Genomic DNA, 72089 nt, shown 5'->3' on the forward strand with positions numbered 1-72089 from the left:
ACTAAAGACCTTAGCCTCAAACATTTTTTTCTGGGCAGAGAGACACGTTCTCTCTATCTCAGCAGTTCACCTGAAGGGGTCAGCCAATACCCAGGCAGATTTCCTGAGCAGAAGGGATGTGCATCCAGGAGAATGGTGTCTGGACCAGGAGGTCTTTCTCTCCCTGATTTCCAGATGGGGGATCCCAGAGGTGGACCTTTTTGCCAACAGTCAGAATGCCAAGCTGCGAACTTATTTCTCCTTAAATATGACAGACAGAGCACTGGGCATGGATGCGTTCTCTCACCCGTGGAGGTTCAACCTTGTTTATGCATTTCCTCCGATCCCATTGATATCGAAAACTCTACAGAAGATCCGATCGGAACGAGTCATGGCGATTCTAATCGCGCCAACATGGCCAGGGAGGAGTTGGTACAGCGCCCTGTTAGACATGGCTCAGGAAGGTCCAGTGTGTCTACCTCAGAAGGAAAATCTTCTTCATCAGGGTCCATTGCTGCATCCAAACCTTCACAGGTTGAATCTTTCAGCATGGCTTCTGAGGCCGAGATACTAAAGGCAAGAGGTCTCTCAGATGGAGTAATTCATACTCTCCAGAACAGTAGAAAACCCATAACAAATGCCATTTATGCCAAAATCTGGAAGAAGTTTTCATCGTGGTATCTTCCAGATATTCCTGACCCATTTCATCCAAATATTGCCAAAATTCTGGACTTCTTGCAAAAGGGTCTAGAGTTGGGTCTTAAGCCTAACACCTTAAAGGTACAAATTTCAGCACTTAGCTCCTATTTCGATCAGGATCTAGCCAAACATCGGTGGATCAGGCGCTTTGTTACTTCAGCAACTAGAATCCGTCCCAGAGTTCTCAACAATACTCCTCCTTGGGACCTTAATCTGGTCCTTAATAGTCTAACAAGAGATCCTTTTGAACCTTTATCTCAGACTTCATTAAAGGTTCTTACCCTAAAAACGGTCTTTTTAGTGGCTATTACCTCTGCCAGACGGATAGGAGAACTACATGCCCTATCAATACAAGAGCCTTACTTAAGGGTAACGTCTGATAGTATAATCCTGCATCTAGATCCTACCTAAAGTAACATCAGACTTTCATAGAGGTCAGGACATAGTGTTGCCTTCATTCTACCCAGATCCTTCTAATGTGAAGGAAGAGTCCTTCCACACTCTGGATGTCCGCAGAGTGGTTTTACATTATCTTTCACAAACAGAGAGTTGGAGGATTGACCAAAATCTCTTCATTCAACTCTCCGGGAAGAACAAAGGCAGAAAGGCTACGAAAAATACTATCGCCAACTGGATTAAACAAGCCATATCTCTGGCATACTCATCCCAGAATCTACCACCTCCTCCATCACTGAAGGCCCATTCTACACGGTCGGTGTCAACATCATGGGCAGAGAGGGGTGACGCTTCTACGGAGCAGATTTGCAGAGCTGCCACCTGGTCATCAGTGCATACGTTCACCAGGCACTACAGGCTTGATTTCAATCGGGATTTAACTTTCGGCAGAACAGTTCTGCAAGCGGTTGTCCCCCCCTAGAAATTATTTGTTGGTACTACTCCAGTACCGCTGTCGTGGAAGGTGACTGGAGAAAATAGAATTATTCTTACCGTTAATTCGGTTTCTAGGAACCTTCCACGACAGCACTAATTTCCCTCCCTATCTGATGATTTTATTGGATGATTCCTGCACTTAAGTGGTAACTATACATACTACTGTGTCCAGAAAAAACACTGGAGGTGGCAGGAAGGGGAGGGTATTTAACCTCTTTGTGTTTCCTGTCCCCCATTAGGGCGGGGAGACATCTTCCAGTACCGCTGTCGTGGAAGGTTCCTAGAAACCGAATTAACGGTAAGAATAATTCTATTGTAATTTTTTTGGCTTGCAAAAGAGGCTAAATTCTAGGTAGTTTCATGTACCCTGACAATTCCCTGCAATAGAGCATTAAGCTGACATAATACAGTCAGGCTATATGCACACGGCATATCTTAGATCCTGGCGCAGCCCCTGAGTTTTCTTATGTACGTTTCTCCTGAGAAAAATGGGTCGTTGGTCTGAAGCAGCTTCGCCAGCGGGTTTGCCATCATTCTTACGGCTTTCTTGCACCTTTTACTGTACACTCTTGGATGCTGCCCCAAAGGATGGGCATGCCACTTCTTTTAACCACTTCAGAGTTTCCAAATTTTAAAACAGATAAATGAACTGCCATAAGACAGAACCTTTGCACAGTATTGTCATTTTGACATTGCTGTGCATTATGTTCATTTTATGGGGGGGGGGGGAGGGGGTTGGTGGGCGGGTTATCCACCTGAAAGACACCATGTGAATATAACCTTTTAGGTCCATACATTTTGCTCTATTTAAAAAAAAAAAAATACCAATAAACCCCTTTAAATTATGAAATAACACACATATTAATTATCTACAGGGTTTTGTAAAGAAGCATTCTGTGTCAGTAGCAAAAACAGCAGTGCATATTGTCTTTGATGAAAGTGGATCCCAGGTAATTATTACTTTGATGAAATGTGGAGAGTTTCAATTGTATTGTGCTTTGTGGAAGCTTCCATAGTTCTTCCTGCTTTGAAAGAAAAACATTCTTAGTAGTTTTACTTTGTCACTTTGCAAATTGGCAAAGTTTTGATATTTAAAGCCTTTCTGTTGTATCCAAGCCTTCCTTGCAAAAATAAGAGTGTCTAGCTTTGCTCACATGTGCACCTTTAGGCTATGTGCACACGTTCAGGAATTCATGCAGAAAATTCCTGACAATTCCGGACATTTTCTGCATGAAATCCGCAAGAAAACCGCGTGCGTTTTTGCCGCGATTTTGCCGCGGTTTTGACGCGTTTTTGCCGCGGTTTTTTCCGGACACTTCCCAATGCATTTTGGAGTGGGAAATCCGCAAAAAAACCGCAAAAAGATAGAGCATGTCCGGATTTTGTGCCTGATGCGTTTTTTTTGCGGAAAAAAACGCATCATGTGCACAAAACATGCGGAATTCATTCTAAATGATGGGATGCTTATTGTATGTGGTTTTTTTGCGGTTTTATAGCGTTTTTATCGGGAAAATCCGCGAAAAAACCGCAAAAAAAACGGAACGTGTGAACACAGCCTTAGGGAACTTTGTTTACGAACAGGCTGTGTTTATTTTATTTCACAACATCTTTCATTTTAAAGACACCCACACATATTTTTAATGACCTGTCCTTTTGGTATGTATACAAATTCAAAACTGCGATGACACCTCAAATGACAAATTTTAAAAAATGAGATTTTGTTCTCGCCATTAAATTTATTTTTATTTTTTAATAAATTATCAATTAATATTGTTTTAGTAAAAACAGCAGTAAACCAGGAAAGTACCAACAAGAACTCAACCCAGGGAAGCTCAAAACTGTCCCAAGAAAAAGATATACCGGTATATAAGGGTTGATAAAGTGTCTTCCAAAGTATTCAATAAGGAAGGAATTTTACAGTAAATACAAAAATCCAATTGGATTGAAGCACAGTATCTCCTTTAACCAGAGGCCATGAGTGGTATGGAAGGACTGGCATCAGTCATCATCACCACCAGCCAATAAAGGGGGAGTAAGGATTAGTGCCACAACAACCACTAAAGGTCTGAAAAGATCAGACAAAGGAAGCGAATAAGAGGATCCAAGGAGAGCATCTACTTGGTTCAACTGGACAGAATAGTTTGCTGCAGAGGATGTCTGTAAAATTGAGTTTAAGAAAAAGCCTTGAATACCTAGACCTTTCATGCAGAAGTGAATTGAGCATGGAAAGTTGGTCCAAAGAGAAAAACTCAGTCTATCCCAGGGAAGTCTGTTAAGTAGGGTGAACTGAAGCACGACCTCTGATATTTGGGGACTTATTCAAAGTGTTCTAGGTAATACAGAGTTATGTGGAGGCTGGATAGGTTGTCCTTCTTTACAGGGCTTTTGTAGAGGATAACCGTGACTTCTTGGAGTGGAGAATGGCCATGAGATTCACAGGCACCTTGGTAAATACTCTGAAAGCTATGGCTAACTCAAAGGAGATGGCAACAAACTGGAAATTAATAGAACATACAGCAAAGCAAACAAAGCACTGATGAAACCTGGCAATGGGGATGTGGAGATACACATTGTGAATGTACATAGGTAAAATTTACCTTATTCTATAGGTGTAACCAATTATATATATTACCTGCAAAATTTTCAGACACAAACAAAATAGTCCAGCTTTTTAACCCCTTAGTGCCAACCAATACGTCTTTTTACTGACCTGCGTTATCAGAATCTAACATCCCCAGATGGATGACAATTCTGTAGCTGCCCACGATAGCTGGCAACTTGCTGCATCAACCACGAATAGTGTTGGTACCGACTATAATTGTTTAACCCCTTAAATGCTGCTCTCAATAATGACTACCTATCTAGTTGGTTATGGGAGTGGGGCTCCCTCTTTAACCCAATCACACCCTGAGATCTTGGTTGTGTGGTCCTGATGTTTGCCATGGCAATTCATGGCCAAATAGTGGCTTTAGAGTCTTCCGGCTATAAGGGTCTGTTCAGAAGTTATCAACATTTTTATTGTAAAAATAAGTTTCTTCATTCCTGTTATGCCACTTTGCATTAATTTCTGAAAAGCACCTCAAGAGTTCATAAAATATCTGAAAGTAATTTTTAATACGTTGAGGGGTTCTGTTTTTAAAATGGTATCACTCTTGCGGGGTTTCCAATATATAGGACCCCCAAAGTCACTTCAAAACTAAACAGGTCCCTAAAAAAAAATCTGTTTTGTAAATTTCCTTGAAAAAAGGAAAACATTTTGCTACATTTGTAAACGTTCTAAAATGCGCATTAAATAAAATAACATTTTACAAATGGTGCTGATGTAAAGCAGACATGAGGGAAATGTTATCTATTAATTTTTTTCTATAGTATGAATCTGGATTAAAGAGATAATCAAAGCTTAAAAATTGCACCTTTTTTAATTTTTGTAACATTTCTTATATTTTTATAAATAAACTCAGAAAATATGTACATAAATTTACCATTATCATAAAGTACAATGTGTCACGAAAAAACATTCTCAAAATCGATGGGATATGTTGAAGCATTCCAGAGTTATTCCCACAACGTGGCACTCGTCAGATTTAAAAATTTTGTCTATCAAAAGAGAATAGTAGACAGCACCGCCAGTTTGTCTGAGTTATGGTACTGACCACACCTGGTTTCAATAGAAGCCTGCCTTCGGATCTCAGGTGCTTATGCCGAAAATCACAGAAATGCAATCCATATTCGAAGAAAAAAGTGGTAACACTCTCACCGATCCTTTAAAATGGGTTGATCCTTTATGCAAACATTGTTAAAACCTTCACTGTTCAGGGGTGTGCAAGGAAAAAAGTGTGCAGGTTCCGACTACGGTCGTTTCGCGCCCGGCATGGCGCTTCTACGGGGCAGTGGCCGAGCATGAAACGGCCGTCGTCGGAACCTGCACACTTTTTTCCTTGCACACTCCCGAGCCGTGAAGGTTTTAACAATGTTTGAATAAAGGATCAACCCATTTTAAAGGATCGGTGAGTGCTACCACTTTTTACTTCGAATATAGATTTAAAAATTTTGCCCGGTCATTAATGATAGTGAATTGGTTGGAATAGAACCCCTGAAACTACTTCAGCTGTGAAGAATGGACTGAGGATGCTGAAGAGGATCTATCAAAGGAAAGCCAGGCTCTCCTTCAAGATTGACAGTGGGGAGCTAGAGGAGAATAAGAGGGCTATATGACTAATCCCACCTTAGCAGCAATCTGAGGCAGCTTACGCAACAACGACTCGATCATGATTTCTTTCCTAAAGTCTGGCTAATGTACCTGGCTGGGTACATGAGCTGGGAGGGCTCATTTTCTGAAGAAGTTTCCTGATTATTCCTGGTGTTAAAGTATTTAGAACATATTGAGCTTGGCTGACCTCATGCAAGATGGTTATCACAAAAGAAACACAAAATAAGAGACCACTTGCATCATGTGTTGCAGAGGGAGTCTTAAGTTTAGGCCCTCAACTTAGGATGGCCTAAACTGGCACAAAGAGTAAGAAGAAATATCCCAGAAGGGAAGCTGTCAGACTCCATATATAACCAGAGGAAAAATCATGAATGAGGGCTTAGTGATGGAAATGCAGCAGTGATTCAGAGCTTTATCACCTAATGGTGTGCAGCAGCAGAGATGAGGACCCCAAGTGTATCTCCTAGTGAAGTGAGACATTTTTGACAGGCCGATGAACTATTCCTCTTCAAAAACTTTCAATGGAAAGTGACAGGGCAATAGCAGTAGCTTTCTGAAATGAGCTTGAGTGAAGGACACATGGTCAGCATACAGCAGAGGTCTGGAGAAGGTGAGGGGGTGTGACCTTTCGCGTGATAGGGATTTAAATAGGGGGAGCTGACAGCCAATAAGGCATCTTTGGCGTGTAGGCCATTGCAAGATGCCCAAAGGTGGGGAAAGTGATTGGATGGGGTGTTCCTCTTGGCTATTTCCACACAAGTCTTGCCCCTTACGCTATTCTTTGCATTTGTTAGTTCACTTAGTGCCTTTTTATCGCCTTAACTTGCTCTCTTTATAAGATATCTATATCATACTTGCAGTCTATCAGGCTGCACTTTTGCCACAATACACTTGGTATTTTGGTATTTTCCTTTTACACTGCATAGAAATATGTGCAATTTGGCACCCTCTCAGTTTTGCTCTCCTATTTATACTGCATCCTTTATTTGTTAGGCTGCACTTCTGCAGCTAGCCACTTGACATCTTTTTATTGCAGTTTTTCTTTCTTGACAGTATTTTCTTGTTTAAAGATATCAAGCCCATAAATGGCAATTATTTATGTTTGACATTTGGGCTTATCTAATGGCGTAGTCTTTTGTTTGACAGCCTCCTTTTACCTGTTTTTTATTATTTTTTTTCTACTAATAAAGATTTATGTTTTACTTGGACGCTATCTGCCTATTGCCCTATAGATTTTTCTAATCTTTGGAGTGTAGGCAGCAGGAAGGTGCCCAAAGATGGAGAAAGTGATTGAATGGCCTAAAGACACTAAGGAAGACTGACTGGGCTTACCACCAAACTAAATGAATGGCCCTAAAAGAGTTCTACCAGCTCTAGAAGAAATTGTATTTTTGTACTTACCATGAAATCTCTTCTTCTCTGAATACATTGCGGGTCAGAGAACCATCGGAATAATTTCAGCAACCTAGAGGCTGACAGAAGAAAAGAAGTTATGGCTCCACTGAGTTGGCTATACTCTGTTCTCAGACAACAGATGTATGTTAATTACGAAAAGCAGGAGAGCAAAATAATAATCTGTAACAACCAGGAAACAATGTGACAAAAGAACGTACCCAAAGGGAATATGAACTGATCCTAGGAAGGTTTCACTTAGGAACAGGGTTGGATTTGTTTCCCACAATGCACTCTATAAACAAAAGTAAGTACAAAAATCTAATTTTCCCAATAAATTATGTGGATACAGATCCGTGGTACTCTCTACCATGAGGGTGGGCAATACAAAAAACTGACCATGCAAACTGCATGGCACACCGATGCCTACAACACCTTACACCTCAATCTAGCATTAGCAGAGGCTGTGAAGAAAAACTTAAAGAACCATGTGAGGGTATAAACCGATGCCCAGGTAGTAGCTTTGCTAACTAGATACCTAACCTCCTGTAATGACTGGGCGATAACACGAAAGTAAGCAGCTCTACCTTCAACTTGTTGGCTTCCATTCGCAAACAAAATCCAGATAAAAAACCCTGTAAGGTCCAACAGGAAGCATAATACAGAATGCTAGAGGACTTTCATAAACTAGGAATATCCTAATAGCTCTGACCAAACCAGACATGGCATTTGTTTGGAAAAATAAACAAGAGGAAAAGTAAAATATACTCAAGTATGTAAAGGAAAAGAACTACCCTAGATGAAAAAATAACTGCCAAGCAAGTACAGCCACACTCCTGATTACGAATAGGGAAGTGGATCTGCAGGAGAATACAAAAAAACATAGAAATCCTGCAGGTTACCAGAGGTTTTGGGTACCAGAAGTTTTCTTTGTATTAGATTGCATACAGAGATACCTGTCAGTCACTGATAGGACCGCCCACTAGAAACATGAAAATCTCAGAAAGAGCAGAGGTTTAAATGACTATAGTCCAAGTTATTCTGAACAAAACTCTATATCAATATACGTAGTTCCCCCTACTCTACATCATGATGCCTGCACATTGGACTGCATTTTCATGGTGACAGTTTGTCTTGAAGTCAAGAATGGGTAACTGAGCTGACCTTGGAAACCGCAAACAGGTTGGAGTAGTAACCATGAAACCATTCCTAGCCTGGAATGAGAATGAAACCTTTGAGTTGGACTACTGTATATACTCGAGTATAAGCCGACCCCCCCCTAATTTTGCCACAAAAAAACTGGGAAAACTTAATGACTCGAGTATAAACTTAGGGTGGAAAATGCAGCAGCTACTGGTAAATTTGAAGAATAAAAATAGGTACCAATAAAAGAAAATTAAATTGAGATATCAGTAGGTTAAGTGTTTTTGAATATCCATATTGAATCAGGAGCCCCATATAATTCTCAATACAGTTCATGATGGGCCCCATAAGAAGTTCATATTAAAATATGCCCCATATAATGCTGCACAAAGGTTAAAAATGGCCCCATAAGATGCTCCATAGACACATTTGCCCCATACAGTATTGCATAAAGGTTAATAAGGGCCCCATAAGATGCTCCATAGAGACATTTGCCCAATGTAATGCTGCACAAATGTTGATTATGGCCCCATAAGATGCTCCATAGAGATATTTGCCCCATATAATGCTGCACAAACATTGATTATGACCCCATAAGATATTTGCCCCATATACTATTGCTGTGATTAAAAAAAAAAAAAAAAACATACTCCCCTCTCGTCGTTCAGGCGCCCCTTCCCCCCCCCCCCCCCGGCACTTGCAATACTCACCGGTCCTTGTTCCGGCGCCGCTGTGTCTTCCGCGTCCTCTGCACTAAAGTTCAGGCAAAGGGCACGGACTAACCACGTCATCGCGTCCTCTGACCTGAGCGTCACTGCAGGGGACGCGGAAGACAGGAGTGCCCGGAACGAGGGCAGGTAAATATCACGCAGTGCTCCCCCTCCCCATTTTACTCACCTGCTCCCGACGCGGTCCCTGCATCTCCGGTCTCCGGACGCTGACAGATTCTTCCTCTATTGAGCGCTCACCAGTACCGCTCATTACGGTAATGAATATGCGGCTCCACCCCTATGGGAGTGGAGTCAGGTCCATATTCATTACTTTAATGAGCGGTACCATGTGACCGCTGGAAAAAGCTGTCAGCGTGTAATGACCAGAGGTCCGAATAAGATCCAGTGAGTCACAAACCAAGACCAAGGCGGAAATCTCCAACGGTATTTACTCAAAAGCAAAATAATAAAGGTAATATGGAGAATATTAAGGCAGATGCACCCCAAAGATACACTAGCTCAGCAGCAGCTGAAATCGCTGTGCCACTCCAAGGTCTCCTGAGAACTGTATACTACAACAGACTAGTAAGAAATTTACCTAACAGAGTAACTAAAAAAACAGGAAACAAGTGTAAATTGAATGTAGTGTTATCAAGGGAGCCCCTGGAACGGCACACTGAGTATAACTTACACAACTCTAATATAAGATACACCTCTAAAGTAACCATTAAACACTCAGAGCAGAGATACCCGGGTATCTATAACTATGGTACCGTATCCTGAGAGAGATTTCCTCTCAGGCAGGAATCCGCACAGGCTGCAGCCAGTCCATATCTTCAGCGCCAATAAGTTACAGCAAGCTCCTCTTGTCTTGTCGGCCGATGCCGAGCCCAAACGCCGGGGACTTAGTTAGTGGTCTCACGATGTTGTCTCTGCTTCTGTAGCTCCAAGGAATGCTTCCACGACAGCCCGTCCATCTCTGTATCAGCAGTCTGCCCAGACTTGTTTCTCCACTCAATCCACAGCCTTCCAAATACTTACTGGGTTTTAGTAAAGTCTCAGTCTTTTCTTAGATCAAGGGTTAGCTCTTCTCCAGGAAACGTTAGCAGCAAAAGTCTCTCAAAAGCTTCTCTTCCTCCAAACACACGCGCAGTAAATCCACACGCAGTCTCTTTTTAAGATATCACAGCAGCTTCTGCCTTTTCTTCCCGCCTTTTTCTCTCAGCTCTCACTTCCTTGGTTCACTTTACACACAAGACACCAGACCCCACCCCCCAGCACACATTGTCTCCGGGAGTTTTGCAGGGTCTGTCCTCTGCTGCAGCAGGCAAAAACCACAGGGTCCTAGTGCCCTCTCAGTGAGACTACAGTTCACTCTCTTACATGCCACCCCACTAGAGGTTGGCGTCCTCAACATACCTTCCCACTCAAATTCATCTTGAGCATATCGCTGAGGCGGTATTCCTGCCGTAGATCGTGTAGTTCTCCTGAGTCCTACATCAACAGGTGCAACCCTAGAGGGAAATAAAGTCTCTTCCGTGGTCGTGTTAGTGGGCGCAAGTGGAGTTGTCTCCTCCTGCGGCTCGATGTCCTGTGATACAGCGTCAGGACCAAACAGTTGACCTGATGCACTCCTCAACAACATCCTCCATATCCCCAACATTCTCATCACCCGAGGCCAGATCGGTCACAGGGGGCAAATAAGCAGGCGCAGGAGTAAGCACACCATCAAACTCAAGATCATTCAGAGTTCCCGCCCCTTGGAACATGGCCTCTGGCTCTAGGGGGGTAGGCGCCGAATCTTCAAACCAGCACCGTTGTAACATGTTACAATGCAAATTACGGGTTGGCCCCCCTGTCCCCACCGGTTCGACCTCTTACACTGGAATCTCAGGGTTCACCTGTTTTTTTTATCAGATACGGTATCGCCTCCCATTGGTCACTCAGCTTTCCTGACCGTCGTTTTGTCCTCACCAACACTCTGTCTCCCGGAGAGAACAGCTCTGTTTGTACAGGTCGCGTGTCCTTATGGACCACCTGGCGAAGGCGGTCGCCCACCACCTGATGCACCACCCTCAACCGCCGCTGATGCTCTCGTACCCACTCGGATGCAGTCCGAAGGGGGGCGGAGGAGGGATCTGGCATGTTCAAATCCTCAATGTCTCGGCCAGGTCTACCAAACATCAACATGTGTGGTGAGTAACCAGTAGTACTGTGCACCCTGTTATTGTAAGCCCACATCAATTCGGGGAGGTACTCAGGCCAGCATGTCTGTTGCTGACTCTCTAAGGACCTCAACATTTGCAATAAGGTCCGATTAAAATGCTCACACGCCCCGTTACCCTGAGGGTGGTAAGGCGTTGTTCTCGACTGCTCGATACCATAAAGCTGGTGCAACTCTTTCATCAGCGTCCCCTGAAAGCAGGCCCCTTGATCTGAATGTATTCTCTGCGGACACCCGAACACTTGGAAGAAATGTCGGCACACTGCCTCAGCCGCCGACTTGGCCGTCTGATCTCTTGTCGGCACCGCTACAGCATACTTGGTAAAGTGATCTGTCATCACCAGGCAATAGGAGTACCCTGACGTAGAGTACCCTATCAACACGTAGTCAATCATGAGTAGCTCCAGTGGAGCTGAAGTCTTAATAGACTGTGTGGGAGCCCGCTGCTCAGGGCTTTTGTTGAGCCCACAAATTCGGCACTGCCGACACGCGTCGGCCACCATCCCTCCCAACTCAGGGCAGTAGACGACTCGCTGCAACCACTGAAGTGTCTTTTCACTTCCAAAATGGTCCCCTTTCTCATGCGCCTCACGAGCGACCACTGGACCCATCCCCACAGGAATTATCAGTTGGTACCGATGCTGCAGCTCCGAAGGCAGGTACACCTTACGATACAACAGACCTTGTTCCACACACATTTTATCCCATTGTCGCGGGAGTTTCATTCCTTCCATAGACAACTGAGCTTTGTCCTCTGCACTGGGCCAGGCCTTGTTTTGTACCCAACGGCGCACAAGTGCAACGTCCGGACACTCATCCTGGACTCTTGTCCAATCTGAGGGTGTTTTACCCAGGACACAGGGCATCCCGGTGGCCACCCCACTTGAGTGTATCACACTTTGGAAGATAGGTATCTGCCCCAAAGCTGGAGTTTCAGTATCCTCAAGTTGTTCGTCAACATCTTCCCCTGATGACCCAAGGGGCACTCTTGACAATGCATCTGCATTGCCGTTCTCTCGACCAGAGCGAAATTTAATGCGGTAATTGAACTTGGCCAGTCTGGCGACCCACCGCTGCTCCAACGCCCCCAGCTTTGCATTCTCTAAGTGAGCTAGCGGGTTGTTATCTGTCATGACTAGCACCTCAGCTCCTGTTAGATACTCGGCGAAGCGTTCTGTCATTGCCCACACCAGGGCCAGCAATTCCAGCCGGAATGAGCTGTAGTTAGCCGGATTTCGCTCGGAGTCTCTTAAAGATCTGCTGCCATAAGAAATCACTCGCTCGCGGCCGTCCTGCACCTGTGCTAGTACTGCCCCCAACCCATGAAGACTACCATCGGTATACAACAAAAAAGGGGTGTCAAACCGGGCGTAGGCCAGCAGTGGGGCACTCGTTAGGGCGGTTTTCACTTCATCAAATGCCTTTTTCTGTAGGGGCCCCCATGGAATGGGGCGATTTCGAGGACCCAGCGCTGTCCCTCTCAAAAGTTCATTCAAGGGACTCACCACTTGTGAGAATTTAGGCACAAACCGCCGATAGTATCCTGCTAGGCCCAGGAAGGCCCGCACTTCTCGCAGGTCAGAAGGAGGTGGCCACTCTTGTACCGCCTTAATCTTACTGGATAACGGTAGTACCCCGTCCGGGGTCACCAGATGCCCCAAGTATTCAATCTGGTTTCGTAACAGTTGACATTTTTCTGGCTTTATTTTCAGGCCGTAGCTCTTGAGCCGCCGGAGAACTTGACGCAGCTTCTCCAGATGATCTTCAAATGAGGTTCCGAACACCACAATGTCGTCTAGATATATCAGGACTGATTCAAAATTTAGATCGCCCAAGCAATGTTCCATCAGGCGTTGGAAGGTTCCCGGGGCGGTAGCGAGGCCAAAGGGCATCCGGTTGAACTCAAAGAGCCCCATTGGCAAGACAAAAGCCGTCTTGGCCCGATCTTTTTCTGCCATTGGGACCTGCCAGTACCCGCTTGCCAAATCCAACGTTGAGAAATACTTGGCCCGACCCAGGGCCGACAGGGATTCTTCAATACGGGGTAAAGGATATGCGTCCCATACGGTGTGGGCATTCAATTTCCGATAGTCCACACAAAATCGGAGTGTCCCATCCTTCTTGCGGACCAAGACTACAGGGGCTGCCCAGGGACTCCGGCTCTCTCGGATCACTTGGTTGTCCAGCATATTGGCCACCATGCTCTTCACCTCTTGATAGAGCGCCGGAGGAATTTGACGATATCTTTCTCTAATGGGTGGAGAATCCCCCGTTGGAATCTCATGCTCAATCGTCTGGGTACACCCGAAGTCCTCTCCATGTCGGGAAAAGGTCTCTTGATGTTCCCACAAATCTCTCTCAAACTGCTCCAACTGCACGGGGGTCAGCTTCTCCCGATCCACTCCCATCTGCTCCATGATCACATGACCATTCCATTCCTCCGTAGGAGGCTCAGTCCGGCCTACCTCGACCGCGAATGTCCAGGATGACTGTTGGTCTGGTCGCAATTCGAACCCTGCATTTTCTGGCACCTTCTCTGCCGGCACGAACAGTTCAGCCAGTATGGTCCCAGCGGGAATTGCAACAGGTTCATCTAAAACATTGATGCATCGGACCGGCACTCGTCCATTCTTCACAATCGCCAAAGACCGGGCCACATGTACCTTGGCAAGTGAGGACTCCACTCGGGCGGGCTCAAGTAGCACTTCAAGCCCATTCAATCTCTGTGCAGCTCCCACAGGCAGCATTAAGAGTTCCTCTTGTCTGGGTCCCAGCAGGATCGGGGCCCTCGAAGTCACTCGGACCCGGCCCACCCAGCCACCTGGGACCGCACTTTTCAGCAAGTCGCAACTCAGCACTAGACGGTGTAGAATTCTCTGTGTGGGTCGGTGTCTTGTCGCACGGGCCCAGTATCGGGGTCCTTCACTGGCATACATCTGGTGATTCAAGTCTCGCAGCACGTTCATTCCGAGCGTCACTTCCATCCCTCTTCTAGGGGGGTGATCCACCAGTACTACCCCTTTCTGCCCCAGCTCCTGACCAAACATTTTCAGTTGCATCCACACGATTCCCTTGACTGACAATTGATCATTATTTGCGGCAGTCAGTCGTATCACTCGGCCATCCTCTGGAATCATTAGTCGACTGAAGTATCTCTCATATACTTCTAGAGGCATTATAGTACATTCGGATCCCGTGTCAACCAAGCACCTCATCTTCCGCCCTTCAAACTCTGCTTCTATCACTGGACTACATGCAAACAAATCTTGTTCATTCCGTCGAGGGCTTTGTGTGTGTGGGGCCGCTGCTGCTTGCCCTCTCATGGCAGCGGCCGGAAGTTTAAAGCCGGCGACGGGGTTTCTGGGGCTATACGCGTCCGGCAGTAACGCGAGATGTGTCCCTGGCGACCACACTTCCAGCAGGTGATTGTTCCTTGTGGACGAGGGCTTGACTCATTCTGATAGGACGACCTGGCCATTTGCGGGGTCACCGTTCCAGGGGGTGGGGCAGGAGGTTCCCGTGAGGGGGTAGAGGCGGGACCAACTGTCAGTTGAGATAATGTCTGCTTCAACTCCTTCACCTCAGTACGCAATGCTTGTACCACGCTTACCAGCCCTTCTTCCCCCGACCCTGATGACCCACCTTCCTCCAGCTGGGCACTGTTCACAGACCCCTCGGGAACATAGGCTGATTTCTCTTCCCTTTCCACTGCAGCTCGGTAAATCTGCCAGAAAGATAACTCTGGTGCAACCCGGGCCATTTCCAACAGTTTGTCCCGGAGAAGTCTATTGGCTAAACCGGTGATGAATTTGTCTCGGAGCAAGCGGTCTACCTCCCGGAACGCCCCCATGGCCCCCGGGTCTAGTCGCTGCATCTCATTCAACGTCTCTTGCAAGATATTAGAGTACTGCATCAGGGACTCACACTCCCTCTGGGGACGATTAAAGAATAGGGACCGAAGCTGAGCCACACGCGCTCGGCCCCACAAACTCCCCTCTAACAGTTCCAAAATCTTTTCTAACGTATCCCTCTCTGATTCTGGGCGCACCATCACCATACGCCTAATATCGCCCTCCAGTGCATTTAATGCCAGCTCAGCGCGTAATGCGGGGGTCAAATTACACATGCGCAGAATACTCCGGATTCTCTCAGCCCAATCTTGCAATGCCATATTGCGCCCATCGTATTTCGGCATGTGCTGAAGTAAAGCTCCTACAGACACATACCTGTTATGATAGGCAATTCAGGAACACAATGTACATAGCGATCAGAGCACACAGTGATCTGACAACAACCCAAAATAACAGAACGAGCTCTGAGACGTGGGAACTCTGTAGACCGCAATTCCTGATCCTCTCCAAACACAACTAGAGGCAGCTGTGGATTGCGCCTAACGCTCCCTATGCAACTTGGCACAGCCTGAGAAACTAACTAGCCTGAAGATAGAAAAATAAGCCTACCTTGCCTCAGAGAAATACCCCAAAGGAAAAGGCAGCCCCCCACATATAATGACTGTGAGTAAGATGAAAAGACAAACGTAGGGATGAAATAGATTCAGCAAAGTGAGGCCCGATATTCTAGACAGAACGAGGATAGGAAAGATAACTTTGCGGTCTACACAAAACCCTAAAGAAAACCACGCAAAGGGGGCAAAAAGACCCTCCGTACCGAACTAACGGCACGGAGGTACACCCTTTGCGTCCCAGAGCTTCCAGCAAAGCAAATAGACAAGCTGGACAGAAAAAATAGCAACAAATAGCAAAGAAGCACTTAGCTAAGCAGAGCAGCAGGCCACAGGAATGATCCAGAGAAACACAAGTCCAACACTGGAACATTGACAGGAAGCATGGATGAAAGCATTAGGTGGAGTTAAGTAGAGAAGCAGCTAACGACCTCACCAGATCACCTGAGGGAGGAAACTCAGAAGATGCAGTACCACTTTCCTCCACAAACGGAAGCTCCCAGAGAGAATCAGCCGAAGTACCACTTGTGACCACAGGAGTGAACTCTGCCACAGAATTCACAACATATACCCTCCCGGAGTCGCCGCGGCTGCCAGGGGAACCCCAACCCCCGAGGAGGATGCGGATACAGCGGGGTCATTTTCACCCTCGCCTCCGTCCATGACAAACACTGGATCCTGCCGACTACGCCAAAAATGTAATGACCAGAGGTCCGAATAAGATCCAGTGAGTCACAAACCAAGACCAAGGCGGAAATCTCCAACGGTATTTACTCAAAAGCAAAATAATGAAGGTAATATGGAGAATATTAAGGCAGATGCACCCCAAAGATACACTAGCTCAGCAGCAGCTGTAATCACTGTGCCACTCCAAGGTCTCCTGAGAACTGTATACTACAACAGACTAGTAAGAAATTTACCTAACAGAGTAACTAAAAAAACAGGAAACAAGTGTAAATTGAATGTAGTGTTATCAAGGGAGCCCCTGGAACGGCACACTGAGTATTACTTACACAACTCTAATATAAGATACACCTCTAAAGTAACCATTAAACACTCAGAGCAGAGATACCCGGGTATCTATAACTATGGTACCGTATCCTGAGATAGATTTCCTCTCAGGCAGGAATCCGCACAGGCTGCAGCCAGTCCATATCTTCAGCGCCAATAAGTTACAGCAAGCTCCTCTTGTCTTGTCGGCCGATGCCGAGCCCAAACGCCGGGGACTTAGTTAGTGGTCTCACGATGTTGTCTCTGCTTCTGTAGCTCCAAGGAATGCTTCCACGACAGCCCGTCCATCTCTGTATCAGCAGTCTGCCCAGACTTGTTTCTCCACTCAATGCACAGGGAATCCACAGCCTTCCAAATACGTACTGGGTTTTAGTAAAGTCTCAGTCTTTTCTTAGATCAAGGGTTAGCTCTTCTCCAGGAAACGTTAGCAGCAAAAGTCTCTCAAAAGCTTCTCTTCCTCCAAACACACTCGCAGTAAATCCACACACAGTCTCTTTTTAAGATATCACAGCAGCTTCTGCCTTTTCTTCCCACCTTTTTCTCTCAGCTCTCACTTCCTTGTTTCACTTTACACACAAGACACCAGACCCCACCCCCCAGCACACATTGTCTCCGGGAGTTTTGCAGGGTCTGTCCTCTGCTGCAGCAGGCAAAAACCACAGGGTCCTAATGCCCTCTCAGTGGGACTACAGTTCACTCTAACAAGCGCCCAGAGACCGGAGATGCAGGAACCTCGCCAGGAGCAGGTGAGTATGTCACACCCGCCCCTCCCCTGCCGTCCCCAATCAGACAATGACTCGAGTATAAGCCGAGAGGGGCACTTTCAGCCTAAAAAAATGGCCTGAAAATCTCGGCTTATACTCGAGTATATACGGTATATGAATGGCTAGGTAGGGAACTTGTGAATGGCTTGGAACAAAAGGCTGACGATAAGGTAGACCCCTAAGAAGAATTGAGCGATAGAACCAGCTTGGGTGCAAGAAGTTGAGCTCTATCCTGTAGATTATGGATAGTAATTCCCTTACCTGTCATCTGAGGAAGCAAGCTTTGTCTCTGAACAAGAGACGACATTCCCCCCAACCAAAAGGAGGTTGTGGGTGAGGGAAGAGTTTCACAAAGAAAGGTATCTGTAGGATTAGCGGTTTTGAAGCAGGCATACCAGGAAATTTCAGCTAAAATGAAGACTCTACCAGGATCAAAATAACTGGAGAACTGCTGACCGTCTTAAGAATAGCTTCAAAAGGAGAGTGACAGCAGAATGGCTGTGAGCTTCCATGGTTTGGAAGAAGAATTTAATTCCGAATGTGGCCTCTAAGATTATGTCATCCAGCCTACTCCCTACACATAGTATGCCAGAAAAGCCTCCCCTACACATAGTATGCCAGAAAGGCCTATTTGGACACTGTATAAGTTGCTCATGGTCTAAATTAAACAGAACAATGAACAGAAGCAGAACAGGTTGGTGCCCTTGTTGTATGTCATGCTGACTGAGCAGAATCCTCAAAGAAAAATAGAGGCATGCAGCCACGTAGACAAGACTTGATGTCACTGTAGATCAGGCCATAAATTAGGTTGTACAGGTATCAGTGACTCAGAAGGTGGCAAAACCAGAAGCCTGCTGCTGAAACAAGACCACTTTAAGAGATTGTCAGTCTTCTCATTCAACAGATAACTGATTGACAGCGCATCAGATAGAGGCAAGGTGGTGGCTCTGGAGAAATTAAAGGGAACCTGTCACCCCAAAATCGAAGATGAGCTAAGCCCACCGGCATCAGGGGCTTATCTACAGCATTCTGGAATGTTGTAGATAAGCCACCGATGTTTCCTAGAATATGAGAAAAAGAGGTCAGATTATACTCACCTGGGTGGGTGGTCCGATCCGATGGGCGTCGCGGTCCGGGGCCTCCCATCTTCATAGGATGACGTCCTCTTCTTGTCTTCACGCTGCGGCGCAGTGTACTTTGTTTGCCCTGTTGAGGGCAGAGCAAAGTATTGCAGTGCACAGGCGCCGGGCGTCTCTGACCTTTCCCGGCGCCTGCGCACTGCAGTACTTTGCTCTGCCCTCAACAGGGCAGACAAAGTACGCCTGCGCCAGAGCCGAGACAAGAAGAGGACGTCATCATAAGAAGATGGGAGGCCCCAGACCGGACCACAGCGGGAACACCCCTGGGTGAGTATAATCTAACCTCTCTTTCTCATCTTTCAGGATACATCGGGGGCTTATATACAGCATTCCAGAATGCTATAGATAAGCCTCTGATGCTGTTGGGCTTAGCTCATCTTCGATTTTGGGGGTGACAGGTTCCCTTTAATGACTTGAGGATCAACAGCTCGTGGTGTCGATCGGTAAGGATTTGTACCTGAGAGGAATTCCAAGGGTTCTGAACAAATGCAGGGCAAAGCAGAAACCACAGAGGTAGCCCAGTTTACCACATGATAAATGATAGTCACAGTGAGAGCATACAAAATTAATTTTACTCACTTGTATAGCACCATTAATCAATACCCCACATGGTCTCTCCCTCACTAGTCTCACACAGAGAAGAAGGGGAGACCTCTGAGCAACTTATGATATCCGTGGCACTACCAGTGAGTTTCCAGTAGGGCAATATTCATGTTGTGTACTCCCTGGTCCAGGATAAGGTGGTGGACAACTAGCCAACCGGGAGACCGGCGTTGTACCCACTGGTCTTCATGAGGGTGAGCGCTGGAGTCAGACTCTTCTGATTTATTAATAGGTGCACATCACTTCATGAATTAGGAGCTTTGGACGAGTGTCAAGCACCTTTCTGTTTACCTTGCCACAAATTCTATTCCGGTCCCAGCTGTAGTAAGATTTGTGGCTTAGGAAACACCGCCAATCATCATGAATTTGATGAGGTGCATTGGCCAAGCCAAAGACCCAGCTCCGCCCCTTTTTTTGTCAGAACTGAAAAAACCTGATTCGAGACAGTCAAAAGTCACAAAATTTTGGCGTATCTTCAAATTGCGGCTGAATTTTCAATTTTTCAAAGCTTTCATGCTACAATTCTGATGTGAAAGCTTTGATGCATTAGCCCTTTGTTTCTTTCTTGAGACAGGGCCCATAACCATGGTGGTGTGTCCCCCAATGTTATTAAAGAAATTCTCTCATCAAAGTTTTTATTCTCTTAGTATATTGCAGTCATATAGCTTTGTGTACTTACAATTACTCATTTTGCCTTTCTATCCAGTTAATTCTTCTGTTTTCTTGGCTCTATGTAGAAACAGTAAGTTTCTTTTTCCTGCATGAATCATTCCTCTCTTCAACTCCTGACCCAGCTGCTCTCTCCTCCACCTGCCAGGGACTTTGCAGTGACTTATGCAGGGAAAATTGACCACCTGTTTCTACTTAGAGCATAGAAGCCAGTCGGTTTAAAATCATGTGTTTATAAACCTAATGGAAAAGAGAAAAAAATAACGGGGTAGAAGGGACAAAATAGAAATTGTAAGTATACAGTGCCATATAATAGGATGTTTATAGTACATTAAGAGGATAACCATTTTAATGGTCGGAGTACTTCTGTAATAATTTTTTTAGTCCAGGGCACCAAAAGTTGTGACTATCCAGTTTGTCATCTATATCTTGGTTAAATTGAAAATTGTCCTGTCGCAAAGAAAGATACCAGAAAAGCACCATGGTCTTCTTTGTTCCTTTCTGAGATCATCAATTGTCTTCATGCTTAAATGGCAGGCTTATGAACAAGGTTGGGGGTTGTTGGCTTTAAACTTGCCCTGTACTTTTGTAGCACTGGTCATCATGCATTCATATGGCCACATTAAGATATTTCTTCTAGTTTAGAACTTTTACTCAATTGTATGATTAGTTCATAGAGTGAGCACTATAGTAAAATGTTGCTGTTATCCTGATAGCTGATACAGATTTTAGGATGCCATGGTTACTACTGGGATATTGTTTTTTTTCAGGTTTGTAGAGGTCAATGATCAAGCACATGTTTTTTACTCTCTTGGTAACTATTGAACTTGTTTTAGTGTCTCATTCCTGAAAGCCAGGGATCCATTGCTTCTTCAAAGGGAGTGACAGTGATTGAAACCCGTGATATTGGTATGAGAAAACAGCCTCCTTTATATACACCAATTCTTAACCAGCAAATTTGTAAGGAGTTCAGTTCCAGAAACCATGCCAAGGTATCAACTTTGTTGTTAAGTGTGTGATTGTCAACATAAGAGTGGGGGATGTTTGTAAACAAAAGCAAAAGAAGCAAATGTTACCAAACATTTCAGTTTATAAAGTAAACTGAGCCAAACCAACACCAACATGAAACCAATACTTTTATTTCTTAGTATAAAGTGCCATCAAGCCTACAGAGTCCTGTTCTAATTAAAGAGGCACTCCCATCAAAGTTTTTATCCTCTTAATACATTGCAGTCAGCATAATATATTATTGCAGTCAGCATATTATATACCACTGTGTACTGACAGTTGCTCATCTCACCCTTATACACAGTAAATTCTTCTCTTTTCTCTGCTTTGTGTAGAATCAGGAAGTGTCTTGTCTCTGCATTTATCATTCCCTTTTTCAAGGCATCTACTTCACGTCTTTCCAATTGCTTTTTTTGGCGCAATCACACAGTCTCCGCATCCCTCCTGGAGCCAGAGCACTTCTTTAGGACCTGGCCTCTGCTGCGTCTTAGCTGGCTCCATTGTGACCCTCAGGTTCTTTCACCAAAGCCAGGCCCTGGTATTTGTTCGCATTATAGCAGGTTTCCATGTGCCTGCCATTTTCCAGTAGTGTTTTTTTTTCCTGAAGCCAGACCTCTAATTTAGACCCAGCTTCGCTGCAGCCTAACCTATTGCAGTAGGGCATGCCCCTGCACTCTCAGCCAATCTGGTTCACGCATAGGTTCTCTTACCACGCATCAGGCTGTGCAAACCATTTCCCTAGGCGTTTCATCTTTCCTTTTGCACGTTGGCTGCCTGATTATGCAGCCTCAGCATGTGCTACAACAACAGTGTGGACATCTTCCTTCACTCCCAAGTTCTGCACCCAGAATCATTCTCCACAGCCAGCAGCTAGTACCAGGTAAGTTATCTACCTCTATGGGACCAATAACTGCTGTACACAGGAGTGTCCACTTCTGGCATCCGCTCCTCCAGAGAGGACTGTGCAAAGCTGCTCACCCAAACCCTTCTCACCCATTTACTATTTGACTTTTGCCCTAAGTAGCAGTAATTCCCATTGAGCCTGCAGCTGGGTGCCATCTACGACAAGAGCGAGTCCCTCTCCTGTATGAGCTGTTTCTCTATCCCAATCAGTGCCCAAACTGAGTAGGTTTGCCATACCTTAGTCACAATTATTGACTCCTACATCTGTGTTGTCGGACCTCGCAGAGCAGAACCATGTGAGTAAGAATCTCTGCTTCGTCTCGCTTACAGCTGATGTTTTGTTCAGGCCTTAATAAACATTGTGGCGACCTGTTAACAACAAGAAACATTTGTTCTTTGGCTTCTTAGCCTTCCCTTTCATAGCTCCCACCTGTTTGGAACCAATATGTACAAAAGATCATCTCAAACATCCCTTGCTCCTACAGCCTACTTCAGCCCCTCGAGATGAAGAGACCTCCCTACAAGCCAATATTTCTTAGCATACACTCAACCAATTGAACAACTCCCCCAGTTACAAAGGCAGCAAGTTTTCCTCAGCATTACAAATCACTTCTACCTCTACCTCTTCATTATGTCTATGAGGGACGGCTTTCTGTGACACATCATGGGCTTAAAGTTGTCGACAAATGTACTCGACTACAGTGCTTTAGTATGTTTATCTCCATCATTCTCTTTTCCAGTCACTTCACTTCAGGCTTGCTACAGGCCGAGGGTGTTTACGAGGATCTGGACCGCCATCTCTTCCCTTTTGTATGCAAAGGATTTTTTTTATCTGAGATGTCCTTTGCCATTTTCTCACTTCAGCATGGCATGAGCGTCCTGGGCAGATAGTTACTGCTACCGAGACAACTCCCTTGCACAGCTTCTATGCCATGTCCCTGCTGCTTGCCTTTTGGAACAACATTCTCTTTGGATCATCTAGTTCTCTTCCCACCCATCATCAGGTAGGCGCTGTGGTGGTGGTAAGTTTCTCTCCTCTTTTACCTGAACAACTTTTTTCTTAGTATTCATTGGCACGCCTTGACTTCCTATGATAGTCTTTTCTTTGGGAACTCCACTGTTCATGGACTGTATCAATCATAAGTGCAGAATGCAAAGTAATCAAGCCATGGCAGAGATTTCACAGATTCTTGTCTCTGCAGAATGAATAGTTGTAACAATCTCAGTGATCCACATACCCGTAGTGGACTACTGGGCTGCGGATGTTCTTAGCCACTAAGGGCTATCCCTGTGCAGGTGTTCTCTTCTGGACATCTCGCTCCAGATTTGTCTCTCATAGAGCACTCTTCAGACTCAACCAAATTGTTCGAGAAGATCAAGTTGGATGGGGTTCTTATCATCTTAGTGTTACCAGACTGGACTAGAAGATCATTGAACGCGGAAGTAATGTATCTTCACTCAGCCGCTCCATAGAGACTGACAGATTATCCAAATCTACTTTTCAGGGTCACATATTCCTAGTGTGGGCCTTCTGTATTACCGGTTGTTCATTTTAACGACATAGCTTTTGAAAGTAGTGCTGAAGCTTTCAGTTTTCTCCGATCATTCTATGATTAGAGAATGGATGCTTCGTCATGTTCCTATCTTTGTACTTAGAATGCCTTTTTTCATTGGTGTGTACAGTGGCATGTAAAAGTCTGAAACCTTTGTCAAAGTTATCTGAACACACAAATCTCCAATGATGCTCAAACTTTTGCATCAGCATATACAGTGGGTACGGATCTTGGGGTTCTTCTTTACCTACAGTGGGTATGGATCTTGGGGTTCTTGTATACCTCTCTCACCAAGGCTTTTCTCCCACGATTGTTCAGTTTGGCTTGACGGCCGAGTCTAAGAAGACTTCTGGTGGTCCCAAACTGCTTCCTTTTAAGGATTATGGAGGCCACTGTGCTCTTAGGAACCTTGAGTACTGCAGAAATTCTGTTGTAACCTTGGCCAGATCTGTGCCTTGCCACAATTCTGTCTCTGAGCTCCTTGGCCAGTTCCTTTTGACCTCATGATTCTCACTTGGTCTGACATGCACTGTGAGCTGTGAGGGCTTATACACTGTAGACAGGTGTGTGCCTTTCCAAATCAAGTCCTATGTGTTTAATTAAACACGGCTGGACTCCCAATGAAGGAGTAGAACCATCTCAGGGAGGATCACAAGTAAATGGACAGCATGTGACTTAAATATGAGTGTCTGAGCAAAGGGTCTGAATACTTATGACCATGTGATATTTCAGATTTTCTTTTTATTACATTTGCAAAAATTTCTACATTTCTGTTTTTTCCAGTCAAGATGGGGTGCAGAGTGTACATTAATGTTAAAAAAAATGAACTTTTTTGAATTTACCAAATGACTGCAATGAAACAGAGTGAAAAATTTAAAGTGGTGTGAATACTTTCCGTACCCTCTGTACATACAGGTGCTTCTCACAAAATTAGAATATCACCAAAAAGTTATTTATTTCAGTTCTTCAATACAAAAAGTGAAACTCATATATTATATAGTCATTACAAACAGTGATCTATTTCAAGTGTTTATTTCTGTTAATATTGATGATTACGCTTACAGCCAGTGAAAACGCGAAAGTCATTATCTGTAAATTATAAAAGTATTCTAACACCAGCTTGAAAAATGATTTTAAAATCTGAAATGTTGACCTACTGAAATCTATGTTCAGTAAATGCACTCAGTACTCAGTCAGGGCTCCTTTTGCATCAATTACTGCATCAATGCGGCGTGGCATTGAGGCGATCAGCCTGTGGCACTGATGAGGTGTTATGGAAGCCCAGGTTGCTTTGATAGCAGCCTCGTCTCATCTGCATTGTTGGGTCTGGTGTCTCTCATCGTCCTCTTTACAGTACCCCATAGATTCTCTATGGGGTTAAGGTCAGGCGAGTTTTCTTGCCAATCAAGCACAGTGATACTGTTGATTTTAAACCTGGTATTGGTACTTTTGGCAGTGTGGACAGGTGCCAAGTCCTGCTGGAGAATGAAATTTCCATCTCCAAAAAGCTTCAGTATTTGGTCAGTATTTCACATCAGTTTTTATATGCAAATTGCCTCTTCTGAGAAAGAGGACTTAAACTCTATAGTGCCACCTGTTGGAAGTAGCGATCCTACAAGTCACAATCAACTCTTTAACGAGTCATGCAATATGACTTAGGATAAAAGCCAAATTAGAAACGATACCCATTAGACCCCAGTCCAGAGCCTCTCACCTAGCCAAATTAGTTCTCATGCTTCGCACTGACGAGGGCCAACAGCCCGAAACACCGTGTCTGCGAATTGAGATATTAATTTGGCTTTTATCCTAAGTCATATTGCATGACTCGTTAAAGAGTTGATTGTGACTTGTAGGATCGCTACTTCCAACAGGTGGCGCTATAGAGTTAAGTCCTCTTTTTATCAGAAGAGGCAATTTGCATATTATATTTCCCAGAGGAGCATTGTACGGCAAATAAGCCTCCTTACCTTGACAAGCCAGAGATGGTATGTCAATCTCCATAAGGAGAAACGATACCCCTTAGACATCAGTTTTTAAAAGCCAAAATCAGCAATGGAACAATAAATGGAAAAGTATAATAGAAACATGTTTTTTTTTACATTGGGCATGTCACTTTCAGCGTTTTTTCAGCATTTTTTTCAGCGTTTTTCACCCATTGAGTTGAATGGATGGTGAAAAAACGCTGCAAATACGCATGGTTGACTTTTCTTGCAGTGTATTTGCTGCAGGAAAGTCAAGGAGAGCCGGATGTGACGTGACACTAGGCTCTGCTACATCTAGATAGCAGACTGCATGATGCGTCCATGCAGCCTGTCATCCAGTAGAGCGGACCTGATCCCCATTCACTTGAATGGGGGGTCTGACATTACAGTGTTTGACACGCTGTCATATGCATGACAACACTGCAAACACCGCTTCCAATCGGGGGGGAAATCCTCCCCACTGGTCAGAGAGCCATGGCTCCCCACTGCCAGAAGACAGCGGGGAGCGCTCAGCTGTGATCGGAGGTGTAAACTTCACCTTCGATCACTGGTGTCAGCTGATGGGACTACTGATCCCATCATCTGACACCTACAGCCGCTAATTACAGTGACAGCAGGAGCGGCGGATGGGAGTTTTCATCTGCTGCTCCTGCGCTATAAATAAATACATTTAAAAAAAAACAAAAAAAAACAGCGTGGGTTTCCCCCTAATTTTGATAACCAGCCAGACGAAACTCACAGCTGGGGGCTGCAACCCCCAGCTCTCAGCTTCGGCAAGGCTAGTTATTAAGAATAGAGGGGTCCTCACGCTTTTTAAAAAATTATTTAAATAAATAATTTAAAAAAAAAACGGCGTGGGGTCCTCCCCATTTTTGACAACCAGCCTTGCTAAAGCTCACAGCTGGGAGCTAGTATTCTCAGGCTGGTAAGGGGCCATTGACTTGCACTGTAGCAGTGGCAAGTTGGTTAATGAGGGGTTAATGTCACCTTGCTATTGTAAGCTGACATTAAGCCGGCTTAGTAATGGAGAGGCGTCAATAGGACGCCTATCCATTACTAATCCTTTATAAATAATTAGATCCGAGACACATATATAAGTCCTCAGACGGACAGAACAACACTCCAAAATAGTATATATCATCCAAAGAAAGGAGTCACGAAACTGCCACTTCAAATATATAAAAATAACAACATTTATTGGTAACCTTTAAAATTCTCAATAGACATACATAAACATATCATAGATAGGGTAGTTGTTATGGACCTGGTGGTTAGGAGCACCCGGCAAGACCTGAGAGTTAAACTCACACAGGACAAGCTCTGGGATGTGGGAGCTCTGCTGACCGCAACCCCTAATCCTATCACACAACTAGAAATAGCCGTGGAGCGTTCCTGACTCTCCCTAGACGCCTCTTCACAGCCTAAGAGCTAGCTAGCCCTAGAGATAGAAAATAAAGCCTACCTTGCCTCAGAGAAATTCCCCAAAGGAAAAGGCAGCCCCCCACATATATTGACTGTGAGTAAAGATGAAAGTCACAAACGCAGAAATGAAACAGGTTTCAGCAAAGGGAGGCCAGACTTACTAAACAGACAGAGGATAGGAAAGGTATCTTTGCGGTCAGCACAAAAAACTACAAAAAACCACGCAGAGTGTGCAAAAAGACCTCCGCACCGACTAACGGTGCGGAGATGCCACTCTGCATCTCAGAGCTTCCAGCTAGCAAGGCAAAATCATAATATGCAGCTGGACAAGGAAACAATGAACAAATAATAACAAGCAGGAACTTAGCTTCTGCTGGAGTAGACAGGTCCCCAGAAAAATCCAAGAGCGAACTGAACCAATGCAGGAACATTGACAGCTGGCATGGAGTAACGGCGCATGCGCATATGGCGTCGGAGCCGGAACTATGGTTATGGCTCCCTGGCTCGTCGCTTTGCCCGGAGAGCCGGGCGGTGATGCTAGTTCCGACGCCATATGCGCATGCGCCGTTGTTTAAGTCCCATTATGAGCACCAGGTGCGGTGGCTCTATATATATTTAGCTAGTGACACATGCCGTACAGCCCCCCGAAGAAGCCTACGCGAAACGCGCGTAGGGGCTGGCGTGACCACCTGCACAACTCGGCTGACATGGGTGAAGTCCAGTCCTACATGTTGATTTAGATTTGTATTCATCTACGGGTCCAAAGCTGGACTAGTCATGTATTACTATTCACTATATATGCGCTTTCAGTGAACCTGTGACCTCAAGCCGCAGATTTTAGTTGTGCCTGTTGGTACTGTTACCTAAAATCCGTGATTCACAATATTATCCTATCTATGATATGGTTATGTATGTCTATTGAGCATTTTAAAGGTTACCAATAAATGTTGTTATTTTTATATATTTGAAGTGGCCGTTTCGTGACTCCTTTCTTCGGATGATATATATCCATTACTAATCCTATAGTAATTAAAGGGTTAAGTAAACACACACACATGCAGAAAAAAGTATTTTAATGAAATAAAACACCACACAGTTTTGACCATCTTTTTATCATTCTGCCATTCCAAAGCGAAGCCATCGATCTTCTGTAATAAAAATAAAATAAAAAAGCAAAGGTATTCTCCCTGATATACCGAGTGTCCCACGCAGTATCTGGGGGAGATAAAGCTTACAACCAGGAGCGCTGCTATTGCGACCGCTGCAGTATACGAAAACGTGGAAACTCCAGCTTCAATAAAATGGCGAAATTCTTTATTAGTCCAACTTCATAAAACGGACAATCCTTACAGTAGTAAGAGGACGCGGGTGGTTACATAAATATAGGCAACGCGTTTCGATCACACAGGATCTTATTCATGCCCAGCTCCCGGCTGTAAGCGACTGGGGAATGAATGAGACGGAGCGGGCGCAGGCTCAGAAACTAGCGGTGACGTCACCGAGCCTGCGCTCCCTCACTGCCTGACCTGAAGTAAACTCTGCACCGTGGGAAAATGCCAGGGAGGGGAAACCGCAGGTAATGTATCTATTCTGTTCTACCTATTCATTCTATCTACAGGAAGATTTTTTTTTTTTCTCTGTGTGCACTCAACTTTATTGGCATGCACAAAGAGAAAGAAAAACGCACCTAAACCTGCATTTTGGCGCAGCTTCTTTCCTGCAAAGATGATCGGGTTTTACTGCAGAAAAAAAAAAAAGCAGCAAAAACGCCCCGTGTGAACGCCCTTACCCTAAAGATGGACAGCTCCTTTTGAAATAGCCAATCTTATTTGTACAGACCTAAAAAACTCCATCGATCAAGTTTTTTTTTTTTTTCAACTGCTAAAGGGCTTGTTTTTTTAGGGTTGTATTTTATGAATAAAATTTAGAAACGCAGCGGATAATTGAAAGTGATTTTATACAGAAATAATGTTGTATACACTATATGGTTCTATATTGGTTGATGTAGAAAAATATGCCACTTTTAAGGCCGGCATCACACTAGGCGTAAGTAAATATGGTCCGTTTTTTACGGCCGTAATACGCAGTAATTGTCCCAAAACACTGCTCCGTATTCAATGCGAGGATGAGATTTTTACGCACAAATTTATCCGTATGGCTTCGGTGCGGCGATTTTTTTTTTTTTTTTCTCGCAGGCTTGCAAAATTGACATATCATGGATCCATCGGCTCAAATATTCTTAAAAACGTGTATATATATATATATATATATATATATATATATATATATATATATATATATATATATATATACACACACACACACACAGGGGCGGACATATCATTGGTGCAACCTGTGCGGCCGCACTGGGGCAGAAGGGGTAAGAGGGCCAATTTCAGCCTCCAAAGCAGGTGCAATTTGGCATTTTTAGGAGCTCTTGGGCTGCAAAGGGCCCATATATTGCTCTTGCACAGGAGCCCTTTTCTATCTGTGTCCACCAGTGTGTATATTATATATATATATATATATATATATATATATATATATATATATATATATATAATTCAGTGCTAGATAGCAGAAAGGACGGTAATTCAATTGCCGACTTTTCCTATCTCCTTCACAAACCCGACAGTATATGAGACGTGGTTTACATACAGTAAACCATCTCATATCCCTTCTTTTATTACATATTACTCTTTAGTAATGTAAGAAGTGTCTTTCTGTGAAATTTGGGGTTTCTAGCTATTAAATTAAAGGGTTAAATCCCGGAAAAAATTGGCGTGGGCTCCCGTGCAATTTTCTTTATAGCCTCTCATTGGGGGACACAGGAACCATGGGTGTATGCTGCTGCCACTAGAAAGCTGACACTATGCAAATAAAAAAGTTAGCTCCTCCTCTGCACTGTACACCCCACCGACTGGCATTATACTCTTCAGTTTAGCTTAGTGTCAGTAGGAGGTGGACACAGGTCTTTCATTAGACCCTTATCTACCTCAATGTGCGTTGTTTCTTTCAGGTTTTTCCGGAAGGATACAGGGTGAACAGTCACACCTGTACTCCCACAATTCGGACTATGAGTACGGTGTGTACTGCCACCCCGTATCCTCATAGATCCTTCTGCAGGACCAAGAGCCTAGCACACCAGCGTGCTTAGAAGTCCAGTCCTGCCTTCGTCCCCCACCCACTCGCCCACCAGAGCCTGTCGGATGCAGAGACAAGGACATCCATCACAGTTCCCTGGACGTCTCATTCCTTCCAGGTTAGTACCAGCGTGGGATGTTTGAGGTAAGTATTTTCCCTCCAACGGTCTGTGCCTTATTTAACCTGTAGGGCAGAGGTAAGGGGTTTTTCCCTGAGCATTGGTCCCATTTCTTTCAGCCGCTGCACCGCTTCCGTGGCTGCGGCCGCCCTGCCCCTGTTCCGGCGCAGCTGCCTTTTCTGACTACCGCGCTGCTTCTTAAACTGTGCCCGCGCTGTTCCGGCCGCTCTCAACGGCCACCTTGCACCAGCGCGGCCTCCTTTGGCCGCCGCACTGCCTGCGGCTGCCCTGCTCCGGCCGCTATAAGCGGCCGTTCATTATTTTCTTCAGTGCGGCAGCTCTGCAGGCCGCCGCTTCGCTTCGGATCCCTGCGGCTGCGCTCCTCTGGCCGCTGTAAGCGGCCGTTCATCCTGCCTTCAGCGCAGCGGCTTGCCAGGCCGTCACACCGCTTTGGGCCTGCCGCTGTATGCGGCCGCTCAGCTGTCGCGCCGCTTCCTCCCTCCGACGCCGTGGACCTTCTCCGGCACCTATCTCTAATTTAGGTTGCGGTGCCGGACTCTGCCCCTTTTCCTGTTTCATTGGGCGGGCTTTTCTCCCGCCCGACAATCTCACTGCGACAGGTGCACAGGTTCCGCCTTTTTATTTGTCCACCGGCGCCATCTTGGGACTCCTGAACACGAGTTCTCATCTGTCGTCACATTTCAGCGGTCACATCTGCAGATCGGTCCATATTGCGACAGGAGCCCATACCACTCCTGCCTAAGGGACTACTTCTCGCCGGAGGTCCATCCCATCAAGCCGGACAGCTTCCTCCGGATTCCGTTTTTTCGTCTGCCATGAGTAGCTCTGCACTGCAGACTGACACTCCCCTCTGCCCCCCTGTCCCCCTAACCCTCTGGCATTTTCTTCAGGGACCTTTTTCACAATGTCTTCCTCTAAAGGGGGCCGCTCTCGTCTTCCTACTTCTTCCTCTAATTCCTCTGCCTTAGTCAAATACTTTGCATGTGCGTCTTGTAACTGCAAACTTCCCTCAGGTCAGTCCTCTCCACTCTGTCAGGCCTGCAGCAGCCCGACTCTGTCACAATCGGTGGCGGATCTGACATGGGTGTCTCAAACTCTGGTGTCAGTGCTGGCCCGATTACCCCTGCAGCCCCCAGCAGGCGTTCTCTGATGCGCCCTCAGAGGATATTTCAGAGCTGGATTCGAACCAAATCGCTACCATGAGGGATATGGTTCAGAATCTCATTGGAGCGGTAAATCTAACCTGTGGCATCAAGGAGTCTGCTACGGATCCCGCAGATCAGGCGGTTTCCTTTAGACGGGCTAAACCACCTTCCAAGTTTTTCGCTCCTTACCCGGAATTCGAGGAGATTATGACCAGAGAAAGAGAGAACCCAACCAGACGCTTTCATAGTTTAAAGCGACTTGGCGTTTTATACCCCTCTTCTCCGGAGCTCACCACTAATTGGACTGCTTCCCCTTCGGTGGATCCTTCGGTTTCCAGACTGTCCACCAACACAGTCCTTCCACTCTCCGGCGGTGAATCTCTGAAGGATTGTAAGGATAGAGTCATAGAATCTTTCGCGAAGTCAGCCTTTGAAGCGGCCTCAGCTAGTCTTTGCCCGGCCTTTGCTTCCACTTGGGTTTCAAAATCCATATCCAAGTGGGCCAAACAACTCCGTCAGGGCATTCTGGACGGGGCTCCACCCAGACAGCTGGCGGAACTTGCAAACCAGATTTCTCACGCGGGTGAATATCTGGTCTCCGCCTCCCTGGATGCCGCGTCTTGTGCGGCTCAGGCGTCCAGCAACGCGGTTGCCATCCGCCGGACCGTGTGGCTTAAGGCCTGGCAGGCGGATTTGTCTTACCAGCCTGCCTTTTCAGAGGTTTTGTCTCTTTGGTTCTAAGCTGGACCAAATCATCAAGGACACCATCGAGGGCACAAGTTCTCTTCTTCCCCAGGCCAAACCTCGTCGTCCTCCCCTTAGACGTCAATTTCGGTCCTTTCGGCCTTTTCGTCGCTTCGTGACGTCAAACTCTTTTCCCCAGCAGCAACAGAGGTCACAGGCACGTCAGGATAAGAAGACAGTATCCTTTAGGCCCACTCCTTCCTGGTGTCCTCGGTACTCCCAGGGTAGATCCTCCAGGCCCAGGACTGGAAGGTCCACCTCGGCATGACTCTCTGCAAGATCCCAACCCACCTCCCAGGCTGGGCGGCCGTCTCCTCTTCTTCAGGGACGTCTGGATCTCCTCAGTAGAGGACGCATGGGTCAGGGAAGTTGTATCCTCGGGATACAAGATAGAGTTCGTTTCACGTCCCCGGGATCGCTTCTTCGAATCCCGACCTCCAAGAGACCCCGCTCTAGTTCCAGGTTTCTTCGCATCCATCGCTTCTCTCCTCAAAGCCAGGGTAATCGTTCCCGTCCCAGGATAAGAACGGTTCACAGGTTTCTATTCAAACCTGTTTGTGGTACCGAAAAAAGACGGCAAGGTTCGTCCCATTCTGGTTCTCAAATTGCTGAACAAGAGGGTTCGCCTGAGACACTTCAGGATGGAATCCATTTGTTCGGTAATTGCTTCCATGTAGGCTCAGGAATTTCTGTGTTCCATAGATAATCAGGACGCTACCTCCATGTCCCGATATTCCCGGGACATCACCGATTCCTGCGTTTTGTGGTGCTCCAGGAACATTTTCAGTTCGTCACCCTGCCGTTCGGTCTCGCAACCGCCACAAGGGTTTCCACGAAGATCATGGCGGCGCTGATGGCCATCTTGAGGGTCAAAGACATGGTTCTGTTTCAATACCTCGACGACATTCTCATCAAGGCTCCGTCCTTTTCTGAGGCTAACGAAAGTCTGTCCATCGTTCTCGACACCCTAGCCCGTTTTGGGTGGCTGGTCAACCGGAAGAAGTCTTGCCTTATTCCTTCTCAGCACATCATCTTTCTGGGCATGTTCTTTGACACTCGTCAGACCAAAGTCTTCTCGAAGACAAGAGATCCATCCTCTGTCGGGACATATGTTTGCTCCAGGGTCCTCGGCCTCCCTCCTTCCGTTCGGCCATGAAGGTTCTGGGGAGGATGGTAGCCACATTGGAAGAGATTCCCTTCGCCAGCAAGCCATTCTGTCTCAGTGGGACAGGTCTGTCTTCTCCCTGGATTGTCCGATCCGACTCTCTTCTTGGGTCAAACGGTCTCAACTGTTGGCTGACGTCACCTCTCATCTCCCAGGGCAGGTCCTTCCTTCCAGTTCACTGACAAGTGGTGACGATAGACGCCAGTCTGCTTGGCTGGGGTGCGGTTTTACGCCACCTGACGGTTAAGGGCCGTTTGTCGGCGCAGGAGTCAACTCTGCCGATCAATGTACTCGTGATTCGGGCCATTTTTCTGTCCCTCCGCCACTGGGAAAGGATTCTCAGGGGCCTACCAATCCGCATCCAGACGGGCAACGCCACGGCTGTGGCATATGTCAACCATCAGGGGGGGACTCGGAGCTCCCTGGCCCTGGCCGAGGTATCCAAGATCCTCCTCTGGGCAGAGACAACGGTTCCGGTGATATCCGCGGTGCATATCCCCGGCGTGAATTGGGCCTCTGACTTCCTCAGCCGCGGGGGTCTCGCGGCAGGGGAATGGTCCTTGCATCAGGAGGTCTTCCATCAGATTTGTCTTCGATGGGGGACTCCGGACGTGGACCTCACGGCGTCCCGAATGAACAGGAAGGTCCCGCAGTTCGTCTTCAGGTCTCGCGATCCTCTTGCAGTGGGCGTTGATGCTCTGGCCATTCATTGCTCACAGTTCATCCTACCCTACCTGTTCCCACCCCTTCCATTACTTCCCAAACTGTGGAAAAAGATCAAAGCGGAAGGGGTGCCGGTCATTCTGATCGCCCCGGATTTGCCCAGGAGAGCTTGGTTCGCGGAGCTCGTCAACCTTCTCGCGGACGCTCCCTGGCGCCTTCCAGACAGGCCGGATCTTCTCGGTCGCTCAGTTTAGCGGCGTGGCTGTTGAGACCGCAGTTCTAAGAGCGTGCGGCCTTTCGGACCGGGTGATTCTCACCATGATCCAGGCTCAGAAGTCTTCGTCTTCCAGGATCTACTATCGTACCTGGAAGGCTTACTTCCGTTGTTGCGAGTCCAACCGCGTTTCATCTATGTCCTTTTCCCTGCCTTCCATCTTGGCCTTCCTTCAGGCAGGACTGGATTCGGGCCTTGCTCTGAGTTCCCTAAAGGGCTAGGTTTCTGCTTTTTCCATCCTTTTTCAGAAGACTTTAGCTTCTCGGCCACAGGTTAAGACCTTCCTTCAAGGAGCAGCCCATGCTGTCCCTCCGTATAGGGCCCCTGTGGATTCATGGGATTTGAATCTTGTGCTGGACATTCTGAGGGGTTCCCCCTTTGAGCCTCTGAGGGAGATTCCCATGTCAGTTCTATCTTGGAAGGTGGCCTTTCTTGTGGCCATCACTTCTATCCGCCGCGTTTCCGAGTTGGTGGCCCTGTCTTGCCGTCCTCCGTTCTTGGTCATTCACCAGGACAAAGTGGTCCTCAGGCCTCCGCCTTCTTTAATACCTAAGGTGGTTTCCACCTCAACGAGGACATTGTTCTACCTTACTTTTGTCCAGCTCCGACTCATCCTCTGGAGCGATCGTTGAACAAGCTGGACCTCGTCAGGGCAGTGAGGATCTACCTGGATAGAACGTCCACTTTCCGGAAGACGGATTCTCTTTTCGTCATTCCTGATGGCACGCGCAGAGGCCAACCGGCTTCTAAGGCGACTATTGCTTGCTGGATCAGAACGGCAATTCTGGAGGCTTACCAGGTCAAGAACATAGTGCCCCCTCCTGGCTTACCAGGTCAAGAACATAGTGCCCCCTCCTGGGATCAAGGCTCCACCCTACAGCTTTGCAATGCGGCAACTTGGTCTTCCATCCACACATTCGCCAAATTTTACAAGGTCCATAACTACGCTTCGGCGGACGCCAGCCTAGAAGGATCTTGCAGGCGCCGCGGTGATGCGCCCTCTGCAGGATGAACTCATATAAACTCGAGCCTGGGAACTTTTCAGAATATTTTCCCACGCTCGAGTTCATATGAGTTCATCCAGCAGAGGGCGCATCACCGCGACTCAAGGTAACTACAGAACATTCCCCTGCATTCCATTCATTCACCAAGTTTGACAGCTAGGAGCACAGCTGCATTAGCAGAGCTCCTGGGTGTAAAATTATTTAACCCCTTCAGATGGATTTACAGCGTGGGACTAGACTGTAACGACGGAAGGTATGTAATATTGTTGTTTGTTTTTTTTAACTTTGTTTCAGGTGACAAGGGTCTTCAGGTGGATTAAGAGTAAAATAAAATATTAAAACACCACGTGTCTTTATTTCATTAACCCCTTTCTGACCTCGGACGGGATAGTACGTCCGAGGTCAGAAGCCCCGCTTTGATTTGGGCTCCGGCGGTGAGCCCGCATCAAAGCCGGGACATGTCAGCTGTTTTGAACAGCTGACATGTGCCCGCAATAGACGCAGGCAGAATCGCGATCTGCCCGCGCCTATTAACTAGTTAAATGCCGCTGTCAAACGCAGACCGCGGCATTTAACTACCGCATCCGGCCGGGCGGCCGGAAATGACGGCATCGCCGACCCTCTTCACATGATCGGAGGTCGGCAATGCTTCAGTATTGTAACCATAGAGGTCCTTGAGACCTCTATGGTTACTGATCTCCGGCAGCTGTGAGCACCACTCTGTGGTCGGCGCTCACAGCACACCTGATTTTCTGCTACATAGCAGAGAACAGCAGATCGCTGCTATGTAGCAGAGCCGATCGTGCTGTGCCTGCTTCTAGCCTCCCATGGAGGCTATTGAAGCATGGCAAAAGTAAAAAAAAAAAATGTGAAAAAATATAAAAGTTTAAATCACCCCCCTTTCGCCCCAATCAAAATAAATCAATAAAAAAAAAATCAAATCTACACATATTTGGTATCGCCGCGTTCAGAATCGCCCGATCTATCAATTAAAAAAAAGCACTAACCTGATCGCTAAACGGCGTAGCGAGAAAACAATTCGAAACATCAATTACGTTTTTTTGGTCGCCGCGACATTGCATTAAAATGCAATAACGGGCGATCAAAAGAACGTATCTGCACCAAAATGCTATCATTAAAAACGTCATCTCGGCACGCAAAAAATAAGCCCTCAACCGACTACAGATCATGAAAAATGGAGATGCTACGAGTATCGGGAAATGGCGCAATTTTTATTTTTTTTTTATTTTTTTTTTAAAGCAAAGTTTGGAATTTTTTTCACCACTTAGGTAAAAAATAACCTAGTCATGTTAGGTGTCTATGAACTCGTACTGACTTGGAGAATCATAATCTCAGATTTAGTATTTAGTGAACCTAGCAAAAAAGCCAAACAAAAAACAAGTGTGGGATTGCACTTTTTTTGCAATTTCACCGCACTTGGAATTTTTTTCCCGTTTTCTAGTACACGACATGCTAAAACCAATGATGTCTTTCAAAAGTACAACTCGTCCCGCAAAAAATAAGCCCTCACATGGCCAAATTGACGGAAAAATAAAAGTTATGGCTCTGGGAAGGAGGGGAGTGAAAAACGAACACGGAAAAACGAAAAATCCCAAGGTCATGAAGGGGTTAAAATACTTTTTAATAATGTGTGTGTGTTTTATTAACCATTTCGTACTTTTTAATAATGGATAGGTTTCATAATTGACGCCGCTCCATTATTAACCTGGCTTAATGTCGCCTTACAATAGCAAGGTGACATTAACCCTTCATTACCCCATATCCCACCACTGCAGGGGAGGGGGAAGAAAGAGGCTAAGTGCCAGAATAGGCGCATCTTCCAGATGTGCCTTTTCTGGGGTGACTGGGGGCAGATGTTTTTAGCCAGGGGGGGCCAATAACCATGGTCCCTCTCTAGGCTATTAATATCTGCCCTCAGTCACTGGCTTTCTCACTCTGGCGGAGAAAATTGTGCGGGAGCCCAAGCCAATTTTTTTCGGGATTTAACCCTTTAATTTAATAGCTAGAAACACCAAATTTGACAAAGACACTTCTTACATTACTAAAGAGGAATATGTAATAAAAGAAGGGATATGAGATGGTTTACTGTATGTAAACCATGTCTCATATCCTGTTGGGTTTGTGAAGGAGATAGGAAAAGCCGGCAATTGAATTACCGGCTTTTCTGCTATCTGGCGCAGAATTATATATATATATATATATATATATATATATATATATATATATATATATATATATATATATATATACACACACACATATATACACACACATACATATTCTATGTGTACACATTTATTCTACCTATTCTATTCTAACCTGTCAGTGTAATTTTACTGTACACCGCGCTGAATTGCCGGCTTTCTCGCAAGTCACACTCATGGTCCGTGTGTAATCCGTAATTTTCTCGCCCCATAGACTTTCATTGGCGTATTTTTTGCGCATTACGCTGACAAACGCAGCCTGCTGCGATTTTCTTCCCCCCCCCCCCCCCCCCCCGTAATATACGGCAAATAGGAGCTGCCCCATAGAGAATCATTGGGCCGTGTGCAATGCGTATTTTCTGGACGTATTTTCTGCGCTCATACGTCTGTAGAACTCGCTAGTGTGACGCCGGCCTAAGACGTAGGACAGAGCTTCTTCATATTCCTCAGTCATGTGCCCCTTTCTCAAATTAAAGACATAAAAAGTACCCCCAAAGCAACAAGAATATAGAGAGTAAGATGTTGGTCATTCCTTCTGACAAAAATATGTGACTTTATATAGATAGATTTCTTCCGAATTTTAACAGTACTTTCATTATGTATTTTGTGCTGCTGTATCTTTAGTTAGTCACCCCAAGTCGAAGTAAAATTTCAGAAGCATCAATAAATATTTCTGTGGCTTGTGGTTTAAAGATGGACAATTCGTCAGCATCGAAAAAAACTCGTGAGTCAAACTTTTGTTGCATAAAGTGATGTGTTCAATGGTAAAGATTTGATACACTCTAACAGCAATCCTAGTTATGGTAGGGAGCTATTACTACTTTATATGTTTTTTGGGTGTAGAAATACATGTTAGGCTACTTTCACACTGGCGTTTTTTTTTTTTTTTTTAATACGTCGCAATGCGTCGTTTAGGGGAAAAAACGCATCCTGCAAAGTTGTTTGCAGGATGCGTTTTTGCCCCATAGAGTTACATTACCGACGCATTGCGACGTATTGGCACACGTCGCAACCGTCTTGCGACGGTTGCGCAGTGTTGTGGCGGACCGCCGGGAGTAAAAAACGTTAAATGTAACGTTTTTTGCAGCCGACGGACCGCTTTTTCCGACCGCGCATGCGCGGCCGGAACTCCGCCCCCACCTCCCCGCACCTTACAATGGGGCAGCGGATGCGCCGGAGAAATGCATCCGCTGGACCCGTTGTGCGGCACAACAAACGCTAGCGTCGGAATCTCGGCCGGACGCAATGCGACGGGCCGAATCCGACGCTAGTGTGAAAGTAGCCTTAGTTGCTGTTGTTATGGCTTCATAATGTTCTATAATTCAAGTAGAAAATGTTTTTTTTTCTTTCAGCAATTTTAAGTAGAGGAAGAATAAAACTACCTCTAGAAATGATAAGCTGCTCTTCCAGAATTATGGCTCCGATCACAAACATAAAGGGCTACACAAGACACACAAAGCAAACTGCAGCACTGAAGGTTTGTGCCTGAATATGACTATTACTCATAGGGGTCTATGCAGATTGATTTGCTGCGTTAATGAGGCCTTAGGGTATATTCACACTTCATGTTTTTGGAGCGGTCTCCCATGTGTTTTTGCATTTTCTTGTTCTAGCAAAGTTAATTTGATTTTTTTAAATCCCACTGTGAGGCAGTGACTGGTGTTGTATGCGAGGGTCGCCATGTGTACCCCAGGATGTGCACAGAAGCGTATTGAGGCCGCTGGAGTGCATTGCAGTCACAGGCATAGCTGTGATTGTAATGCAAAATAAAAGTAAGTGTTGGTCATGGGCAAGCTATTTGCCCAAAGCAGAATTAAGAAAACCTGCCATGGGCTTTTATTTTTGAAGCGGACTTGAAGGCCAGGTCTTCCAAGTTGCCTATGGCCACAGGTTCTTTGTAAAAATCCTGCAGCATAGGGTTGGGTGTGTAAGTCTTTGTTTGTAACCTTGCAGAGCAGGAGGCTCTGCAAAGCTTTAGCCTGTGTGTAGCAATTCAGAGCCAATAGGCCTGGCACCCCTCGGTGTACATGGCGGCGCAGTCACCCACGGCAACTGGTCTCAGTTACGGACTGTCTTGTTTCCTGCTGCGTTCCAGAGGATACCTTTTGAGTTCCAGTTGTAAGTTTTCCTTGGACATTAAAGGACATTTGTTTTGAACGTTTCACTGGTCACTGCCTGTCTGTCACACTGCAGCAATCCCCCTGCACTACACCCATGTACATGTAGCTTATTTTTCCTTGCAGATTTGAAGCAGTTTCAGATCTTCAACTTGTCAATTCTTTCAGTGATTTTGCAACGTTTTTCTCTCATTCTCATGACAGGGAAAAAACACATTAAAAAACACATCCTTTTTATGGCGTTTTTCCTGCTGAGAAACACGTTTTTTATGGAAAAATTTCTGCAACAAATACTTAACATGTGTACACACACTCTCCAACTCCTAGGTTGTTTTTGATTTTAGAATGCTTTCAGCAAGGGCTTCTTAGTTTGGGTTAACTTAGAAGCTGTAGTTAGTAACCAAAATATACGGTAATTTCTGTTTAGCAGAAATGTATGACTTCTGACAAACAATCAATCCAGTCCAACGAAAAGGATGGGAAACTTTTAAAAGGAGGTAAAGACCAATTCTCAGTTTTCTGTATTTAACTGTTAAGATAAAACATTTCTATATTTCTACATTGTACTAAAATGTTTTGTTAATTATTTCCAGATAAGCAAATGGAGATAGTGCCTGAAACACAGATTACTGTCAGAAACAATCCTGTTCTGTACGTATCTTGAATATCTTAACTATAATATTGTTTAGAATTCAGCTTGAAGGGGTAATTCCAACTCCAAGATCCTATCCTAATATTTAGCATGCATAATAAAACAAATACTAACAAACACCTCCAGTTAAAAATGTAGTATAGTTCTCGTGATTCGCTGTGTTGCTTACCTCATGCGCAAAGGCATTGCAGTAGTTTTGGTATCCACTCTATAGTGACAGTTACTTTGTAGTGATCATAACCATGGATCCCTAGGCTAATGCAATGCCCTGCACATGGGGTAAGCGGCATAGGTTATTAGGAGAACTATACTACATTTCTAATTTGAGGTATTTGCTAATATTATTATTATTATACCTGCTACATATTGGGAAATATCACAGGACTAGTCTTTATAATATGTATATTTTATTTGTATGTGATTTGTGCTGAAGTTCCTTGTCATGATAAGAAAATCTGTTTAAGATGTATCATTTTCTAAATACACACACTCGCAAGCACACATACATTGTGCCTCTACCTTTCTTGTTTCCTGATGCATAAAGACTTGGGTTTGTTCATGGCTCCTACCATTCTGATTCACCTACCTTTCTGGCTCAATGCTCTTAAACTGGGTGAAATTATTTCTGAGTCGGCTGTAGGCAAAAGTTATCATGTGCCTCAGAATCAGCCATGGTGTTTAGGTCTTTACAGAAGGTCCAGTTCTATTCTTTTGGCATTTCTCTGGCTTCCTCACATAAGGGAAACTGACTCTACTGTACTGGAATCCATGATACAAGCCATGTTGTTTCTGGTGCCCACACTATCAAACTTTTAAATTTAGTTCTGACTAGAGCACCCCTGCCTGAAGATCAGTCTCACTTGGGACCTCTTGTGTTTGGGTTGCCACCTTCTCTTTTTAGGGGTTTTTGAATCACCCACATCTCAAACCTGAAGTAGTCAGCCCTTATAACACCCTTGTTTTTAGGCCCACTATTTTCTCCTGCACATTCTATCATGTCATCCGTCCATGGATTTTGTCTTATTTTGGACAGTGAATTTTCTCATCTAAGGAGTAAGTGTCTCTTTACAAAGAAAGATTCCACTACTTCTTTTCCAGTCTATTTGAAGTTTTTAAAAGAATGGATCTGTATGTCCTATCCTAGACTAAAAGCTTCAATCATTCTGTTCAAGTATGTTTCTTGAAGATGGAGACATTTAGAGTCACAAATGTATTGTGGGCTGCTGAGACTTTTGGGGTATCTGAGATCAGAGGGTCACAGCGATTAGCAGATCGCAAGTCCTTTTTGCACTCCGCTCAGCATTTAATAAGAGTGGAGCAGATTGATTTTCACTCAGTGGTTATGGGGTTAAGAGTTCCTTTTTGATTCTAATGGGATTCCATATGGCTCTAAACTTCTCTGTGGCATCTTGCTGCCATTCAGTTCCATTATTTAAAATCACTCGTAGCTCTCTCCTTTGCCAGTTATAATTTTTCTATGCTGACTTCCCTGGACAAGTTGTTCCAATGCCTAGAGAAGCAGTTCCAGTTAAAGCTGTGGAGTTTCATTTGTTGTTTGATTTCTCCCGGTTTGTCTTCCTCCCTGTGATTTTACTGTAGTAATGAGACTAGTGTCTTGCTGCCCTACACATTAGTCAGGGTTATCTCAGGGCTAGCCAGGGCTTAGTCTCGTGATGTTGCACTGGGGTAAGGACCTGTCTAGGAATGATAGGGAGCACAGGGTTCAGTCTCAGGTGAGTGTTTAGGGGTCTCCCTCCTCATCATCAGGGCTATCTTTACCTATTTCCCTGGGTTTTTCTTTTGCTCCGCATACCGAGCATTTCCTTGCTCTGGTGTGACATTATCACTTACCCTTTTTTTCCTCCGGATAATAAAATGGATACTGTCACAGCTCTTAAAAAAACACATGCAGAGTCTGTCTGTCTTTGGAATTACAGATCTGCGGTCATTGGTTTTGCAACAGCAGACTTCAGATCTGATGGTCTCTGCATCTAGGCATACTTGACCTAAACCCAAGGTGGTCCTCTTGGGCAGGTTTTCTTGGGGGTGGGATAAATTTGTGGTGTTAAAGGAAGTTTGCAAACTCTACTTCAGGCTCTGTCCGCTTTCTTCTGGGAGTGAGGAACAGCAGGTGGGGATTGCTGTTTCTCTCCTTCAAGGAGATCCTCAACCTGGGCTTTTTCCCTTCCGACCGACTCAGTTCTACCGCTTGGTAGATGAGTTTTTTACAACCCTGGATGTCATCTATGATGATTTTGACCGAGTCTCCCTTGCTGAGTCCGATCTATGTAAACTTTAGCAGGGGGATCGGCCAGCAGTGGAGTTTTTTTCAGAGGTCCGCAATGGGGCAAATGACACCATGTGCAATGACCCTTAGAAGTAATTTTTTTCAGGGTCTATCAGAAAGGTTAAAAGACACTCTTGTTTTGTATGAAACTCCTCAATCCTTAGAGGGCACTACGGCTTTAGCCATTGAGATTGATGGACACTTTAGGGCTAGACCTGTGATGACTGCTTCCCCTGTAGTAGTCTCTATGGGTGACCTCCCTCTTGTATTCTCTGATTACCCATGCAGTTGAGGGGGGACTATCCTCAATCTGGACCTCCTGCGGTTTGACTTAAATGGGAGTTTATTTCTTTTGCCGTCAAAGAGGTCTTTAACCCCTTAATCTCATATGACGTATTATCCCGTCGAGGTGACCTGGGACTTAATTCCCAGGGACGGGATAGTACATCATATGCGATCGGCCGCGGGGGGAGCGCGGACGATCGCCGCCAGATGTCAGCTGATTACAGCTGACATCCGGCACTATGTGCCAGGGGCGGACCGCTCCTGGCACATTATCCCCCGGAACACTGCGATCAAATATGATCGCAACATTCTGGCGGCATAGGGAAGCATCGCAAATCCGGATCCAAAATGGCCGCGGGTTCCTTCTGGGTCCTGCAGGGTGGTGGCTTGCAAGCGCCCGCTGAGATCAGGCATCGGCAAGCCTCCTGCACTGCCTGTCAGATCGCTGATCTGACATAGTGCTTTGCAAAGTGTCACATCAGCGATCTGACACTAAAGCATGATGTCCCACCCTGGGACAAAGTAAAAAAAAAAGTAAAAAAATATATATTTACATGTGTTGAAAAACAAATCTTAAATAAAGAAAAAAATATATATTGTTCCAATAAATAAATTTCTTTAAATAAATAAAAAAACAATAAAAGTACACATATTTAATATCGCCGCGCCAATAACAGCCCGATCTATAAAACTGTCCGACTAGTTAACCCCTTCAGTGAACACTGTAAAAAAAAAAAAAAAAAAGCGAGGCAAAAAACAACGCTTTATTATCATACCGCCAAACAAAAGTGGAATAACGCGCGATCAAAAAGATGGATATAAATAAACTTGGTACCTCTGAAAACGTCATCTTGTTTCGCAAAAAACGAGCTGCCATCCAGTATCATCAGCAAAAAATAAAAGTTAGTCCTCAGAATAAAGCGATGCAAAAATATTTTTAATATATAATAGTTTTTATTGTGTAAAAGCGCCAAAACATAAAAAAATATAAATGAGGTATCGCTGTAATCGTACTAACCCAAAGAATAAAACTGCTTTATCAATTTTACCAAATGCGGAACGGTATAAACATCCCCCCAAAGGAATTCATGAATTGCTGGTTTTTGGTCATTCTGCCTCACAAAAATAGGAATAAAAAGCGATCAAAAAATATCATGTGCCTGAAAATAGTACCAATACAAACATCAACTAGTTCTGCAAAAATCAAGACCTCATATGACTCTGTAGACCAAAATATGGAAAAATTATAGCTCTCAAAATGTGATGACGCAAAAACTATTTTTTGCAATAAAAGCGTCTTTTAGTGTTTGACAGCTGCCAATTATAAAAATCTGCTAAAAAAATGCTATAAAAATTAACTCAAACCCCCCTTCATCACCCCCTTAGTTAGGGAAAAATAATAACATTAAAAAAAATGTATTTATTTCCATTTTCCCAATAGGGTTGGGGCTAAAATTCGGTTAGGGTTAGGGCTACAGTTAGGGTTGGGGCTAAAGTTAGGGTTAGGGTTGGGGCTAAAGTTAGGGTTAGGGCTACAGTTCGGATTGGGGCTAAAGTTTGGGGTGGGGCTAAAGTTAGTTTTGGTGCTAAAGTTAGGGTTTGGATTACATTTGCAGTTGGGATTAGGGTTAGGGGTGTGTCAGGGTTAGAGGTATGGTTAGGGTTATGGTTGGGATTAGTGTTAGGGGTGTGTTGGGGTTAGTGGTGTAGTTAGGGTTGGGATTAGGGTTTGGGGTGTGTTGGGGTTAGGGTTGTGGTTAGGGTTGGGTTTAGGGTTAGGGGTGTGTTCGGGTTAGGGTGGGAGTTAGAATTGAGAGGTTTCCACTGTTTAGTTAGGCACATCAGGGGCTCTCCAAACGCGACATGGCGTCCGATCTCAATTCCAGCCAATTCAGCGCTGAAAAAGTAAAACCGTGCTCCTTCCCTTCCGAGCTCTCCCTTGTGCCCAAACAGGGGTTTACGCCAACATATGGGTTATCAGCGTACTCAGGACAAAAAACTTTTGGGGTCAAATTTCTCTTGGAAAAATAAAAAACTGGGGGCTAAAAAATCATTTTTGTGGGAAAAAAAAGATTTTTTATTTTCACGTCTCTGCATTATAAACTGTAGTGAAACACTTGGGGGTTCAAAGTTCTCACAAAACATCTAGATAAGTTCCTTGGGGGGTCTAGTTTCCAATATGGGGTCACTTGTGGGGGGTTTCTGCTGTTTAGGTACATCAAGGGCTCTGCAAATGCAACGTGACGCCTGCAGACCAATCCATCTAAGTCTGCATTCCAAACGGCTCTCCTTTCCTTTCGAGCTCAGCCATGCGCCCAAACGGTGGCTCCTCCCCACATATGGGGTATCAGCGTACTCAGGACAAATTGGACAACAACTTTTCCTGGTCCAATTTCTCCTGTTTTCCCTTGGGAAAATACAAAACTGGGGGGCTTAAAAATCATTTTTGTGGAAAAAACACTTGGGGGTTCAAAGTTCTCACAACATATCTAGATAGGTTCCTTGAGGGGTCTAGTTTCCAGTATAGGGTCACATATGGGGGGGGGGGTTTCTACTGTTTAGGTACAGTACAAACCAAAAGTTTGGACGCACCTCATTTAAAGATTTTTCTGTATTTTCATGACTCTGAAAATTGTACAATCACACTGAAAGCATCAAACTATGAATTAACATATGTGGAATTATATACTTAACAAAAAAGTGTGAAACAACTGAAATTATGTCTTATATTCTAGGTTCTTTAACCCCTTCACCCCGAAGCCTGTTTTCAACTTCCTGACCAGGCCATTTTTTTCAATTCTAACCACTGTCACTTTATAAGGTCATAACTCTGAAACGCTTCAACGGATCCTGGTGATTCTGAGATTGTTTTCTCGTGACATATTATACTTTATGATAGTAAAATTTCTTCGATTTGACTTGCGTTTATTTGTGAAAAAAGCGGAAATTTGGCAAAAGTTTTGAAAATTTTGCAATTTTTGAATTTTTATGCCCTTAAATCAGAGAGATATGTCACAAAAATTAGTTCATAAATAACATTTCCCACATGTGTACTATACATCAACACAATTTTGGAACAAAAATATTTTTTGGTCAGGAAGTTTTAAGGGTTAAAATTTGACCTGCGATTTTTCATTTTTTCAATAAAATTTAGGAAACCATTTTTTTTTTTAGGGAACACCTCACACTTGAAGTCACTTTGAGAGGTCTATATAACAGAAAACACCCAAAAGTGACACCATTCCAAAAACTGCACCCCTCAAGGTACTCAAAACCACATTCAAGAAGTTTATTAACCCAGTGATTTTCAACCTTTTTTGAGCCGCGGCACACTTTTTATACTTAAAAAATCCCGAGGCACACCACCAACCAAAATGGCACAAAATGGTGTGTCCAGGTTTGAGATGAAAGTCTGCAGTCATTCTATGTGACTGCAGGCTTCTGAATTCTCACAGCGCAAGCACTGCACACTTTCAGGATTCTCCCTTGCCGGTGGCCAGAGTGGACGGTCATGACAGCACAAGTATGTGATTTGGATACTTCTGGCCACATTCTAACTAGACGTGTCCGGCCTCAGTCAATTCATTTTCATTGAATGAGGCCACACATGTCTAGTCAGCACGTGACCGCATGTATGTAAATCACCAACATCAGAGAATTATGATAGCAGTGTGCACTGTGAGAATTCAGAAGTCTGCAGTCACATAGTATGACTGCAGACTCATCACAACCTTGGACATCCCCTTTAATGTTCCTAACAAATAAAAATGAGAATTAGTATCACAAAAAAAACACATTTACATCCAGGTACCTGATAGATGACGTTGTTTGTGGAGTCGCCTCTTTCTTTTCATCTTCACCTTGTCCAGATGCCATGATGATGACTCTTCTCATCCACCGGCAGAGCTCGTTTCTGCAGACTTCCATCTTCTCCTGTCTTCTGCAGCACATCCCGACACAACACCCTTAAAGATAGCAGTGTTATTATAATGCTCCGGAATAACAATATCTGCCCTAGGCTGAGCCCCTGAGTAAATAATTGCCCCTCACTTTATTCCCAGCACATATGACCCTCACTGTCCCTCTTATGGTACATGCCATCCACACTACCCTCTCTCTCTTTTCCATACTTCCCGCTGCCTTCTCATACTGTGTCCCTCATAGAGAGCCCAGTCTCTCTACTGTGCCCCTTCATTACACTCCTCCTACTTGGCATACTGTCTCCTCCTGGCTGTTACCCTCACACTACTCAGTATCTATTATGTGTCCACTCACACTTTCATCCCCCATACTGTCTGCACACATTTCTAATAGCCTCCTCCTGTTCATCCCCCCCCCTGCTAACATACCCCTTTGCTCTCTCCATATTTCCTCCTCACACATTCCCCCGACTCCCCATACTGTCCTCACACATCCCATCACCGTTGCTCCCAGTACTGTCAGCACACATTTTTCCCCTCGCTACTGTGTCCACCCCCATCTCCCCACTCACCCCCACAGAATATATCCACTGCCCTTCCGATAGAATAAATCCATCCCCTTCTACAGAATAAATGCACCCTGCCCCACACATGCTAAATAAATTCCAGCCCCCCCACGTACACACTGAATAAATCCCCCCCACACACTGAATAAATCCCCCCCACACACTGAATAAATCCCCCCCACACACTGAATAAATCCCCCCCACACACACTGAATAAATCCCCCCCACACACACTGAATAAATCCCCCCCACACACACTGAATAAATCCCCCCACTCACTGAATAAATCCCCCCCACACTGAATAAATCCCCCCCACACACTGAATAAATCCCCCCACTCACTGAATAAGTCCCCCCCACACAGAATAAATCCCCCCCCACAGAATAAATCCCCCCCACACACTGAATAAATCCCCCACACACTGAATAAATCCCCCCACACACTTAATAAATCCCCCCACACACTTAATAAATCCCCCCCACACACTTAATAAATCCCCCCACATACTCCCCATAAACCCACCCCACGCTGAATCTTCGGTGTCTTCAGCTCCACAGCACAGGAGCACTTACCACCAAGTGTCTTCTGTCTCCTGCGCGCCGGATAGTGACGTTAGCAGCGTGATCACATGACTTGATCACGCTGCTGGCGTCGCTCTGACCCAGCGGTCAGAGCCTCAATTGTACTCGCAGCTGGTAGATGTCTGCGAGTACAATTGATCTCCGGGAGCCGGCGCGCTGCAGCTTCTCTGTGCCGGCTGTCAGCTTGACAGTCGGCACAGAGAACAGCTGACTCCCGTTCCCCGCGGCACACCCGACCATGTGTCGCGGCACACTAGTGTGCCGCGGCACACTGGTTGAAAAACACTGTATTAACCCTTCGAGTGCTTCACAGGAGCTGAAGCAATGTGGAAGGAAAAAATGAACATTGAAATTTTTAGTCACAAAAATGATCATTCACCAGCAATTTGTTTATTTTCACAAGGGTAAAAGGAGAAAATTATTCTCTAAAGTTGGTGAGCAATTTCTCCTGAATACGCTGATACCCCATATGTGGGGGAAAACCACTGTTTGGGTGCACAGCAGGGCTCAGAAGGGAAGGAGCGCCTTTTGACTTTTTGAACGCAAAATTGGCTGGAATTGAGAGTGGACGCCATGTTGCATTTGAATAGCCCCTGATGTGCCTAACCTTTGGAAAACTCCAACAAGTGACCCCATTTTGGAAACTAGACCCTTTAGCGAACTTATGTAGCTGTGTGGTGAGCACTTTGAATCCCCAGGTGCTTCACAGAAGTTTATAACGTAGAGCCGTGAGCAAAAAAAAAAATCAAATTTTTTCCACAAAAATTATCTTTAAGCAGCGATTTTTTTATTTTCTCAAGTGTAAAAGGAGAAAATGGTCCACTAACATTGTTGAGCAATTTGTCCTGAATACGCCGATACCCCATATGTGGCGGAAAACCACTGTTTGTGCGCACGGCAGGGCTCAGAATGGAAGGAGTGCCGTTTTGGATTGCAGACTTTGATGGAATGGTCTGCTGGCATCATGTTGCATTTGCAGAGGCCCTGATGTGCCTAAACAGTGGAAATCTCCCAAAAGTGACCCCATTTTGGAAACTAGACCTCCCAAGGAATTTATTTAGATATGTGGGAGCACCATAAACCTCCAAGTGCCTCACAGAAAGTTATAACGTTGAGTCATGAAAATAAAAAAATTCAAATTTTTTCCACAAAAATTATCTTTTAGCCCCATTTTTTTATTTTCAGGGCTCAGAATGGAAGGAGTGACGTTTTGGATTGCAGACTTTGATGGAATGGTCTGCGGACATCATGTTGCGTTTGCAGAGCCCCTGATGTGCCTTAACATTGGCAATCCTCCACAATTAACCCCATTTTGGAAACTACACCTCTAAAGGAATTTATCTAGAGGCATAGTTTTATAGTAATAACTATAATGCTTTTGGTTTTAGTGTATGAATTTATAATGTGGCGGTATGTGTAAGATGTGCTCGGTACATAAGATTATAGATGTGTTGTGTCAATATGGTATAAACTAATTTTATTAATTTGTGGACGTGTGATACGCTTTGAAACAATCCTTAATGCAAAGGCCAGGTTTCTCAGGGCAGGTTTCACAATGGTAAGTTGTGTCCTTTCGGATTCCCCTCTTGGAGCATACTATGCACCGTTTTTGTGATCGGCCTGTCCTCGCTGCTTGGGGAACCTGTCCTGGGAAATGTTGACCTGGGACAATACGTGCACTATCAATTCAGAAGTACTGGGGTCCTCACCTCCCCGAGTGCCAAACATTAGGACCTTGATGACTTCCTCCTGAAACTGAAGGAAGGTCCCCGTATTGCCTGTAGATTGGGACAGCACAAAAGCATTGTACAGTGCCATCTGTACAATGTGCACTGCCAATTTTTTGTACCATACTTTGGCTTTTCGCATGGCACTGTATGGCTGGAGGACCTGATCTGAAAGATCTACACCCCCCCATATACCGATTTGTAATCCAAGATACAATCTGGCTTTTGGACTTGTGCTGTGGTCCCACGAACAGTGACAAGGGTGCTGTTGTCACGGTGTATAGTGGTCAGGATAAGGACATCCCTTTTGTCCTTATACTTGACCACCAGCATGTTGTCGCTTCATTGGGCTCTGCTTTTCCCTTTTCTCAGCATTTGCCCAATTAGCGGCTTAGGGAGGCCTCGCTGATTTTTTTCGCACGGTGCCACATGCAGCTGTACCTCTGGCAGAGAGGGCCTTGAAGAGTGGGATGCTGTTGTAAAAATTATCAATGTAGAGGTGATAACCCTTAGCCAGCAGTGGGTGCAGCAATTCCCACACAATTTTCCCACTCACCCCCAGGACGGGGGGACATTCAGGGGGGTTAATTTGGGTGTCCTTCCCCTCGTAGACCCAAATCTGTGGGTGTACGCTGAGGTACTCACACAGTTTGTACAGCTTTATTCCTTACCTGGACCTCTTACTGGGCAGGTATTGTCGGAATTTTAGCCTCCCTTTGAAATCAACGAGAGATTCATCAATAGCGATGTCCCTCTGGGGTGTGTACGCCTCAGCAAATTTTCTGCTGAAGTGTTCAACCACTGGCCGAATTTTATATAGACGATCAAAGTTAGGATCGTCTCGGGGAGGACACTTCGCATTATCACTGTAATGCAAAAATCTTTGTATCCCTTCAAATCGTGTCCTTTTCATGGCCATGCGGAATACTCGTGTTCTGTAGAGAATACTCCAGTACTGACGAATCTCTGTTTTTTTTATTATGCCCATATGCAGCACAATTCCCCAAAATGTCATCATCTCTGCTGCATTTATGGGGGTCCATCTGGCGTATGATGACGTAGGATTTTGAGTGAAAAATTGCTGGGCATGCAGGTTTATCTGAGCCACCTTGAGATTTATTATTTCCTCACTGAAAAAGAATTTGAAGAAGTCAATTTCAGTGAGGCCAGTGGTGTCAAACTGGATTCCTGAGCTGCTGCTGAAATCTGGAATGATGGGCTGAAAATTTTCGGGGGCTGCAATCCATACGGGATCGATTGCTGCAGGAGTTGCCTGGGACCTAGAGCGCCTTGTTGCGGGTCCTTCCTCACCAGATGAGGAGGAGGAATAGAGGAATGTGGGATCTTCCTCTCTGGTTGAATCCGTGTCGGACGCAAGGATGGCGTAAGCCTCCTCTGGTGAATAGCGCCTTGTTGACGAATGGACCATTTTTATTTTTTTTCCCAAACCTCAGGGATGTGTATGTAAGTGGTGCTTTTACACATGTAATGTGTGGGGCTTGTGTATAGGGTACTCTTTATTATAGAAAAATAGAGAAAAAAGAAGTAGAGAGGTAAAATGTAGAATAAAAAATGTAAAGAAAAATCAGATTTGAAAAAGAAGTTTGTATAAAAAAAACAGAAGCTCACTACACTAATGCCCTCCCTATAAATTTATCCGACGCAAATTCTTTTTTACAAAAGAAAAACGGACGTCACCAACAATGTGACGTACGCTCCCCTAATGCACTTTTTATGCAAGAAAAAAAAAGGAAGCTACCTCTCTACCTATAAAACTTATCTGTACTTTTTTTTTCTAAAACAAGATCGGTCGTCACTTATGCTGTGACGCCGGCTGTACTAACACTCTACCACTAAAACTACGCTGTACAATTTTTTTTTATCTAAAAGAAGATTGGTCGTTACTATCGATGTGATGCCGACTACTCTACCTTGCTATGTCTAAAACTATGCTGTACTAACTACTATTATTTTTTTCTAAAATAAACTTGGACGTCGCTTAGACTGCGAAGTCCGCTACACTAACTAGCTAAAAAATTCCAGTGGCGCAGTCTCTGATCAGCAGCGATACTGCTCAAAGTGCTGCGGACACAGGAAGAGCACGAATGCTCTGTGCGGGAAGACGCGCACAGGAAAAAAAGCGTGAAAAAGTGCGCTAAAAATTCAATTGGATGGGGGGACGTCACCAAACACTGACGCCGGCTGCGCTACTTTGCTACGTCTAAAATTACACTATACTGACTACGATTATTATTTTTTTTCTAAAAAAATCGGATGTCACTTGAACTGCGAAGTCCGCTACACTAACTAGCTAAAAAAGAAAAATTCCCGTGGCGCAGTCTCTGGATACTGATCAAAGCGCTGCGGACACAGGAAGAGCTCAAATGCTCTGCGCGGGACGCCGCGCACAGGAAAAAAAGGCGCAAAAAAGTGCGCAAAAAAATCAATGAGGGGGGTCCTGGAACAGTGAGAGGGGAATGGGAAAGGGGACGTCAAACACTGACGCTGTCTACGGTACTTTGCTGAGTCTGAAACTACACTGTACTAACTACGATTATTATTTTTTCTACAAAAAAAAAAAATCGGACTTCGCTCAGACTGCAAAGACTAACTAGTTAAAAAAAGAAAGTCCTGTGGCGCAGTCTCTAATCAGCAGCGATACTGATCAAAGCGCTGTGGACACAGGAAGAGCACGAATGCTCTGCACGGGACGCCACGCACAGGCAAAAAAGAGTGCAAAAAATTGAATTGGAGGGAGGAGAGGGAGGGAACAGGGAGAGGGGATGGGAAAGGGGATGTCAAACACTGACACTGGCTACGGTACTTTGCTGAGCCTGAAACTACACTGCGAACTACGATTATTATTTAAAATAAAAATATCGGACTTCGCTTAGACTGCGAAGTCCGCTACTCTAACTAGCTAAAAAAAGAAAAAGTCCTGTGGCGCAGTCTCTGATCAGCAGCGATACTGATCAAAGCGCTGCAGACACATGAAGAGCACAAATGCTCTGTGCGGTATGCCGCGCACAGGAAAAAAAAGTGGAAAAAAGTGCACAAAAAAATCAATAGGAGGGGGAGGGGGGTACTGGAACAGGGATGGGGGCATGGGAAAGGGTTGGGGGAGGTTGCTGCTGCTGTGTTCACAGGAGTCACACAGCAGGCAGATGGCACAGATCAGATCAGCAGATCAGCACAGGAGGGCAGGAGACCGCAGTGACGATCGCACTGGCCACCATTGGAATCTTTTCTCAGGTGACACATAGGGGCTTAGACCACCTCTCTGCATGCCAAATCTGAGGTAAAGATGGCATGCAAGGCGGTGATCGCTATTTTAAATTAACCCCTTTGGCGCTGATTGGCTAGAAGCTATTGTTCAGCCAATCAGCGCCATAGGGGTTAATCAGGTGAGGTGACGTGGTGATCACCCCACCTACTGTGACGGCTGTGATTGGTGCTACATCACACAGCACCAATCACTTTTTTTTTTTTGGTTTACAACTTTATTGGTAGCAGCGATCCCCGACGTTTATTGGGCGGATCAGCCCCTCGTGGTGACATGACAGGATGGTTTGCTGTTAGAAACAGCAGCCATCCTCACCCGGTCACCGCACGATGCAGCGCAGTGACCGGAAATGGCAGCAGTCCTAGTACGGCGCATGTCAGGGAGGGGTTCAAGTAGCCACCATTTGCTTTGATGACTGCTTTGCACACTCTTGGCATTCTCTTGGTGAGCTTCAAGAGGTAGTCACCGGAAATGGTCTTCCAACAATCTTGAAAGAGTTGCCAGAGATGCTTAGCACTTGTTGGCCGTTTTGCCTTCACTCTGCGGTCCAGCTCACCCCAAACCATCTCGATTGGGTTCAGGTCTGGTGACGGTGGAGGCCAGGTCATCTGGCGTAGCACCCCATCACTCTCCTTCTTTGTCAAATAGCCCTTACACAGCCTGGAGGTGTGTCTGGGGTCATTGTCCTGTTGAAAAATAAATGATGGTCCAACTAAACGTAAACCGGATGGAATAGCATGCTGCTGCAAGATGCTGTGGTAGCCATGCTGGTTCAGTATGCCTTCAATTTTGACTAAATCCCCAACAGTGTCACCAGCAAAGCACCCCCACACCATCACTCCTCCTCCATGCTTCACGATGGGAACCAGGCATGTAGAATCCAATCTGTTCACCTTTTCTGCGTCACACAAAGACACGGTGGTTGGAACCAAAGATCTCAAATTTGGACTCATCAGACCAAAGCACAGATTTCCACTGGTCTAATGTCCATTCTTTGTGTTCTTTAGCCCAAACAAGTCTCTTCTACTTGTTGCCTGTCCTTAGCAGTGGTTTCCTAGCAGCTATTTTACCATGAAGGCCTAAAAATTATTTTCACGGCTCTGCGTTACAAACTGTAGTGAAACACTAAAAAATACACGGAGGACCCCCGAGCATGCTCAAGAAATCTCGAGTAACGAGTAGGGTCTCTCACTCTCACTCTCACTCTCTCTCTCTCTCGTAACTGGTGTTACACATTGCAAATCGCTACAGCGCACAAGTGACAAGATGGCGATAGGCGTCCACGCCCCTAAGACCTATGTCATCACTCTGCCCACGCTCCTTCATTGGCTGAAAAAATGGCGCTAAACGCGTCATACGAAACGCGACTTTGGCGCCAATATCGACGGCCGATCCCACACTAGGGTCGGATTTCATGAAACCCGACTTTGCCAAAAGTCGGAGACTTTTGAATTTGTACAATCCGTTTCGCTCAAGCCTAGTAACGAGTATATTCGCTCATCACTAATCTAGATAAGTTTCTTAGGGGGTCTACTTTCCAAAATGGTGTCACTTTTTGGGGGTTTCCACTGTTTAGGCACATCAGGGGCTCTCCAAACACGACATGGCTTCCTATCTCAATTCCAGTCAAGTTTGCATTGAAAAGTCAAATGGCGCTCCTTCCCTTTCTAGCTCTGCCATGCGCCTAAACAGTGGTTTACCCCCACATATGGGGTATCTGCCTACTCATGACAAGTTGTACAACAACTTTTGGGGTCCAATTTCTCCTGTTACCCTTGGTAAAACAAAAAAATTGGAGCTGAAATACATTTTTTGTGAAAAGTTAAATGTTCATTTTTTTAAAAAAAACATTCCAAAAATTCCTGTGAAACACCTGAAGGGTTAATAAACTTATTAAATGTGGTTTTCCTTGAGGGGCGCAGTTTTTAGAACGGTGTCACACTTGGGTATTTTCTATCATATAGACCTCTCAAAGTGACTTCAAATGTGATGTGGTCCGTAAAAGAAAATGGTGGTGTAAAAATGAGAAATTGCTGGTCAGCTTTTAACCCTTAAGTCCCTAACCAAAAAAAAAAATTGGTTCCAAAATTGTGCTGATGTAAACTAGACATGTGGGAAATGTTACTTATTAAGTATTTTGTGTGAAATACAGTACAGACCAAAAGTTTGGACACACCTTCTCATTTAAAGATTTTTCTGTATTTTCATGACTGTAAAAATTGTAAATTCACAGAAAAATCTTGAAATGAGAAGGTGTCCAAACTTTTGGTCTGTACTGTATCTTTGTGATTTAAGGGCATACAAATTCAAAGTTGGAAAATTGCAAAATTTTTGCCAGATTTCCGTTTTTTTCACAAGTAAACGCAGGTAATATCAAAGAAATTTTACCACTATCATGAAGTACAATATGTCTCGAGAAAATAATGTCAGAATCATCAGGATCCATTGAAGCGTTCCAGAGTTAGAAACTCATAAAGGGACAGCGGTCAGAATTGTAAAAATTGGCCCGGTCATTAACGTGCAAACCACCCTTGGGGGTTAAAGTTGGCTTTTGAGGAGTGATGTCATTTTCTAGAGGCAGCAGCTCAACAGGTCATGCTGATTACCGACCATAAAAATCTGTTGTACCTGGAGTCGGCTAAACGTCTCACTCCGAAATAAGCTAGGTGGTCTTTATATTTTACTAGGTTTAATTTATTTGTCACTTACCATCCTTGGGTTCAGAACATCAAGGACTAAAACCCTTGCTTATGTCCAGAGGAGAATTTGGATAACTTTGAAACACGTTGACTTTGTAACCATTTGAATAAACATTGCATCCTGGACTCCTCCACCTCTTGAGTCCATCTGCGTGAGTCTGCCAGCAGCCCCAGGTAAAAAATGCTTGGAATCCGCACTGCAGGGCTTGGAAGATAGTTCGGATGACCCTGTTCCTATTCTACAAGAGGGATAGGTCATTACCATTGTTTGCTCTGATCTTGAGGGGGAGGTGTTGAAAACTCAGGATGGCGCCCTTGCTTCCTGTCCCTCAAGAAAATTATTTGTGCCTTTTGAATTTGCATCTTAAAATTTTAGGAGAACATCATTATTAGGTACTGGCAGGTCATCCGGGTACCAAAGCAACATTGGACCTTCTTTCTTCTCGTTCTTGTGGCCAAGGTTACATCAGGATGTTGTTCATTTTGTGTCTACGTGCAATATTTGTGCATACTCTAAGATCCCACATACTTGTCCGTCCGAGTCGCTCCTACTATTAGTTATGGATTTTATTACCGACCTTTCATCCGTGGGAAAAGCTGTGATCTTAGAAGTGATGGACAGATTTAGAAGCTACATTTCATTGCCTTACCGGCTCTTCCGAATGCCAAAACCTTGGCTCAAGTGTTTATCAGTGAGCTTGTACAGCTTCACAGGGTTCCCTCCCATGTGGTTTCAGATAGGGGGACCCAGTTTCTTTTTAAATTTTGAAGGGCTTTTTGTTCCTGCCTGGGGGTGCATCTATCTTTTTCCTCAGCCATTCATCCTCAATTGAACAGTCAGACCGAACGCATACATCAAAGCTTGAAGACCTACCCTAGATGTTTTGTTTTGGAAAACCAGAAAGATTGGTCATCTTCCTTACCTTTAGCTCGATTTGCATTAACCCCTTACCGACCTCAGCCATACTAGTACTGCGTAGGTCGTATCTCTTCCTTTGATGCAGTCTCTGGCAGTGAGTCCGTATCAAAGCCGGGACACGTCAGCTGTTTTGAACAGCTGACATGTGCCCGAAATAGCGGCGGTAGGAATCGCGATCCATACGCCGCTATTAACTAGTTAAATTCCTCTGTCAAACGCTGACAGCGGCATTTAACTAGCGCTTCCGGCCATGGCGCTAGAAATGAGTGCACCGCTGACTCCTGTCAAGTGATCGGGGGTCAGCGATGCGTCGGCATAACAACCAGTGGTGTCCTTGAGACCTCTATGGTTGTTGATGCCGGATTGCTATGAGCACCACCCTGTGGTCGACACTCATAGCAATGCAGTATATCTACTACATAGGAGCGATCTGAGCTTCGCTCCTATGTAGCAGAGCCGATCGTGTTGTCAGCTTCTAGCCTCCCATGAAGGCTATTGTAGCATGGCAAAAGTAAAAAAAAATGTTTTAAAAAATTTGAAGGAACTAAAAAAATATGAAAGTTTTTAAATCACCCCCCTTTCGCCCCATTCAAAATAAAACCAAAAAAAAATCAAACCTACACATACTTGGTATCGCCACTTTCAGAATCGCCCAATCTATCAATAAAAAAAGGATTAACCTGATCGCTAAACGGCGTAGCGAGAAAGAAATTTGAATCGCCAAAATTACGTTTTTTTTTTGGTCGCCATGACATTGCATTAAAATGCAATAACGGGCGATCAAAAGAATGTCTCTGCACCAAAATGGTATAGTTAAAAACCTCAGGTCGGCACGCAAAAAATAAGCCCTGTCCCGACCCCAGATCACGAAAAATGGAGACGCTACGGGTATGGGAAAATTGTGCAATTTATTAATTTTTTTTACCAAAGTGGAATTTTTTTTTACCACTTAGATAAAACATAGCCTAGACATGTTTGGTGTCTATGAACTCGTAATGACCTGGAGAATCGCAATGACAGGTCAGTTTTAGCATTTAGTGAACCTAGCAAAAAAGCCAAACAAAAAACAAGTGTGGGATTGCACTTTTTTTTTCTATTTCACCACACTTGGTTTTCTAGTACACAACATGCTAAAACCAATGATCTCGTTCGAAAGTACAACTTGTGTCCTGCAAAAAACAAGCCCTCACATGGCCATATTGACGGAAAAATAAAAAAGTTTTGGCTCTGGGAAGGACGGGAGCGAAAAACGAAAACGTAAAAATGGAAAAGGGCAAGGTCTTGAAGGGGTTAAACAATCGTCGGCATGAATCCACTGGTGCATACGGTTTTCCCCCTCAGTTTTATACTTTCAGTAAGGATGGGTCTTCAGGTTTACTGGGGAGGAACGTTTTTCTTCGTCGCCCTCTTTTGTATGGCAAAGGGTGAAGAACAACCTGAAGGTTTTGGGGGACAGATTTAAATGCGTGGCTGATAAAAAAAAAAAAGTATGCCAAGTCTGGACCCGTATGTAAATGACTTTCTTGTTCTCTACCAGAAATATTAAGTTAAAAGTCTCTTCCTAGAAATTGGGTCCCATGTTCGTTAGTCTGTATAAGGTGGTCGCTATCAATAATCCTGTGGCTTTTCGCCTTGAGTTACCGCAAACACTTAAAATCCACAATGTGTTTAATAGATTGTTGCTCAAATATATGTTGTATCATTGGAACCGTCACCTATACCGACTCCTCCAGTCATGGTGGATGGTAATTTGGAATATCAGATAGCAAGAATTGTTGATTCTATTTTTGCTCGTCGTTCCCTTCAGTACCTGTTGCATTGGAAGGGTTATGGTCCAAATGAGAGAATCTGGGTACCAGCTACAGATGTAAATGCCAGTAGGTTGGTTCATTCTTTCCTTGCAGCTCATCCAGATAGACCTGGTCCTGAGGCCCTTGATAGAAGGGTGAGTAATGTAACAAATGTACTGTGTCCTGCAGAGACCTTTGTGGTATCTGGATCAGAAGATCACAGCGATTGGCAGATCGCAAGTTCTCTTTGTTGGCAATTAACTTGAGTGGACCAGATTGATTTTCAAATAGTGGTTATAGAGTTTGGAGCTCATTTTTGGTCCTGCTGGGATTCCATATGGCTCTAATCTCAGCTGTGACATCTTGCTGCCACTCCCTTCCATTATTTAAACTCTTAGCTCTCTCCTATACCAGTAATAGGTTTTCTATGCTGACTTCACTGGAGAAATTGCTCCAGTTCCTGGAAAAGTTGTTGCAGTTAAATCTGTGGAATTCCATTTGTTGTTTGATTTCTCCCTGTTTTGTCTCCTTTTCTGTGTTTTATTACTGTAGTAGTAGGACTAGTCTCTTTATTTCCTACTCATTAGTCAGGGTCACGAGGGAAAGGACGCGTCTAGAAATGATAGAGACTGCAGGGTTCAGTGTTAGGTGAGTGTTTAGGGGTCTCCCTCCTCCGATCACCTGACTGTCAGGCTCCTTTTACCTTTTTCCCAAAGTTTTTACCCTCTTTTGCTCCGCACGCTGGGCATTTCCCTGCTTCGGCGTGATGCTCGAGCCATTGATTGTTTATATAGGAGACAGCAAGTTGTCTACTGCTACGTGCCAATCTTACCTCCACTAGTAGTTAATGGTTCTTCCCTTCTGGCAACTGCTCTTTACCCACTAAACTGCTCACCACTGTAATGCCATTTCTCCAGTCCACAGGGATCTCTACTGTCGCCAACTCTGCTAACTTCCTACTTAAAGCATGGAGAATGGTACCTACAGCCAGACATCCTTCACCAGCTATACCCTATGATATATGTGCATCTGGTGAATTAATAGTTTAATCACACACAAATTTTTAAAAATATATCGATTTATTTGGCATTGAATATGAGCAGCATGCACAGAAATACATGCGCTTACACATGCTATCAATGAGGCTATTAGTGGTTGTCTGAGTAATGTTCTGCCACACTGAATACACTTGGGCACACAAGATCCACCACTGGCAGCTATCTCTACAATTGCTGACCAACAATGTTGCAGATGTTCTTTGTGGGTCACATGTCTGGAGACTAAGGTAGCACCTTTAGGCCAGGCATAGTAGCACAAGCAACATACAGCGTGGTGTGGTCATGTTGAAAAATAGCTCCTGGTACCCTTTTGAGACTTCATATCACAGCTATCATGGTGCAGAGCAAAATAGTGTGAGAAGCTGGAATAAAGGTCTACCCCCTTTACCTATGAGTCCCACTTTAATCTTAGATGCATTGATAGTCAGAAATTGATATGGAGACCATGTTGACAGAATTGTCATTTACAAGCGAACTTTACACTATGATGTGGAGTGGCATAATGTTCAATAGTCAGACCCCTCTAGCCCTCATTTCAGGTATGCAAAAGCTGTTACGTTGATTTGGTCGAGGAACCAAAGGTACAGCCATTTCTTAAAGTAGCAAGAGCAACATAACAAGCCGAACCTCATGTTGCTCATTCTACTTTGAGCAGCCTTTGTGGCCTAAATGTTGCCACCATGGCCTGCAGCATATCCGGATTTGTCTCCAGTTGAACACATCTGGGACTTCTTTGGTCAGAAACTGCACAGGGAGCTGCCAGCACTGGGTCTTGATGATTTTCCCAAGTGCATTCAGCATGGCAGAACAGTCCTCAGACAAACATTAATAAACTCATTGGTAACAAGCTAATCTTTTATCCATTGGTCATCCACTGGTCCTATTCTCTTTTGATCATACTGGGCGGCCTTTGTATTGGGCATAAGTGAGACATATTTTGGCAAAGCCAAGGCTTTTCCATTCTGAGTTACAGCTCACTTTTCCCGAGCTGGTGGAGCCTCTTGGGTGGTGCTCCATAAAGCCCGTGTTATCCATGTGTGTGTACAGTGTGCGCTCTTCTCAGAAGTTTCTGTCAATCACAAACGTCTGTAGACAGCAGTGGACTTGACAAGATTGCATTTGAATGTCCATAGTCTTTTGTGTTTCCCAATGACACAAGTAATTAACCTCTTTCCGACATCGGGCGTAATAGTATGCCGATATCGGACTCCCTCCCTTTGATGTTGGCTCCGGCGGTGAGCCCACATCTTTTCCGGCACGTCAGCTGTTTTGAACAGCTGACATGTGCCGCTTACAGCCGCAGAAGGAATCGCGATCCTCCCACGGCTGTTACCCGTTAAATGCCGCTGTCAGTTTGACAGCGGCATTTAACGTGTGCTTACAGCCTTCGTGATTGCGGGACACTGATGGGTTGGTATGACCACCAGAGGACTCCTGCAGACCTCTATGGTTGTTAGTGCCGGCTTGCTATGAGCGCTGCCCAGTGGTCGGCGCTCATAGCAAGTGAGCAATTCTGCTACATACAGGTGATCTGATCATCGCCTGTATGTAGCAGAGCCGATTGAGTTATGGCAGCTTTTAGTCTTCCATGGAGACTATTGAAGCATGCCAAAAGTAAAAAAAAAATGTTTATAAAAATCTAAAAAAGATATAAGGCTATTTGCCCACGTTACAGAATATAAGCAGAATTTTCCTCATCAAAACCGGACTCCCTTGCCAGGAGATCCGCTCGCGTTTTTTTCACCTCTTTTTGTGTTTTTATCGCATATATGTCGCGGGATTTTTTTTTGCGTTTTTCTAGCGTTTTTTTCCACGCGTCCTAATACAATTATATAGCAGCAAAATCGCCTCGATTCCGCAAAATGAATGAACATACTGCTTTTTTTCTGCGATGCATTTCTGCCACAGAAAAAAATGCAGCATGGGCACAACAATTGCGGAATGCCATTAAAAATAATGGGATGCATTTTGTAAGCGTTTTTTAAGCGTTTCTGTAGCGAAAAACGCAGCAAAAACTTTTAAAAAACGCAATGTGAGCACATAGCCTAAAAGTTCAAATCACCCCTTTTGCCCCATTCAAAGTAAAGCAAAAAAAATAAATAAAACATACACATTTGGAATCGCCGAGTTCAAAATCGCCAGATCTATCAATAAAAAAAGGATTAACCTGATCGCTAAACGGCATAGCAAGAAAAAAGTAAAAACACCAGAATTACGTTTTCTTGGTTGCCATTACATTGCATTAAAATGCCATAACGGGCGATGAAAAGATCGTATCTGCATCAAAATGGTATAATTAAAAACGTCAGCTTGGTCCGCAAAAAATAAGCCCTCAAGTAACCCAAAATCATGAAAAATGGAGACGCTACAGGTATCGGAAAATGGTATTTTTATTTTTTTTTAACAAAGTTTGGAATTTTTTTCACCACCTAGATAAAAAAGAACCTAGACATGTTTGCTGTCTATGAACTCGTAATGACCTGGAGAATCATAATAAAGGGTCAGTTTTAACATTTAGTGAACATAGTAAGAAAAGAAAAACAAAAAACTAGTGTGGGATTGCACTTTTTTTGCATTTTCACCGCACGTGGACTCCACCCCCCCCCCCCCCTTCTAGTACTCGATATGTTAAATAAGGATTTTTGTGTACTCACCGTAAACTCCTTTTCTCCGAGCCATTCATTGGGGGACACAGAACGTGGGTGTATGCTGCTGCCACTAGGAGGCTGACACTAAGTGATACAAAACAAGTTAGCTCCTCCCCTGCAGTATACACCCTCCTGTTGGCTCTCAGCTAACCAGTTTGGTGCAAAAGCAGTAGGAGATCAATAACATATGAGCGTAATAGCATGTCAGATTATATATGAGAGTATAGCATGTCAAATTATAAAAACAAGCACAAGCTAATAACAGGGTGGGAGCTGTGTCCCCCAATGAATGGCTCGAAGAAAAGGATTTTACTGTGAGTACACAAAAATCCCTATTTCTCCTTCGCCTCTTTCTGGGACACAGACCATGGGACGTCCCAAAGCAGTCCCTGTGTGGGGACAACAATAGATCAGGCCCTGTGTAACCGCTACTTACAAGTGCGCCACCGCGGCCTGCAGAGTCTGCCTGCCCATACTCACATCTGTGGAAGTGTGGGAATTATAGTGCTTCAAGAATGCATGCAGACTGGACAAATCCGCAAGCTTGCAGCCGTGCTTGCCGACGTCTGGTGCCTAGAGCCCTCAGACAGGGAGATAGGCTGACATCTAGCACGGAAGAACTCCTGGATGGTGAAACGAATCCACCAGGCTAGGGGGCCCGAGGATTCATACATTTTCTATATGTACTAGAACCAGCAGCTTGCTGGTATGTGCCCCCTATTTGATAGATGGTATGACCAGTACTGGGGACGTTCTTTGCTTACCATTTTACATCCGCTCTAGGCTTTTACAAACATGGAGATACCCGAGCGGCTGATTTGATGTTTTATTGTGTTCCTGTCTGTCTCATCTTTGTCATGTTGCTATATTTGGCTGTTTGCCGGTATTTATTGTTAGTGAGCTTATGCACAAATAAAGACTTTTTTGATACGATACTATTGGCACTTGAGCTCGACTAAGTACTTTATTTATACTATTGAGAGTATACACTCCTGTTTCTCTTGTAGGTTCATTATTCCTGATAGTAAAGTCTGTCTGGATCAAAAAAGCAGTGTACTGTAAGATCCCCAGGACAAATAAGGTCCCAAAGATCTAACGGTATGCAGTATGGAAGAACCACAGGTGAAGACTCCCTGCGAGGAAGTCCATATTTGCAGTTTTGTTGCAATAAGACGGAAAAATACTAGTACCGCAAGCGAGAAATCCTGACATGGTCAGTGCGGGTCTCCCAGGATCACTGGGGCCCTTCCTGCTTCCAAAAAGATCTCGGAAGTAGTGGAAGAGGGGTTATGGAAATTGGTACCATGGAAGAACAGAGCATGCACTGCGATGCTCTTGGATCTCGAGTACATTGGCGTTCAGTTTGGACCTACATCTGGAGTACTCCAGATCTGATGGAAGACTACCGGGTGAAGTTACCACTCACTTGAGGAGAAACCCTGACGGCTGAATATGTCTGCCGCCCAGTGTCCTACTCCAGGGATATGTACTGCTGAGATCACCGAATGATAGATCTCGCCCATCAGAGAGTGTGAGGTACCTCGGCCATGGCGCTTGACTGTGGGTACCTGCTAGATGATTGACATATGGCACAGCTGTGGCATTATCCAATTGAAGACGGATGGGGTGACCCGCCTGAAGGCAGTGGATCTGCTGTAGGGTAAGCCGTACCGTTCGGATCCCAAGAGCAATGATTGGGAGAAAAAGACTGTCATTGGTATTCACTAATAACTATTGGACCAGGAGAAGGCCCTGGATGAGGAAGGAGCTCAGAGACTACCGTTTGAAAGCCTGATTGACTTGCTGAAAACAAGCGAAGCGAAGGAAACTGCTTCCATTGTCATCACTATTTTTCCTCAGAACCCTCCCAACTAATCGAATGAACTGAGGGGATGAGTGATCAAGTGCGCAAGCTCCCTGTTGAAGGGCCACGACCTTGACTCGAGAGAGAATTACCATCCTTCTTGTACAGGATCATCCTCAAAAAGGATCAGCTGGGCTGGAAATGAGGAAAACTTGCCTGAGTTTAGCTGCCAGCCCAGGTGAGAGGGTATCGCAAGTGATATAGACCAGTGATTTTCAACCTTTTTTGAGCCGCGGCACACTTTTTATACTTAAAAATTCTCAAGGCACACCACCAACCAAAATGGCACAAAATGGTGCGTCCAGGTTTGAGATGAAAGTCTGCAGTCATTCTATGTGACTGCAGGCTTCTGAATTCTCACAGCGCAAGCACTGCACACTTTCAGGATTCTCCCTTGCCGGTGGCCAGAGTGGACGGTCATGACAGCACAAGTATGTGATTTGGATACTTCTGGCCACATTCTAACTAGACGTGTCCGGCCTCAGTCAATTCATTTTCATTGAATGAGGCCACACATGTCTAGTCAGCACGTGACCGCATGTATGTAAATCACCAACATCAGAGAATTATGATAGCAGTGTGCACTGTGAGAATTCAGAAGTCTGCAGTCACATAGTATGACTGCAGACTCATCACAACCTTGGACATCCCCTTTAATGTTCCTAACAAATAAAAATGAGAATTAGTATCACAAAAAAAAACACATTTACATCCAGGTACCTGATAGATGACGTTGTTTGTGGAGTCGCCTCTTTCTTTTCATCTTCACCTTGTCCAGATGCCATGATGATGACTCTTCTCATCCACCGGCAGAGCTCGTTTCTGCAGACTTCCATCTTCTCCTGTCTTCTGCAGCACATCCCGACACAACACCCTTAAAGATAGCAGTGTTATTATAATGCTCCGGAATAACAATATCTGCCCTAGGCTGAGCCCCTGAGTAAATAATTGCCCCTCACTTTATTCCCAGCACATAATATGACCCTCACTGTCCCTCTTATGGTACATGCCATCCACACTACCCTCTCTCTCTTTTCCATACTTCACGCTGCCTTCTCATACTGTGTCCCTCATAGAGAGCCCAGTCTCTCTACTGTGCCCCTTCATTACACTCCTCCTACTTACAAAAATAGGGAAAAAGGAAAAAATGGGAAGAAAATAAGTCAGCTCACCAATCCCTCAACAGTGCAATGATGTCCATGCACGGAGCCGCCTTGGTCAAGGGCGTAGTCCAGAGCCAGCAATGAAAAAGAAAAAATAATCTCCAGCATGGATCTTCTAAAAAGTCAATTTATTGAAAACACTTTAAAATGCAAACATTTGCAAAAAAGAGATGGGGGTCCCAGGTGGTCAACGCCGACGCGTTTCGACCATCAGGTCTTAGTCATGCCATGCCATTACCCTCACACTACTCAGTACCTATTATGTGTCCACTCACACTTTCATCCCCCCATACTGTCTGCACACATTTCTAATAGCCTCCTCCTGTACATCCCCCCCCTGCTAACATACCCCTTTGCTCTCTCCATATTTCCTCCTCACACATTCCCCCCTCACACATTCCCCCGACTCCCCATACTGTCCTCACACATCCCATCACCGTTGCTCCCAGTACTGTCAGCACACATTTTTCCCCTCGCTACTGTGTCCACCCCATCTCCCCACTCACCCCCACAGAATATATCCACTCCCCTTCCGATAGAATAAATCCATCCCCTTCCACACAGAGTAAATGCACCCTGCCCCACACATGCTAAATAAATTCCAGCCCCCCCCACGTACACACTGAATAAATCCCCCCCACACACTGAATAAATCCCCCCACACACTGAATAAATCCCCCCCACACACACTGAATAAATCCCCCCCACACACACTGAATAAATCCCCCCACACACTGAATAAATCCCCCCACACACACTGAATAAATCCCCCCACACACACTGAATAAATCCCCCCACACACACTGAATAAATCCCCCCACACACACTGAATAAATCCCCCCACACACACTGAATAAATCCCCCCCACACACACTGAATAAATCCCCCCCACACACACTGAATAAATCCCCCCCACACACTAAATAAATCCCCCCACACACTAAATAAATCCCCCCACACACTAAATAAATCCCCCCACACACTGAATAAATCCCCCACACACACGTAATAAAAAACCCCCACATACTCCCCATAAACCCGCCCCACGCTGAATCTTCGGTGTCTTCAGCTCCACAGCACAGGAGCACTTACCACCAAGTGTCTTCTGTCTCCTGCGCGCCGGATAGTGACGTCAGCAGCGTGATCACATGACTTGATCACGCTGCTGGCGTCGCTCTGACCCAGCGGTCAGAGCCTCAATTGTACTCGCAGCTGGTAGATGTCTGCGAGTACAATTGATCTCCGGGAGCCGGCGCGCTGCAGCTTCTCTGTGCCGGCTGTCAGCTTGACAGTCGGCACAGAGAACAGCTGACTCCTGTTCCCCGCGGCACACCCGACCATGTGCCGCGGCACACTGGTTGAAAAACACTGATATAGACGACTCAGCGTAGTCCTGGGAGATCGTCTAGAAAGTTGACCAAATAGGGCAGGACGACCATGCTTCTAGGGTGCAAGAGGAACATGACAACCGCCGTGACCCTTGCGAACACTCTGGGTACGGTAGCCAGGCCGAAGGGCAAGGTCGTTACTTGAAAATGCTGTTCGCGGATGGAAAGGCGAAGAGATTATTGTAGAGGGGGAAAAATAGGAATGTGAGGGTAAAAATCCCGAATGTTGATGGATGCCAGAAACTCCAACTTTTTCTGTTGAAGTAATGGCTGAGCGGAGGAACTCCATCCGAAAAAGGAGGACCTTGTCAAAGATTGTTAGAAGTTTGAGGTTCAGGATTGGTCTTACTTTTCATTTCCCCCTTTTTGGAACCAAGATCCCTTAGATGTAGACTGTCCTGGACAACCCTTCCACTGCTGGTGGGGTCTGTAGAAAAGATTCGATCCTTTGTTAGTCTCCCGCTCAGAAGATTTGATTGGCCAGCTGTACTGTCTTCGGGGAAAGGTTACATGTGTGAATCGAAGGAGTTAAGGTCTCCGACCAGGAGACTATTGTTCAAGCAACCCATGTGGCAGCTAAGGAAGGGTAGTGTCACGCCGAATACGGCGATAAAGGGGCAGGACGGCGTATTTGGAACCCGCACCTGTCCCTGCCACTATAGGGGCCCTGGCTAACCCTTATCTCGGGGGTACCCTTGAAGGTAGGGAGGCCAGAGCCGCCAGCGTAACCCTGTCTCCTATGCAAACCCTATAGTGACCCCCACTCCCCCCAAGAGTGGACTGCACCAGTGTAAACTATAACAACTTACAGGAAAACAAACAATGAAAAGGAAACCCAAACTTAGCTTAATTCAGCAAGAAACAGCACAACAGGGAGAAACACCAGATTAAACGAACACAGCAGAAGATCAGCAGATCCCAGCTAGATCCTACTCCTGGCTTGGTCGCTGAAAAATGAACTAACACCAACAGTCAGGTGATGAACCAGGTGACCTTTAAAAGGATGGAGGGAGTGGTCATCACAAGCATCAGCTGACCTAGAAGCAATGCAGTAACATCAGCGGCCACCGGGGGAAAGAAACTGCATTAACCCCCGAAGACCAGAAAGGTAAAAGGGTCTTTAACTGAAGCAAACCAGATCTGCCACAGATCCAAACATGGATCGTGACAGGTAGAGCGCTGAACCCGAAGCCACAAGACGGAACGAACCAGATTTGCAATCCTACCGTGCGTGGTATTTTAATTGATGACACATCGGGCAGGGATACTGGTAGGTATACCACAAGAAAATCTACCCCGTTAGTCTGCCAGAATGCAGGGGCTGCATCCATCAGTCAGGAAAAAAAAGTCTCTTGCCATTGTCTTCGTGGAGTAGAAAATTAGGAACCCTCGATCTTCTTAACAAGGAAGTGGAGAGGAGTCGTCCGCCTTCTTGCATCATCCGCTGAATAGTGTGGTGATCAGACCAGGTATGGCATCCCACGTAGAGGCTTCTGTCCAGTGAATCGCTCGTCAATTTGGTTGACGATATAAATAGGCGAGACCATCTTTTTCTGAAGCTCTGGCAATCCAAGACCATATTTGATCCATATTCAGAGCCTTGTTCTCAGCAAATCATTGGAGAGAGATCAGGAAATGAAACTTCCGTTTTCTAGATGCCTGTACGTTTCTAGACGTCTGTACGTTTCTAGAATACTTGCGGCCCCTGCTAGCCGACGGCTTCCATGTAGGAGAGGGACCATGTATATCGGTCCATCGAGCACTCCGAGCCACAGAGGGTTCACAGTGGGATTCAATCTCTTGGTCAGAGAAACCATGGATTGCGGTTAGTGACAAAGTCCACTGAGGGGGACTAGGTACTCTGGGATAAACTGGGATCAGCTGCGGAGGGCTCCTGAGCTCATTTAGGGTGACCGGCTTCGGATTGATCATGTGCCCTTAAGACCAGTGAATACTGGTCATGTGCCTTTAACCCTGCTGTTCTGTTGGTCAAAAATGACCGACTTTGAACTTCAATATTCTTTAAAATATTCAAGATGCGGCTCTGAAACCCGTGGCCGACCGACCCATCCTCATTTAAGTCAATCAACCACAAGTTTCAGAACCGCATCTTGAACACCCCAAAAAATACCAAAGTTCAAAATAGGTCTCCCCAGACCGAACAGAACAGCAGGCTTAAGACCAGGGCATACTGGTAAAGTGCCTTTAAGACCAGGGCATACTGGTGAAGTGCCTTTAAGACCAGGGAATGCTGGTCATGTGTCTTTAAGTCCAGGGCATACTGGTCAGGTGCTTCCTTACCCTGGTACTGATTTTAATGCAAAAACCGTCGCCCCTGTGTGAGCCGGCCGGGTGGACCAATATGGCCACCGGGAGTTGCAGAGGTGGTAAACCGCCAATTTGGGGGGCGGAGCCACATACACTATGTGGGCGGAGCCTCGATACTTCCATGATTAGGCCCAAGCCAGGGCCTAAATTTCAGCAGCCAGCGGGTGATAGAAGTGAGGGGTGTTGTAGTGGCTGAGAAAATTGAACATTCCCATGGCAGGCGAGAAGCGCCAGAAAAGCAGGTGGAGCCGCCTTAGCACGCCATAGTGCGGGCGTGGCTTCTGGGATAAATCGGTGCCCTTGAAAGGACCCGTTGCCCCTAAGAATCAGCCCAGGCCTGGCATCCCACGTCGCAGGAGAAGATATGGGGAGACGACACACTCCGTGCTCACCTGTTGATAGTTTGGGGAGATTGGAACCTTGAAAGGATCTGGATCGCCCCCAAGGGCTAGGGGATACTCTGTACCAGACCCTTCTGTAGTCAATGGGGATGTCACAGCGGCTGACCCGGTCCGTGGCCCTCGGGAGGTCCGTTGATGAAATGGGGGAAAGGCCTTTAAAGGGATAATGTTCATGACGCTACCTGTGATATTCGGTCAGGATGACCGACGCTGCTTAGGGGTCCGCTGGGGTGATGTTATGGCAGCTAGATGGTGTACCTTCCCACAGGTGAAGTATGTCCCCAGGACTTCACAGAGTGTAGATGGTGGATGGTGCAAGGCGCAGTGAAGAACGAGGACACGGGTGCAGTCTCTTTACCTTTTACTGAAGTCTTCAGCATCCACAGTCCAGGGTAGGGACCACGGGGTAGGCAGAGTCCGGCCGGTCTGAAGGCAAATCCAGAGTCCCCTTTATCCAGGAGTAATTCAATAGCCTTCCCCTAGCGCACAGTAACGTAGTAGATCTCTACTTGCATAAGCTACCATAAGGTCCTCTCTGTCCCCCATATGGTATGGATAGGACAAAACTCGTATGACTGATAATAATAATAATAATAATTTTATTTATATAGCGCCAACATATTCCGCAGCGCTTTACAAATTATAGAGGGGACTTGTACAGACAATAGACATTACAGCATAACAGAAATACAGTTCAAAACAGATACCAGGAGGAGTGAGGGCCCTGCTCGCAAGCTTACAAACTATGGGGAAAAGGGGAGACACGAGAGGTGGATGGTAACAATTGCTTTAGTTATTCGGACCAGCTATAGTGTAAGGCTCAGGTGTTCATGTAAAGCTGCATGAACCAGTTACCTGCCTAAGTATGTAGCAGTACAGACACAGAGGGCTAATACTGCATAAAGTGCATGAGAACATGATGCGAGGAACCTTTTTTTTTTTTTTTTTATTATAAATAGGCCACACAGGGATCGTTAGGTTAATGCATTGAGGCGGTAGGCCAGTCTGAACAAATGAGTTTTTAGGGCACGCTTAAAACTGTGGGGATTGGGGATTAATCGTATTAACCTAGGTAGTGCATTCCAAAGAATCGGCGCAGCACGTGTAAAGTCTTGGAGACGGGAGTGGGAGGTTCTGATTATTGAGGATGCTAACCTGAGGTCATTAGCGGAGCGGAGGGCACGGGTAGGGTGGTAGACTGATACCAGGGAGGAGATGTAGGGTGGTGCTGAGCCATGGAGTGCTTTGTGGATGAGGGTAGTAGTTTTGAATATGACTGAATATAGTAGTATGATTGAATATAGTAATATAACTCACAATATCATTAGTTTACAATGATGGTGCAACTACAAGCATACTAGGCAAATAAGAACTGCAAGGGAAGAGGAGGTGGAGATACAAACACAGCTAACTTCAGACAGATCCCACACAACTAGATTTACAGGTTTACTTTAATAAGAAACAGGCAGATTCGCCTTTTCTTTGAAGAATCAAAATTTAACAAATGGCAAACACAGTTTTAAACCTTCACAAGTTAAAGTCTCTGCGGTTTCCACAGGTAAAGCAGAAAATGTAAGAGCTATTGACATACACTCCAACCTCACCAATTTGCTTGCAATCTTTTAATGTTTAATTTTCTAAGATTATACTGTTTACTTGTCAAACAGCCTGCATGCCCTCACAGATCATGATGTTCACTCCCAGAACATGATATATAGTAATTGCAGGGTCACCAAGGGACCACTAAACGGGCCTAAAACCTTTACGGTAATGTTTGACAGCTAAACCTGACTTCACTTCCTTTCCTAGTGCTCAATGGAGTCATTTTTGCTTAATAAAAAACGCCAGTTACAAAGCAATCTCATTACTTTTTATATGGTAAAAAAAAGAGAAAAAAATATAAATGTACAGATAAAAAGTAAAACCCTGAAAAACTGACACATTCTCTTAACGTGCACAACGCTGAGGTTCTTATCAATCACTTTAAAACTGCAATAAAAATGTACAAAAATAAAACTCAACCCAAAAAGCAACTAAAATGAACCAAAAGCAGTAAAGAACCCGCAGGCACTTCCTCTTGTGGAATGTTTGTTTTGTTTTAATGTTAGCCTAAAGAAAACAGTCGACTTCTTGTGAAGGTTTTGAAGAGAAATGTGTATCAGTTCATTTTTATTTGGGTATTCAATAATATGATGGCCTGAGGCTTGTTTATAGGGACCCTAGAGAGGCCCCGACCCCCACAAGTTGCCACTGTGTCTTCTTAGGTATAAAGGTCGGAGAGCCAACTTGGAATTAACTGCCCTGCCAGTCTCTGAAGTAACGGCATAGAGCTCTTTACTCCCTCAGTATTCTGTCCACCGGATCTGCGCTTCAGAAGGAGGCAGCCTGCTTCTAGCTGTTCTCCCGCTGATGTTTCACTCCTGTTGCTATGACTTCTTTTCTCACTCACTACAGCACAATTCCTTTCTTGTCCTTTCTTAGGATGCTGCCGCATGGGTTGCAGGCGCAGCTCCGTGTCCTTCTTCCTCCTCAGACTTGAGTCTGGATCTGACCAGAGATCACCCTAGCCAGCTCGACCGGGAGACCTTTCCTCGTCGGTCCCCAGCCAGGAACCCTCCTCAGACTTCTCGTCCTGATACTGACTAACTTCCTCACCAACCCCCCAGTTTTACCCTAATGTGAGGAGTGGCCTAATAGATAGAACCCTTAGCTCCCCCTGGTGGACTGGCGTGTGAAGTGTGTGTGTGTGACTGTGATACCTGAACAGAAGATCTCCTTCATTGCCTTGAGACGTAACATCACTCCCTCTGGTGGAAGAATAACATTACTGCAACGAACCAGGACTCTGGGGCGCTGCACACCTCCCCCCCCAACCCCCCCCCCCCCCCCCCAATCTCCCCCCTTCCTCCCCTGTTAAATCCAGTACTCCCAGACTGGGAAAAAGAAAACAACAATACATGTTAGCAAAAGACATGCAAAATTTTGAAATGCTATAAACAAATTAATTTAACAATGCTTCCCTTTATGGGAGGTGAGAATACTTGAACGTTGCAAACAATAACATATTCACATTGTGCATACCACTTTCAAAGGCAGTTATAAGACAATTACTATCTATTTAGGAAACATAATTACCCATACAGGT

This window comes from Ranitomeya imitator, chromosome 2 (assembly GCF_032444005.1).
Source record: "Ranitomeya imitator isolate aRanImi1 chromosome 2, aRanImi1.pri, whole genome shotgun sequence".
Lineage (NCBI taxonomy): Eukaryota > Metazoa > Chordata > Amphibia > Anura > Dendrobatidae > Ranitomeya > Ranitomeya imitator.